At 33.2% G+C, this 72,089-nt stretch overlaps 1 pseudogene; it reads left to right on the top strand.

Annotated features, from left to right (window-relative positions):
- Positions 1 to 18,830: 18,830 nt before the first annotated feature.
- On the top strand, positions 18,831 to 40,777 carry LOC141499122 (uncharacterized; annotated as a pseudogene).
- Positions 40,778 to 72,089: the final 31,312 nt, after the last annotated feature.

Raw genomic sequence — 72,089 nt, 5'->3', positions numbered from 1 at the left:
CTCTTAACCCATTGCTTTAAATAAATATAATATAAAAAGATAAATAAATGATCATCTTTGTGATAGATATTAGTAGGAGATGAGGGAAAGAGAAATTCACCAGAGTGAGAGAAAAGAAAAACAATAATAGGTAAAAGAATCAGTAAAACAATGTATATTTCAAAAGATAAGAAGTGGTCCAATAGTTGAATATCATGCTTTCAAAGTTTGAAAAGTCATTTCTAGTATTTAAAAAAGCAGTAAAAGGAAGAAAAGAAATTTAGATGCAAATTTAGATAAAAAGTAAGAGGAGAACTTGGTGATCTCTGAACAAAAGCAATAGAGTAGTGACAAATGAAACTAGAGAGGCACTTAGAGATAAAGAAATGAAAGTCAGGGGTGCCTGGGTGGTACAGTGGCTAGAGTATTGGCCCTGGAGTCAGGAGTATCTGAATCCATTTCCCACCCCCAGAACTTGAAGATTGCCTAGCTATGTGGCCTTGGGCAGGCAACTTAAACCTATTGCCTTGCAAAAGCCTAAACAAACAAACAAAAGAAAAAACAAACAAACAAACAAAAAGAAATGAAAGCCAAATGCATGGATTAACTAATCCCCTTTATTTTCATTGCTTAAAAGACTTACAATTAAAATTATTTACTATTTCAATAAAAACACACATGCAAAAATACTACACTAATTAATATAAATTTTCAAAAATTAAAAAAATGTTTTAAGAGGGTAAGAGGGAATTTTCTACCAAGTGAGAAAAAATAGTTTGTTTTTAATGTAAAGCTCTTTTTTACATTATACATATGTTTGGTCATTTTTTTCTTCAAAATAAGTTAAATATTCTGACTGATTTTAAAATATTTATCAATATTGAAAGTGATAATTGATATTACAAATATCTTCTACACTGCCTTTGCACATTTATGCGACCCACTCAAATAGTGTATCATCATAAATGATTGTTTTAAATGAAATTTTATTAGCCATAATTCATTTAATTCTTAACTTTTATTTTACTCTAAAATATTTCCAGTGAATTTTGTGTCCTCAAGAACACTTTACTAACATATTTTTTTGAAACACAGTATAATAAAAATAAGATAACAAAATACAAATCTATTTTGTACTATTTGTTATTTTTTTAAAAAATATAATAATCAGGGATTTTTTAAAAAATCATATTTTCCCTCCCATTCAGCCTCTAGATTGTTATCATCAGACACAACTAGGTAGATAGATACACAGATACATAGATTTAAAATTATTTAAAATGCTTTCATTTATCAGGTTTTTTCTGTAGGCAGATAACATCTTTATTCAAATGTCCTTTAGTGTTAATTTTCTATTTATAATCATAAAATGATATTCTTTAAAATTATTATTTGTTTTTAATAAAAAAAAGTCCATTAAAAAGCAAAGACAATTTTCAAGTCTTTCTACAGACTTTTTTGTTTCACATTTTTCTACTACTTTCCTTTCCCTCTCCCCTTCCCATGGCAGCAAAATATCTGATATAGGTTGTGTCTGTGTGTGTGTGTGTACATATACATATACAATTATGTATAACAAATTTCCACATTGTGTTTTTATTTTTTGTTCTTTTGTCCTTCATTCTCAAAGAAGACCATGACATCAGGGATGTGATGCCATGACAAGAACATGAATTGGGTTTGAGAACGGGGGGACTTGCTAAGTCACTGCCTCACTTTCTCTTCCACAGTCATTTGGATCTGGGAGTAAGACTTGAATCAGGTTCACTGAAGATGCCTCTGCATATGAGGCAAAGAGGCTTAAACAACTTTCAACAGATCATACAGCTAGTAAATGTCTGAGGCTGGATTCAAATTCCTGTCATCTTGACTTGAAGGCCAGTCCTCTATCCATTTAACTGCCCTTGTTTCATGTTAAGTATATTTTAAAAGAAGAATTAGAAGAAAAGGGGAGGGGGCTAGGTGGCATAGTGGATGATAGTGGAGTCAGGAGTACCTGGGTTCAAATCCGTTCTCAGACACTTAATAATTACCTAGCTATGTGGTCTTGGGCAAGCCACTTAGCCCCATTTGCCTTGCCAAAACCGTAAAAAAAAAAGAAGAAGAAGAAAAGGGAAAAAAAGAACCCGAGAGAGAAAAAATGTAAAAGAAGTCTTAAAAAAATGAACATAATATACTTTACTCATTATTCAGATTCCATAATTTTTTTAAAAGCAATTTGATTTTCTTCTTTCTTTTTATAAATCAAATTAACCAGTGCTTTATTAATTTATTTGTTTTTCATAAAATCAAATCTTGGTTTAATTGATTAGTTCAATAGTTTTCTTGCTTTTGATTTTATTAATTTCTCCTTTAAATTTTAGAATTTCTAAATTGGTATTTAATTGGGGATTTTACATAATTTCTTTCTTATTTTTTAGTTGGAAATTTAGTTCATTGATTTCCACTTTCTCTAGTTTATTCATGTAAGCCTTTAAAGAGATAATATAATATATCCCCCGACAACTGTATCCCATAACTTTTGGTATGTTGTTTCATTATTTTTATTATCTAGGATAAAATAATGAATTATTTGTATGATTTGTTGTTTGATTCACTCATTCCTTAAAATGAGGCTATTTATTTTCCAATTACTTTTGGGTCTACTTCTTCATGACCCAATATTGAATTTGCTTTTTTGCATTATGATCTGATAAAGATGTATTCACTAATACTGCCTTTCTGAAATTGATTATTAGATTTTTATGCCCTAGCACATAGTCAGGGTTTGTGTAAGTGCCATGAACAGCAGCAAAGAAATATTCCTTTCTAACCCATCCAGTTTCCTCCATAAGTCTATCATGTCTAGATTTTCTAACATTCTATTGCCTCCTTAACTTCCTGATTGTTAATTTTTTGGTTAGATTTATCTAAATCTGAGAATAGAAGGTTGAGGTCTCCTACCAGCTGAGTTTTGTTGTCTATGTCTTCCTGTAACTCCTTCAACTTCTCCTCTAAGAAATTGGATGCTCTACTATTTGATACATACTCATTTAGGATTGAAATTACATTATTGTCTATGGTACCTTTTAGGAGGATGTAAATTCCTTCCTTATCTCTTTTAATTATATATTTTTTTGCAGCTGCTTTGTCTGAGATAAACAATGGTACCACTGCTTTTTCACTCCAGCTGAAGCAAAATATACTTTGCTCCAACCTTTTACAAATCTCTATCTCTATCTCTATCTCTGTCTCTGTCTCTGTCTCTGTCTCTGTCTATATCTATGTCTACATCTGTGTCTGTGTCCGTGTCCTTGTCTGTGTCTGTATCCATAAAGCTATATGTGTGTGTGTGTGTCTGTGTGTGTGTGTGTGTCTGTGTGTGTGTATTTCTATTTCAGATGTATTTCTTGCAAGAAACATATTGTAGGATTCTGGTTTTTAATTCACTCTGCTATTCACTTATGTGTTAAAGGGCAATTCATCTCATTCTCATTCAAAGTTAAAATTACTGAGTCTTTATTGTCCTCCATGATATCTTTGTTTGATTTTTATTTCCTCTTTTTTCACTTTATCTATATTCTCCAATATTTTGTTTCTGAGTACCACCACCTTCAATCTGTTTGCCTTCCTATAGCCACCCCTTCCCCTTTCTTTCCACTTTCTCTTTTCTCCTTCTTTTTCCCTTCCTTCTGTTAGTTCCCCTTTATCCCCATCCTGTTTTCCTCTTTTAATACTTGAAAAGTAAGATAAGTTTCTTAACTTGATTAAGTGTATATATGTTTACTATAAGCCAAATCTGATTACAGTAAGATTCAGGTATTTTTCTCCTCTTCCTTTCTTCCCCTCTATTACAATAGGTCCATTGTGCTTCTTAATGTAATGAGATTTATCCCACTCAATCTCCTTCATCCTGCTATCTCTCTACTGTCTCTCTTTTTAAGGAGGTATTGTTTTTAAATCATTTTATCTGGGTCACAGAAAAGTCATTAAGGTCCTTCATTTCTGACTAAGTATAGACTCACTAATGGAGTTTCAATTCTCGTGAGTTAGTAGAGTCTTTCTCCCAGGTAGAGATATAGCAGTTCCATCTTGTTGGAAAAAAGCGTCTTTCTGGAATGGAAAGCAAATCATACCCTCCTCAGAGGTTCTAGATCTCTTTGAGTTAAGGTCTTTAACTTCGAGGTAATATTCTATGGATCACCAATCTGCTTGGCTTTCTTCATTTTCCTGAGATCTTTTCTTAGGGGGATGGACTTGGTTACAGAAGTTTGGTGTTGAGATCTCTAGAGACTACATACTGTGTTTAATAACCGCAAGTAAGCCACCCAGTAGGGGGCACAAGAGGCTTTACTCCCTGAGTTTAGTAACTCCAACTGGCCAGGCCAGTAGGGGATGCTCATTGCTTTCTCTGGAGTGTCTGTGACCTTAATTTGAGGCACTTTCCCTTTGCCTGGAGGGGGTGGGTTGTGCTGAACTGCTGGATACTTTTATCCTTGAACAATGTGGGCTATGCCCTGGGGCGAGGTAATTACTCTCCCTATTCTGCTGAGGGAGCTCTGCTGCCCATACCTGAGCCTGGTGGGGGCAGGGAGGGGTGGACTGTTACTGTGTTTGTGGAAGAGGACTCCTCTGAAGTGAAAGTATGAAGTCTGAGATCCTCCAGACCAGAGGAGCCCAGCAGATGGACATATTCAACTCTTCAAGCTGGAACTCGCTATCCAGTCCTGCCAGTGTGCACCAGACCATCAGTCCCACAGTCAATGCCTCCAAAGCTGATCTTAGGTTAGTCTGGCTATTAGGCTCTCACCCTATCCTGGCAGACTCTCTGCTCTCTGCCCCCGGCTCACCCACAATCCACGAAGACAAACCTAGCTTCTTTTTCTGGGCTTTGTCGATCAAATTTCTGTTTAAGAGGTTTGCTTCATATCATATATGAGGGAAGATTAGGAGGCCTTAGCACAGTGCATGTCTTCTCTCCACCATCTTAACCGGAAGTCATGACTACACATTTCTAATCTAAAACAAATAACTTGTTTCCTCAATGAGGGAGTTTGGGGTGGAGGAAGAAAAAGAATTCAGAACTCAAAGTTTTAAAAGAACATTGAAATCTATTTTATATGTAATTGCAGAAAATAAATTAAAATTAAAAAAAAATGACTGGTTTAGTTCTGTTATAAATACCTATAATGTTGCACTATACTACCAGAGAAAAAGTGATGCAATTTAAAAAAGAAGAAGGAAAATGTATTCTCTTGAATCTATCTATATTTTAGGTGGCTTTTCACTAAGGGTCAGAGTTTTGAAGAGATTTGAGAAGAATTGGAATTATAACTATAATTCATGTAAAACATGTTTCTTTGAAATTATAGCAGAGCCAAGATGGCTCCGTGAAGGCAGCCTTTCCGGGGAACTCTGAGCCCCCAAATGCCCCCCAAAACAAAGGATGGTTCTAGCCAGAGTATAGAAAGGAAGAACCCACAGAAATACTGAGTGATAGATTTTCCCAGTCCAAGATAACTTAGAAGTTCCATGGGAAAGCTGTGTTTCACTAGGACCAGATATTGTAAAAAAAAGCTGAGGCACAGCCCAGCACAGCCTGGCACAGCCCAGAAATCACCTGGAACAACTTGAAGGGGTGGTGAGAGAACTCTGTTCCATCAGAATGAATGGGAGTGAGGGAGTACTGACCACAGAACCTGCAGCAAGTATAGGGCAAAAGCAACCTGCACCCCCAGAGATAGCAAGGGAAGTCTGCAGAGATTTCTCTGCAATTTGCCTACACTCAGATATTGCAGTTTGGGCTTCCATACTAAATAACCAAGCTGGATCCCTCCTTATAGCCCTAGGGCAGAAGGAAGTACTGGACCATTTACATATCAAGGCACAGGCTAGAGAGCTTAAGACCTTGGATGAATAAAGGTCCCAGTGGGGTGTCCCCCACCAAAAAACCCCAAAGCCTTGGAACTGCTGTAAATCTTTTTTGAGCTGAGGAAATGAGTAAACAACAGAAAAAGAAGAATCTGACCATAGGGAATTACTTTAGTCCCATGGAAGATCAAAACACATACACAGATGACAACAAAATCAAAACTTCAATATTCAAAGCCTCCAAGAGAAATAGAAAATGGGCTCAGACTATGGATGAGCTCAAAAAACACGGAAATACAATTTAAGGGAGGTAGAGGAAAAATTGGGAAGAGAAATGAGAGCCATGCAGAAAAATCATGAAAACCAAATCAAAAGCTTGGTGAAAGAAATACAAAAAAAAAATAGTGAAGAAAATAATATGTTAAGGAAATAATAAAGTTCTCTGATGAAAAATAACTCCTTCAAATGCAGAATGGAGCTAAAGGAAGCTGATGACATTGCAAGAAATCAGGAAGAAATAAAACTCTTCCAAAAATGCCAAAAATTAGAAGAAAATGTGTAATAAGTAATTGGAAAAACAATTGAAGTCAAAAACAGATCCAGAAGAAATAATTTAAAAATTATTTGGCTATCTGAAAGCCACAACTAGGAGAAGAGCCTAGACTTTATTTTTCAAGAAATAATACAGCAAAATTGCCCTGAGATCCTAGAAGCTGAGGGATCTAGTGAATTTATCTGTCACCCCCTGAAAGAGATCCCAAAAGAAAAACTTCCAGGAATATTATCATCAAGTTCCAAAACTCCCAAATCACAGAGAAACTTCTAAAAGCTGTCAGCATAATTCAACTACTGAGGCTCCATAATCAGGAATACACAGGATCTGGCAGCATCTACATTAAGGGCTCCTAGGAATTGTAATATGATATTGCAGAAGGCAAAAGATTTTGGTTTACAATGAGAATCAACTACCCAGAAAGACTGAACATCTTCTTTCAGGGGAAAAGATAGGCATACAATGAAACAGGGGACCCTCAAACTTTCCTTTTGAGACGACCAGAGCTGAACAGCAAGTTTGATCTCCAAGTACAGGACTTTGGTGAACTCTAGAGGGAGTGGAAGAGAGGGACTAACTATGAAGAGTTTGATTATGTTGAACTGTTTGTATTCCTGCACAGGAAGAAGATATTGATAACTCATATGAACTTTCTCATTTATAAGCACAGTTAGAAGGAACATATATAGATAGGATATAGGAAGGAGCGGAATATAATTATGTGGTAAAGGGATGGAGTCAGTGGGTGATGTGTGAAAGTACTGGGAGGAAGGAAAAGGAGATGAAGAAGAAGCTGAGAGATTTCACATAAGAGCCAAGAAAAAGCTTTTTCAATGGAGTAGAGGGAGAAAGGCATGGTGGAATGAGTGGGCCTCCATTCTCATTGGAAATGGCTCAGGGAGGAAATGAGATACACACTTAATAGGGTGAGGAAATCTATCTTTCCCTGGAGAAAGATGGGAGGAACAGACTAAGAGTGAATGAGGGTGGGGGGTGGGAAGGGGGAATAGGTGACAGAAGAGAGGGAAGATCGAGGGAGAGGGTACTCAGATTCAACAGACTTTTGGACAGGGTCAGGATGAAAGGAGAGAGAGAGAGAATAGAATAAATGGGAGTGGGGGGAAATAGAGTAGAGGTACAGCTAGTAATAGGAACTGTGGGAAAAATATTGAAGCTACTTGTCTGGTGGACTTATGATAAAGAAAGCCACTCACTCCAGAGACAGAGCCATTGAAATCTGAACAGACTGAAGTACAATTTTTCCCTCTCTCTCTCTCTCTATTCTTGAGGTTTCTCATCTTCTTGGGGGGGGGGGTGTTTGCGTTTATTCTTGTGTTTACTCTTATAGTATGCAATTTACATCACTGTATGGCATTGGAACAATGTAGAGACTGTCAGACAGCTTTCCATGCAGGGGGAAAGGGAGGGGGGGGAATTGTAGAATTCAGAGCCTTGCAAAAAATTATGGGTATATATTACTATTGTTTATAATTGGAAAACAAACAAAATGTTAAAAGAAGAAAAAAAGAAGAAATAACTATGGGTTTTTTTGCAAGCCAATGTGGTTAAGTGACTTGCCCAAGGTTACATAGCTAGGTAATAATTAATTAATCAATTAATTAATTAATTACTGAACTCTGGTCCTCCTGATTCTAGGCTGGGTGCTCTAACCACTACATCACCTAGTTGCCCCTGGCATGATTTTAAACTATCGAAGACCTATATGAACTGAAGAAGAATGAAGTGAATAGAATTGGGAGTAACCGTAATATTGTAATAAGGATCAAATGCAAAACACTTAGTTTCCCTGATCAAGACAATGATGCAAGTATTTGAAGGACTCCTAATGAAAAAGGCTATCTCCAAAAATGATAAACTCTTGAATGCAAATTGGAGTATGATTTATTTCACTTTATTTTTCTTTGGTTTTGGAGATATGTTTAATATGGAAATGTTTTATACAATCTCACATGGATAATGATATTGCTTGCCTTCTTAATTGGAGGAGGCTTAGGGAAAGGAAAGGAGAGAATTTAAAAAGAGAGAGAAAATAAATTAAAAGAGACTGGGTAAGACTGCTAAAAATAAATATTTCTAAATGGAAAAAATAAAGTATAAACTATAAATGCAATGTGATCTTATCTTTAAAGCACCAAAAAACTAATATTAATTTATTCTTTATTAATATTAAGAGTAAGAACAATAATATCAATATCCTTTGTACTTGTCAGATTACATCTTAAATTTTATACACTCACAAACACACAGCATACTTCCTTTTTGTAGTCACATTTTAGAAATCTAATTAGAAAAACATTGAAATGATTGTAGAAAGTGAGTGAATAGACTGGTGCCAGGTTTGTGCTCTGATATTTGAGGATCATTTGAAGGAACTACTCTGGAAATTTCAGGGTAAACAAGTAGTTGATAGTATGCATTACCCAATGCTTAACGACAGTCCACTCACCCTATTCCCTTGTGTGGAAGACCAGAATTAATTTTTATTAAAAAAAGTTCAAAAAGTTTGTGCCTATTCAAAGAGATCTTGATAGTAAATATGTTTGAAAGAAATTAAGAGGAAGATTGACTATTTTATATTTGTTATTTTACACATGCCCCAGACTTTATGAGGCAATATACTATACCATGCACTGTAGTGCATGAGCCAATAAACTTCTAGATATATTTAAAAGCTCACTTTATAGAATGAATAAATTTCATTTATTGCAATGATAAAATATTAATAGCTTTCTCAAGCACTTTGGGCAGAATTTGTTTCCAAATTTAATTTATCAGAGTGAGTTATGAAATTGCAGAAACAAAAAATGGAGGTGGGTACTTTTAAAAATACTATATTTCTATTCGAATGATTCAAGATTATAAAAGTTATAGACACTGCTCATCTTAACATGGATAAAAGAATGGTGTGTTCTGAGAATGAAGAGCACAGGAAGAAGAATTTTTTCAATCACATAACTACCTAATCAAAGAAGTGATGTATTATAATGTTTGATAGAGATGAATAGGCCATAAAAATCATAACTGAAGTAATAATATTAATAAAATTATCTATTTACAGCTAACTGTATTGAATTTGTAAAACATACATACTTGGAGAAGCCTGTGGGAAAAGTTATAATTAAACTGAATATATAACCTATGGAGAAAATTATACTATTAGTTAAGGGAAAGCTCAGATGAGAGTATTTGTGTTTCTTGGCTTACAGGAGGGAAACAAGGAAGAGTGATGAAAAAGGAAATTGTTTCAACAATGTTCTTCAGTACCCACTAAATATTTCTTCCAAGTAGATACAATTAATGTAGTACTTTTGAGAAGGAGTCTTGTGAAAGATATTACCCCATTGGGAGACTGTTAGGAAAGATTGATTAGAATACATACATGATTTTAAGAAAAGTTAATGGATGCAATAATCTGCCCATCACCATTCTTCTTAGCTTTAGCCTCAATGGCATTTTTATATAGTTAATCAAAAATAATAAAGTATTTTGTAAGAAAGGAGCTTGAAACTGTTTTATTTGCTTGTTTATGGTGTAAATGTAATTCTCATTCAGGAATGTATCATTCAAAAAGCATTTCTTAAAACTATATTATATGTCAGGCAAGGAAGCTAGGTAGTGCAGAATGTGCTGTGTCTGAAGTCAGACTTCATCTTCCTGGGTTAAAATTTAGCTTCAGACATTTAGTAGTTGAGTGACCCTGGACAAGTCACTTAGCCTCGTTTGCTTCAGTTTTTCAACTGGAGATGGAGAAGTGAAAACCATTACAGGGTCTTTGTAAAACAAAACAAAACAAAAATTTTAAAATGTAAAGAAACATAATAAAACTAGCCAACCAAAAAAAAAAAAAAAAAACACAAAACCAAATGGGATCGTAAAGAGTTGAACAAGAATGAAGAAATTTTACAACATTATTTTAGGTATCCCAATAAGAAGGGTGGAAACAAAGACAAACCAAAACAATCCCTGCTTTCAAGGAGCTCACAATATGATAGGGATAGATCTTGTATAGATATTGTTTCTTCATGAGATTATCTATGAAAAAACAAGATCCATACAGGAAACACTGTGTGTAATTTCAGAGAGAAGGCTCCAAGATTAAAGAAAACTTAGAAAGTCTTCTTAGGGTATGGAAATTGAGGTTGTGAAATGGAAGACAGGATAAAAAAATGCCCAGACTTGGGATATGGAGGATATTTTGATATGGATTGGATGAGAAGGTTTTTGATATCTCTTTCAACTCTGAGATTCTGGGATTCTGAATCACTCCTGTGGCTTCTAGTGTACTTTTTTATGAATATTACTTGCTTATAGTCCATCTGATGACCTATCTCTTAATACTCTTCATGATGACATATGAACTAGTAATGAAAAGAACCCAAGGGACTATAATGAATTTGCTACATTCACAGCATGCCTTAAATTTGGACAAATGGCATAATGTAGTTGAGTTAAATTTGAAAATAGACCTTGAATAAATTTTGGCAGTGTGCTTCTTTTTATGAGTCATGAGCTCTTATATAGGTGAGAGGTTCACAGGAGTCTAGTCAAAGTCAGTATCAAACACTTACATCATTATTTTTTCCCCAATAAACTCCTAGAAATCTGTTTTTTTATTCAAGTATGCATGGTTGATGATGCCTTGATTTCATTTCTTCTCATAAACACTATGAAGGAAACAAAGGTGTATTGGATCCATCATGTATGGACTTGTAGAAGCCAGTTGTTAAATTTTCAGTCCGAGAATATGCACCTTCAAAATATACAAACTAAAAATCAAACGATAATTATTTTGTTGCTTATTGTTAAAACTTGGGGAACTGATGGACAAAATGCTATTAATGTAGATTAAACATTGAGTTATGTCTTGCCCACATTCTCTTTTTAAAGTTATTTATTTATTTATTTTTTTAGTTTTTGCAAGGCAATGGGGTTAAGTGGCTTGCCCAAGGCCACACAGCTAGGTAATTTATTAAGTGTTTGAGGCCTGATTTGAAGTCAGGTACTCCTGACTCCAGGGCTGGTGCTCTATCCACTGCGCCACCTAGCAGCCCCTTCTTTTTAAAGTTTTTAAACAAATTTTTAAACATTTACCAGGATACCAGATAGGCTACATAAATCACTCCACTCCAAGATTACTAAAATTTAATGCCAGACCCAATTAGTAGAAAATGTCTACATAAGGTTTGACTAGCTATAAGTCTACAGTCCATAATTAATGGTATAGGATCTTAGAGTGTATGACACCATCCTCTTGGATGGTATTCTATGGGGAAGCCAAGTGGTCCAGAGCAAAGAACACTAACCCTGGGGCCAAGAGGACCAGAGTCCAAATTCCATCCTAGACACCCAACAGTCACCCAGTCATGTGGTCCTATGCAGGTAACCCACCCAATCCCATCACCTTGTAAAAAAAATAAAACAACAACAAAACAAAAAAAGTGTGCTGCATCTGACTTCCCTCTCCCACAATCTACCCTCTCCTGTCACTTAAACCACCTTCCCCTCCCCCTGTTCCCTTTCTCCTATCCCCTTCCTCTCCTTTTTCCTCTAGGAAAGACATTTCTATACCTTATTAAGTGTATATGTTGTTTTATCACTGAGTCAGTTACAGTATGAATGAAGCTTCACTCATTTTCTCTCATCTTCCCCCTCTTCCACTCTATTGTGAAAACTTTGTCTTGACTCTGACTTGACTTTATGTGAAATATCTTACCATTCTACCTCTCTTTTCCCTTCCTCCCAATATATTCTTTTCTCACCCATTCACTCCATATATTATAATATATTATGCCTTCATACTCAGCTCTCTCCTGTGTCTTGTCTAAATATTCTCCTACTAAGTACTCTATTGATTGAGATAGTTCACATGATTTATAAGTATCGTCTTCCCATACAGGAATACAAGCAGTTTAACATCATTAAAATCTTCATAATTTAACCCTCTTGTCCACACTCTCTATGCTTCACCTGTGTTCTATGCTTGGAGATGAAACTTTCTTTTCCACTCTGGCCGTTTCACTAGGAAAGTTTGAAATTCCCCTATATCATTGAATGTCCATCTTTTTACCTGGAAGAGGATGTTCAGTTTTTGTTGATTCTTAGTTGCAGTTGAAGCTCTTTTACCTTATGAAATATTATATTCCAAGCCCTATGAAACTTTAGTGTAGATACTGTTAAATCCCGTGTAATCCTGACTGTTGCACCATGATATTTGACTTGTTTCATTCTGGATGCTTATAATATGTTCTCTTTGACTTGTTAGTTATGGAATTTAGCTATATTTCTGGTAGTTATTTTTTCTTTTTTCTTTTTTGATCTTATTCAGGAGGAGATCAATGGATGCCCTCAATTTCGACTTTACCCTCTGCTAATAAGATATCAGAACAATTATCCTGTAGAAATTCTTCTTTAAAATTTATTTTTTAAAATTTTCATCGATATGCACATGTATGTGTTTAAGTTACAAGATTACAGGGTGGCTAGGTAGCATAGTGGATAAAGCACCGGCCTTGGAGTCAGGAGTACCTGAGTTCAAATCCAGTCTCAGACACTTAATAATTACCTAGCTGTGTTGCCTTGGGCAAGCCACTTAACCCCATTTGCCTTGCAAAAAAGCTAAAAAACAAAATAAAACAAAATAAAATTAAGTTACAAAATTTCTTTCCACCCTCCCTTCCTACCCCCCCTTCTCTCAGCAACAGGTTAGCATTGTACATACATATTTTGAAAAACATATTAACAGATTAGTAATTTTTAACATGAAGAATTAACATTAAGGGAAAGATACATAAAAGATAATTTTTATAAAGTGTTCACCAGATTCTGAAGGGATTTTTTTTTTGTTTGAGTTTTGTTTTGTTTTGTTTAACTTCCTCTGGATGGGTACATTTTGGATAGTAGCCAGTTTGCTTCTATCAAGGCTGCTCATCTCACAATGTACATTGTTCTAATATTTGTATTCCCTTACCTCAGCATCAAGTCATTCCATGCTTCTCTAGAGTCCACCCATTTATTGTTTCTTATAGAACAAGAGTATTTCATAGTATTCATGTATCAAAACTTCTTTAGCCATTCCCCAATGGATGGGCAGTACGTCAATATCCAATTTTTGTCACTACAAAAATGGTTGCTAGCAATATTTTGGAAAATATGGGACTTCTTTTTTTTTTCTAGATATAGACCTAGAACTGGAATTGATAGGTAAAAGTGTATTAATGGTTTTATTGCTCTTTGGGCATAATTCCATATTGCACTCCAGGAAGGTTGGATCCCTTCACAACTCCACTATCAATGCATTAATAACTCATTCCTCCCACAACTTCTTCAAAATTAATCATCTTCCCTTTTTCTCATTTTCAGTAATCTAATAGGTGTGAGACAATATATCATTATTGCTTTAATTTGCATTTCTCTAATCAACAATGATTTGGAGCATTTTTTCATCTGCTTATATTATATCTTTAATTTATTCATTTGAAAACTGTCTGTTCAGATCCTGTAATCATTTATCTATTAAGGACTGACTTGCAACCTTGGAAATTTGATGCAATTTTGTCCATATATTTTAGAAATGACTCCTTTATCAGAACTCCTTTTTGTGAAGATTGTTTTCCAGTTTTCTTTTTTCCTTCTAATTTTGGCAGCATTGCTTTTATTAGTTCAAAACCTTTTTTGATTTAATATAGTCGACAAGCATTCATTTTGCAGTTTATAATATGCTCTAATTCTTGTTTGGTCATAAATTTATCCCTTTCCCTAGATCTTATAGATAAAGTATTTTTTTTAGGTTTTTGCAAGGCAAATGGGCTTAAGTGGCTTGCCCAAGGCCACACAGCTAGGTAATTATTAAGTGTCTGAGGCTGGATTAGAACTCAGGGACTCCTGCCTCCAGGGCCAGTGCTCTAGCCACTGCACCACCTAGCTGCCCCAAAACATTAGTATAATTCTTAACCAGTACCAGGCAGTTTTGATGGCTGTCACTTTATAGTATGGTTTTAGGTCTTGTAGAGCTAGGCCACCTTGCTTTACATTTTTTTTTTTCATTAGTTGATGGGTTCTTCAAATTCTTTTTCTGAAATGGATTATTTAAGTAATTTATTTCTCTTCTATTAATCTGGGCAGTTCACATTTTTTGTAAATCTTCATCCATTTCACTCATGTTATGAAAGTTATTGGCATACAGTTCAGCAAAGTAGTACTGAATTATCTTTTTATTTTCCTACTCATCGGTTGTTAATTCCTCCTTTTCATTGTTGAAACTGTTAATTTGGTAATTTTTTCTTTTTTAAATCAGATTATCCAAATGTTTGTATATTTTATTCATTTTTTCATAAAACCAACTTAGTTTTATTTATGAGATAAATAGTTTTCTTGATTCCACCCGAATGGAAATGTGTCTTATTTCTTCTCTCAACTAAATCTATTTAATAGTATTTTACTCAGCATTCCCATTCTCCCTTCTTTCCCTTCAAAATATTAAATCTCTATGCCTTTTGCTTTGGTGTAATTTATCATTCTAATACTATTAATCAGTTATCATCAATAACACTTTGATTATTTGATTACTTGGTAAGTTTATAGTGTTATCAAGGTATCATCACAGATTGTTTGCTTGATTGTTTAATGAGCAGCATTGATTCAAATTGCATCAAATAATAATCATATTCATTTTTGATCTTAACCCTCTTTCTAAGTATCTTTCAAGTGCACCCATTCTTCCTCATTACCCAAAGTAACATCCAAAGCCATATCTTTTCTTGAATTCTTTGTGCCCCTCACCCCATTCCTATTTTCTCTCAAGCTATCCCCATCTCCCCCCACAAAGGATCAGGGTATTTAAACCTTTGTGAAATGAAACCAGGCCTATTTTCTTTCATACTTTACTTCTCTCCCCACATAGGGCATTTAACACTTTTTTTAAGTGAAGCAAGGCCTAATCTATTTCCCACTTTACCTCTTCCCCTCCCCAAACAGGGTACATAACACCTTGTTAAGTGGAGGAAGGCCTATTTTCTTTTCCACTTTACCCCCCCCCCCAATCTAGGATATTTAACAACTTGTTAATTAAGGCATGGGTTAAATCAAACCCTAATCTAATTAACTGCAAGAATCTTAAAGATCTCTTAGTACTAGGAAGTTCTAAAGGTCTCACCTGGGATCTTTTCAAATGATATAAATTACAGAGACACTGACTCAGGGTTTTGTAGTTTACAATGCTTAAAGGACTCTAAGTACTGGAAGGATGCAGAGGTCTTACCTGAGAACTTTGCAAAATTATAAATTAGAGAGACACTGTCTCAGGACCTTGAAGTTAATGATGCGGAATTAGACATGGTATTAAGCACAGTAGGATTAAAGTGCGTCAAAGGATAATGAGACACTTAAGTTTAAAGTTAAACCCCTGCTTTTCTTTAGGGCCTTTTGTATCAAATACAGTGGTGTCATTTTAGGCCTTTTCAAGGGAGAGATAAGATCCAATTATACCCATATCTTTTAAATTCATTCTCTTCATTTGTATTTTATCCTTTAATTATGCTAAGAGAGGTTAAGAGTTAAAGAATTAGAAGTATTTTATTTTCCCTTTTATGCTTGTATACTGATTGATGGTCTTGACCCATATTTGTTTTGTTTTGTTTTTTCCATCCCCTTTTCATTTATCTTTTTCATACAGCTCTTCAGGTATGTATTTGGCAATTGAATTATCTGTTCATTTATGGTATTTGTGTCAAGAAATTCTGAAAGACCTCTATTTCATTGAAGATTCATCTTTTTCTCTATATGCTGAGTTTTGTAGGGTAGTAAATTCTGGGTTGTAATCCCAGGCTCTTTGCCTTCCGATATATAGTATTCCATGTCTTCTTGTTCTTCATTGTTGAGGCTGAAAGGTCCCTTGTTGTGTTTCTTTTATATATCAATTGCTTTCTTTTTGTGGAATGCAATATTCTCTCCTTTATTTGAGGGTTCTGGAATTTGGCTATTACAGCCCTTGGAATTTAAATCGTGGAGTCTCATGGACCTCTGTGGATTCTTTCAATGATTATATTGATATTTTGTTCTAGTAGATTTGGACAATTTTCCCTTATAATATCCTACAATATGTTTTCCAGGTTCTTTTTTCGGTTCAGGCATTCTGCTAGTTTGATGGTTTGTAGATTATCTCTCCTGTTTCTAAATTGCAGGTAATTCATTTTCCCTAAAAGGTACTTTAAATTTTCTTCTAATTTTTCAAATTTTTTATTTTGCTTAATGCAATTTTGTCATCTTGGAAATTCATTTATTTATTTTTTTCAATTCTGATCTTTAAGGTTTTATTTTCTTCTATTAGATTCTGTGTTTTCTTTTCCAGTGCTTATTTTTACTTTTAATGGAGTTGATTTCTTTGGTCAATTTTTCTTAATTTTCCACATCACATTCATTCATCATAATTTGCTGCATCACGTTCATTCATCTTTGGTAGGGAAAATATCTAGGAGCATGTAGCTTCATATCAACATTTTGTGTACCCCTCCCCCTCACCACCCAGAAGACCTTCTGTAGAATTTTTTTAAGGTTTTTTTTTGCAAGGCAGATGGGGTTAAGTGGCTTACCCAAGGCCACAAAGCTAGGTAATTATTAAGTGTCTGAGACATGATTTGAACCAAGGTACTCCTGACTCCAGGGCAGGTGCTTTATACACTGTACCACCTAGCCACCCCATAGAATTTTTTTTTTTTAATATAGTCTAGGCTCTTTTCCTGATCAAGATTTTCAGGAAGTCTAATGTTTTTTGAATTGTCTCTCCTGGGTTTGTGTTCCAGGTCAGTTGTTTTTCCAATAAGAAATTTCATTTTTCTTCTTCTTTTTCATTCTTTTGATATTGTTTTTTTTTTTTATTCTTCACAGTCATCAGCTTCTCTTACCACCATTCTACATTTGAAGGAGTTGTTTTCTTCAGAGATCTTTCTTATCTCTTTTTGTCCCTCTGGCTAATTCTGCTACTTAAGGTATTCTTCTCAGTAAGTTTTTGGACTGCTTTTTTCATTTGATCTAAATTGGTTTCTAACAAGTTGTTTTCTTCAGCATTTTTTCTTTTTGTATCTCTTTGACCAAGTTGCTGCCATTGTTTTCATGTTTTTCCTGAATTGTTTTCATTTTTCTTCCCTATTTTTCCACTATCTCCCTTATATGATTTTCAAAACATTGTTTGAGCTCCTCCATAGCTGGAGTCCAAATCCTATTTTTCTTGGAGGTTTTGGATACAGAAGTCATCTTTAGAACCAAAGCAATTGTCTATGGTCAGGTTCTTTTTTCCTCTGTTTATACATTTCACCATTCTGTGCCATAGTTTTGAGGTGTTTCCCAATTTTTTTGTGCATCACTGGGACATCCACAAGAACCTCAATTCCTCCAGTGTCTTATGACATATTCCGACTGCTATCCTGGCTTGTGTTCTGGTCTGTGGATGACAAGAAGCATTTCCCTCTTCCCTGGAGTTGTGAAGTGGTCCTTACTCTCTGGCAATTCGGGGACCCAGACTGTGACCAAGTCTGAATATGGACAAAACACTACAGTCTTCTCCCAGGCATAGCAGAGAGTCATTAACAGTCTCTTTGTACTCCCTTATCTTCAGTGGCCTGAACTCTCTGGTTGCAGCTGCCAGGTGACTTCCTGCTGATTGCCTTTGCAGCCTTCTTCCATTTCTTGAGGCTAAGTTTGGTCTAAAGGCCATAGTTGTCCTGAGGGCCATGCTGGCCTGGCCTCTGTGTTCATTCTGGCAGACCTTTTGCCCTTGATCATCCCAGTTGTGTTTGATGTTACCAAGATTGAGAAGTCTGGATAACACTTCTGTTACCATGAACCAGGGCCCCTAGAGACCCAGGTGTCCCACCTAGCATACCTTCTTAATATAAAAAACAAAACATAATAAATCCCACTTGTCTCAAGATGAATACAGTTGTAACTGAGAGAGAGAGAGAGAAAGAGAGAGAGAGAAGCTTGAAAGTTGCTTTTCTAGTGGAGAATTGGTTAATAATTCCTCAGAGATTAAAAAGTTCTTCATATATTGGTATTTGCATGGTCATTAGAGTAGTGCAGTAAAAGACTTATTGCCTTACAGTAATTGGTAAGATTTTTGCTTTCCTTAAAGATTAGTTTAAGGGGTGGCTAGGTGGCTCAGTGGATAAAGCACCAGCCCTGGAGTCAGGAGTACCTGTGTTCAAATCCAGTCTCAGATGCTTAACAATTACCTAGCTGTGTGTCCTTGGACAAACCATATAACCATGTTTGCCTTGCAAAATCCTAAAAAAAATTATTTTCTCCATGAATGATATGGAAATATGTGAAACATATTTGCACATGTACAATTTTTATCACACTGTTCACTGCCATGGGGACAGGAGAGAGAAGGAAGGGTAGTAAAAGAATGTGAAATTCATAAATTAACAAATGGATGACTATTGAAAAACTACTTTTGCAGGTAATTGGGAAAAACAAAATAAATATCAATTTAAAAAGAGTGGCTCATTTATTTCCTAAAACATTGAATATAAGTGACATTTCAATTCCATTATGTGTCTCTGGCCTCAGATGCCTAACTCCTTGAACAGTAGTCTCCAATTTTTTAAAAAATTTATCTTAACATTCCAATTACTAGGTTGGTAATATGGTCAAAGAACACTGATAGCCCTGAAGCATATGAATCATAAAGCCTTGGCTGCTTTTCATTTTAGTTCATACCTATGTATCCATTAAGATAGTGCATGGGGGTTCAGGAGTTTGAAGAATGTTCTTTAGGCTTGTGAAGCACATATTTTGTTGTTATTTTTCTAATCATACTAATTCATTTTGCTTTAAAATAATTGGGCCTTGACTTCTGGCCAATGTGGCAGAGAGAAGTCAGGTACTGTTTTAAGCTCTATTGACATTCTCAGAAGTTACATGAACTTGAAAACTTGAACATGTTATCTACCAATAAGCTCTGTCACAGGGGAGTTTGGGCAAGCAGAGGACAAACAGCAGAGATCCAGTACAGAGGTGGAAGTATGAGACTGGGGGGGAAATGGTGGAAAGATTAATCTATGCATGGAAGACCAAAGAGCTACAACATGATGGCTCATGAATATATAAGATCACCTTTGCTGTCTGAAAGATCCTAGAAGTGAGCCTAGTATTTCCAAATGAATCTCCTCCTGCCATTCCTGTGGTAGAACTTGGTGATGTTTTTTGAGAACAAACAGCCCTCACCCCCATCCTAGTATTGCACCTTGCTCCAAGGCTTAGTTGTGGGCTGCAGATTTCCCCCAGTGAAGACTGTGTATTAATTATAGATTGTATATTAGCAATATATTAACTATCTAGCCTGGGGGCACAGTCCATATTTTTGAAGGACAACAAGATCCTGCAGCCCCTCCCCCCAATCAGTGTCACAGAAAATCCAGAGAAAGCTTCTGGTATCCCCTACAGGCTGACCCACTGAGTGAACCCCTGAAGTTGGCAAGGCCTCCAGGAATGTCAATAATGACTGTCTGTGAACCAGCACCTCCACCAGCACAAAACCCAAAGGAAAGGATTCAAGATGAAGAAAGGTCAGTGTAAAGGGGAGTATATTGAATGTTATCTTGAAGACAAGGATTTTAACTCAGGGTGGACATATCAGGAGAATATGAATTGATCGATAGCCCAGAAAGATTTCTTAGAAGATAGCAGAAAGGATTTTAAAAATTACATAGAAAAACTGGGAAAAGAAATTCAAGAGAAAATTAACATTTTACAACAAGAAAACAAATCCTTTGAAAATAAAATTGAACAAGTGCAAAAAAGAAAATAATTATTTCCAAAACACAATTGGGCATATGGAAAACTTCTTCAAAAATAGAACTGACCAAGTGAAAAAGCAAATGCAGAATGTAAATAAAGAAAATGATTGGAATCTGGGGAAAGTAATGACTTCATGAAACAAAAAGAATCCATTAAACAAAACAAAACAAAAAAAAACACAGAATTGGAAGAAAATGTTAAATACCACATTAGCAAAAAACAGACCTGGAAAATATATCCAGGAGAGATGATTTAAGAATCAAAGGACTTCCTGAACACCTTGAAGAGAAAAAGCCTGGACTAAATAGTTCAGGATAAAGGGAATGAGAACTGCCCTCATATCCTAGAACCAGAGGGCAATATAGTCATTTAAAGAATGCATTAGGAGCAGCTAAGTGATGCTGTGCATAGAGCACTAGCTCTGAGTCAGGAGGAACTGAGTCTAAACTGGCCTCAGACATTTAATAATTACCTAGCTTTGTGGCCTTGGGCAAGTCACTTAACCTCATTGCCTTGCAAAAAGAAAACGAAAATAATACATTGGTCCTCAGCTAAAAGAGATCCCCAAAAGAAAATGCTATTTTATATTGTGGCCAAAGTCCACACCTATCAGATCAAAGAGAAAATCCTGCAAGGAGCTAGAAAGAAACAATTAAAATACCAAAGACAGACAGCTTCAACACTAAGGCATTGAAGGGCCTCGAATATGATATTCTGGACAGCAAGGGAACTTGCAATGCAAAGAGGAATCCACTATCCAGCAAAACTGAGGCTTCTTTTCCAGTGTAAAAGATGGAAATTTAATGAAATATGAGACTTTAAATTTTTCCTGATGAAAAGACCAGAACTAAAAAAGAAAGTTTGGTTTTCAAACGGGAGAAAAGGTAAAAAGGGGGAAAGAAAAAAATGCTAATCAGTAAGATGAAACTGGCTGTATCCACACATGGGAAGAAAAATTCTCATAAGTCTTGAGGGAATACAGTTATCTAGGAGTAATGGACATTCATTTCTTGTCCCTTACTGATGGAATGATTTAAAAATAATATCTCCTTGCAAAGGGAATTCAACATAGAAAGAGAGGAAGGAGGATACTGAATGGAGTACATTACATCACATGAAGAGGTAAAAAGGATCTGTTGCTATGGAAGGGAAGAAGGAAGGAGGTGAGAATCACCTGATTCTTATTCTCATCAGATTTGTTTCAAAGAGTGATGAACACACACTCAGTTGAATTTGTAAACTTATTTTGCCTTCTAAGTGTTAAGAGGGGAAAGTAAAAAGGGGGGAGAAATAGAGAAACTGACGGAAGAAAAAGAAGTAAGAAGGGGCAAAGGGAAAGGGGAAAGCTGTGTGGCCAAAGGGGCAGGGATTAGATATAAAGGGGCAAGCACACTGAAGGAAGATGTATTCAGAAGCAAAATACTGGGGAATGGGGATAAGGTGAAAAAAGGGCAAAAAATGCAAATGGAGGGAAAAACAGCATGGAGGGTAGAAAAGATTTAGTAATTATAACTTTGAACATGAATGGGATTAGCTCTCCCCTAAAACAGAAATGGATAGTAAAATGGAATAAAACAGAATCCTACAATATATTGCTTACAAAAAATGCATTTGAGGAAGAGAGAGAGAGAGGTATAATAAAAGTAAAAGGCTGGAGCAGAATATATTAATGCTTCAACTCAGGTGGAAAAGACAGAGATAAATATCATCAACTCAGACAAAGCAGAAGCAAAAACAGTCCTCATTATAAGAGTTAAAGAAGGAAACTAGATTCTTCTAAAAGGTACCATAGACAATGAAGCAATTTCAATACTAAACATATATATATATATATATATATATATATATATATATATATATATATGCACCAAATGGTATAGCATCCATATTCTTAAGGGGAGAAGCTGAATGAGTTAAAACAAGACATAAGCAACAAAACTCTCTTAGTGGAAGACCTCAACTTCCCTATCTCAGAATTAGATAAATCTAAACATAAAATAAACAAGAAAGAAATGAAGGAGGTAAAAAGAATGTTTGAAAAATCAGGCATGATTGACATTTGGAGTGAATTGAAATGGTATAGAAAGGAATGTACCTTATTTTCTATCATATATGGCAACTACACAAAAAATTTGACCATGCACTAGGACATATAATCCTCATAATCAAATGTAAATGGCAGAAATATCAAATGCATCCTTTTCTGACTACCATGCAATGAAATCACTTACAATAAGCCATGGAGAGAAAAACCTTAAACTGATTGGAAAATAAAGAGCCTTATTTCAAAGAAAGAGTCTATCAAACAACAAACTATATAAAGAATTAGTGATTTCATCCAAGACAATGACAATAATTGGACAACATACCAAAACTTAGGGAATATAGTCGAAGCAGTCATTAGGGATATATTGTAACTCTCAATATTTATATGAATAAAAATAGAGAAAATAGAAATCAACGAACTAAGCATACAACTAAAAAAAGTTAGAGAAATAACAAGTTAAAAAGCCCCAATTAAATACCAAATGAGAAATTCTAATAACTAAAAGAGCAATTAATAAAATCAAAAGAAAGCTACTAATTAATAAATAAAAGCAAGTGTCAGTTTTATGAAAAAAGCAATAAAATAGATAAACCTTTGATTAATTTGATTAAAAACAGAAAAAAAGGAACCAAATTACTAGTATTATAAATGAAAATGGTGAACTCACATTAATGAGTAGCAACTAAAGGAATAATTTGGAACTATTTTGATTAAATTTATGCCAATAAATTTGATAATCTAGGTGAAAGGGATGAATATTTACAAAAATATAAATTGCCCAGGTTAAATGAAGGGGAAATTAAATGCCTAAATAAGAGTATCTCAGCAAAAGAAATTGAAAAAGACATCAATGTACTCATTAAGGAAAAATCTCTAGGGCCAGATTGTATCACATGTGAATTCTCCCAAACATTTAAGGAAAAATTGATTCCAATTCTATATAAATTATTTGAAAAAACCGGTGAAGACAGTACTCTGCCTAATTCTTTCTTGGATACCAATATGGTGATGATATCTAAACCGGGATAAGTCAAAATAGAGAAAGAATATTGTAGACCAATTTCCCTAATGAGTTTGGATGCAAATATCTTAAATAAAGTCTTAGTAAAGTGATTACAGAAAGTTATCACAAGAATAATACACCATAACCAAGTTGGATTTGTTCCAGGAATTCAGGGCTGCTTCAATTATTAGGAAAATTATCAGCATGACTGACTACACCAATAAGAAACCTAAAGGAAATCATGATTTTCCCAATAGATACTGAAAAAGCCTTTGACAAAATACAGTTAGTTTCTATTCCTCGTAAAAACACTAGAGAATGCAGGAATAGATTGTCCCTTAGAATAAAAAGCAGTATCTATCTGAAACTATCAAAAAGAATTATATGCAGTGGGAATAAACCAGAACCATTCCCAGTAAGATCAAGGATGAAACAAGGAAGCTCTTTATTACCACTACAATTCAATAATGTATTAGAAATTACAGCTTCAGCAATAAGAGAAGAAAAAGTAATTGAAGGAATTGTTTTTGGGAAGAAAGAACAAAACTCTCACTCTTTAAATATGTCATGATGGTATAGCCAGAGAACTATAAAAAATAATATGTTTAGAAACTTTAAGAAAGACATAGGATATAAAATAAACTTACATTAATCTTCATCATTTCTGTGTATTACCAAAAAGATGTAGGACCAAGAGTTAGAAAGAAATTCCAGTTAAAATAACATGAGACAGCATCAAATACTTGGTCATCTGCCTGCCAAGGAAGACTCAGAAAGTCTGTGAAAATGACTATAATTTTTTTTCTTTTTTTCCTACATATAAATATTTTATTTGTTTTTCCCCCACCCTCCCTCTCCTCTCCCTCCCCCCCACAGAAGGCAATATGATAATCTATACATAGTTTCCATGCTATGCATTGATTAAATTGGAAGCATTGATAGAAAAAAAAGCATATCCTTGAGGAAGAAATAAAATACTACAGATAGTAAAATTTTGTAGTATATAAGACAACTATTTTTAAAAACTGAAGGTAATATTCTTTGACCTTTGTTTAAGCTCCACAATTTTATCCATCACAGATACCCTGAAACTGACCCTGATTATTGCATTGATGGAATGATCAAGTAGATTAAGGTTGATCAACTCCCCCATGTGGCTGTTCGGGTGTGTATTGTTCTGCTTCTGCTCATTTAGATAAGCATCAATTCAAGTAACTCTTTCCAGGTTTCTCTTCTCCTATTTTATTGCAGTTGATGGTTTTGACACTTTTTCATGATTTCTTCAGGGTATACACCCAGTACTGTTATAGATGGATGAAGGGGTATGCATATTTTTATTGCACTTTAGGCATAATTCCAAATTGCTCTCCAGAAAGATCAGATCAGAGTTCCACCAACAGTGCATTAGTGTCTCAGATTACACACATTCCTTCCAACATTGAGAATTTTCCCTTCTTGTCATATTGGACAATCTGAGAGGTGTGACATGGTACCTCAGAGATGCCTTGATTTGAATTTTTTTTAATCAGCAATGATATAGAAGAATTTTTATATGACTATAGATAGCTTTGATTTCCTCATCTGCAAATTGTCATAGCATATTTTTTGACCATTTGTCAATTGGAGAATGGATTGCTTTTTTATATGAATTGATATCAGTTTTCAATATAATTTAGAAACGAGTCCTTTGTTAGGAACACTAGTTGGAAAAAAATGCTCTCCAGTTTACTACATTTATTTTTCTCTTACTTACAGTGATTTTGTGTGTGTGTGTGTGTGTGTGTGTGTGTGTGTGTGTGTGTGTGTAAAAGCCTTTTAATTTAATGAAATCAAAATTATCTAGTTTGTTTTTATTGATGTTCTCCACCTCTTCCTTGGTCATAAACTGCTTCCCTTTCCATAGATCTTAGAGGCAAACTATTCTTTGATCTCCTAGCTTGCTTATAATATTGTCCTTTATGTCCAAATCCTGTACCCATATTGATCTTATTTTGTTATAGGTACATAATAGAAATTTCTGCCATACTAACTTCCAATTTTCCCAATAGTTTTTATTGAAGAGAGAGAGTTTTTGTCTCAGAAGCTGGACTCTGAGTTTATCAGTAGGCAGATTATTGTTTTACCTTTTCATGTATCTCTTGAGTTTCCTGTTTGAAGTCCATATTTTCTATTTATCTATTTTCCTTTCATCTGGATAGTGAGTTATTTGCTTTATTTAAAGCTCTCTTGCTCTTTGAAATATAATATTTCATGTCCTTTATTCCCTTAATGTTGATGTAGACAGGTCCTGTGTAGTCCTTACTGTGGCTCCTTGGTATTTACATTATTTCTTTCTGCTTTTAGGATTTTCTCTTTTATCTGATAGTTCTGGAGCTTTTCTACAATATTCCTTGCTATTTTCATTTTGTGATTCCTTTCAGGAGGGAATCAATGTATCCTTTCAGTAATTATTTTTCCTTCTGATTCCATGATATCAGGGCAATTCTCTTTCAGTATATCCTGAAGAATGGATCTCAATGCTTTCAGGAGACCCAATGATCCTTAAATTGTCTCTACAGGATCTATTCTGCCTAAGAAGCATTTTACATTTTCTTCTATATTTTTCATTTCTTTATTTTGTTTAACTAATTTTTGTTGTCTCAGGAAATCATTAGTTTCACAAATTCAATTTTTTTTTAGAGAAGAATCTTCTTTATTTACCTCTTCCAACTCCTTTTCCAATTGGTTGATTTTATTTTTGAAGAATTTTTCCAATTGCTCAATTGTATTTTGAGAGAATTTTTTTTTGCACTTCTCAAGTTGTTTTTTCATTTCTTTTTTTGTGAGATGCTATTTTCTCGTGCAAATTGTTAACTTTGTCTTGTGTTTCTTTTCCCAATTTTTCCAACTGATGTTGAAACATCTTACTGATCTCTTCTAAGAAGTCTTTCTGGGCTAATGACTAATTCATATTCTCCTCTGAATTTCTGAGTTAGGATCCTTGTATTCAAAGCAATATTCAATGTACTCTGCTTTTCTCTGGCATTTCTTCATTTTTCTAGGATTTTGTCTTTGGGGAGGGACTGGTTCACAGACCTTTGGTGTTGAGATCTCTAGAGACTTTGTGAGCTGGACAGTCAGGAATGCTAGAGACTTTCTCTGTTTTGTCTGTGATCTTGATTAGTGGACCAATCTCAAGGTCTGGCTGAGTGAGACAACCAGCAAGATCTAGGTTATCCTTGAAAAAAGTGAGCTGGGTCCTCTGGCTATATAGTTAGTCTACTTAATCCTCAATCCACACTGGAAGAGATTTGCAACCCACACCAGAGCTTGGGGATGGAATGGAAGTCTATTATAGCTTTCGTTATGGGAAGATCCTCTTCCTCTCGCAGGAATGAGGAGGGGGCCAGACTCAACTATAGTCACAGGAACTTACTGAAAACACATGGACTCACTACCCTGGTCTTCCACAACAATCAAACTGACAGGACTAATTTCCTGCTACCCTGCTGGAACTCTCTCGCCTCACATCATAACCAGTCCTATGCTGGAGATCTCCCTGCTTCTTACATACAGCAAATACTTATGTTGTTGTTTACAAGTTAGTTACTGGGCCTCAATCTGATGTCCCTGCACTGTCTCTCTCTGCTCTTGCCCCAGTTAGCTCCTGCTTAGCTGGGACAGACATTGTTGGTAGATGTTCTTCTCCTAGGATCTTTGGGTTTTGTGGATATAAATTCTGTTTAGAAGCTTGGTTCATGTTAGTTTTGAGAGAAATTCTCTCTTTCATATTGACCTTAAGTTCTAATAAAACACTCTTCACACAAATAAAATCATATCTAAATAACTGGGCAAATATTACCTGCTCATGGATAGACCAAACTAATATAATAAAAATGACAATTTTACTTATATTAAACTACTTATTTACTGACTTACCAACCAAACCTCCCAAGATTTCTTTAGACAGAAAAAATTTGTAAGTAAATTCATATGGAGCAAAAAAAAAAATTAAGAATATAAAGGAAATTAATGAAAAAACAATGCAAAAGAAGGTGCCTTATCCTTACCATGTCTAAAAATTATATTAAAATGGCATTAGTCATCAAAATATTTGGCTAAGAAATAGAGTGGTAGATCAGTGGAATAGATTAGGTTCAAAAGAGACAGTAGACAATGTATATAGTAATCTGCTGTTTAATAAACCCAAAGAGTCCAGCTTCTGGGGTAAAAGCTCAATCTTTGATAAAAGCTGCTGGGAAAAGTAGAAGATAGTATAGCAGAAATTAAGATTAGTCCACCATCTCATACCCTTTTCCTAGGTGAGATCAAAATAGATGTAAGATCTAGTTATAAAATAAAATATTATAATCCAATTAGTAGAACAAGGATTGGTTTTCCTTTTAGATGTATAGAAAGGAGAACAGTTTATGACCAAGGAAGAGTTGGAGAACTTACTGAAAACAAATGGGATAACTTTGAATACATCAATTTAAAAAAAGCTTTTGCACAAACAAAATCACTCTAAACAAGATCAAAAGAAAAGTAGCAAATGGGGCAACAATTTTTACAAGTACTGTTTCTGACAAAGGACTCGTTTCTAAAATATATAGTGAACTGAGTAAAGTTTATTAAGAAAAAAAGAACCAAGCCATTCCCTAATTAACAAATAGTCAAAGGATATGCAAAGGCCAATTGCAGAAAAGGAAATTAAATTTATCTCTATTCATGTGGAAAATTGCTATAAATCATTACTGATTAGAAAAAATGAAAATTAAATCATCTCTGAAGTACCACCTCACAAATCTCAGACTGGCCAATATGATGAGGAAGAATAGTAATTAAAGATGGAGGGGATGTGGGAAATCTGGGAACTTAATTCATTGATGGTGGAGTTGTGAACTGATCCAAATTTTCTGGAGAGCAATTTGGAATTATTCACAAAGGGCAATAAAAAGAGCATACACTTTGATCCAGCAAAACCAGTACTGTTTCTATAATCCTGAAGAGATCATGAAAAACAGTAAAAACCCTACAGGTACAAAAATATTTATAGCAGCTGTTTGAAGTGGCAAAGAATTGGTAATCAAGGGAATGTCCATCAATTGGGGAATGTCTGAAAAAATTGTGATTGATTTTACACACACACACACACACACACACACACACACACACACTATATATATATATATATATATATATATATATATATATATAATATATAGATATGTATATATAATACACACATATATAATATATGTATATGTATATGTATATATATATATATATATATATATATATATATATATATATATATATATATTACACACACACACACACACACACACACACACACACACACACACATATAAATTCATTTTGGTATTGTTGGCAAAGTTCTCCTGGCAAAATCAAGGCAAAAATCATGAAATGACACTGAATGTCATATTGTTAGGATGTGAGATTTGATTTGAACTCAGGAAGATGAGCTCTGACTCCATGACCACCACTATATATACTATGCCACTAAACTGTCCTTATTGACATTATAATGGTGAAAGAGATTTTTTTTTACATTTATGTAAAATGGGGTGAAATTGTCATTTTCCATCTAAAAATAAAATGTGCCAATTGTTACTCTTATCATGTCCCATGAAAGTTCCACCAAATAAGTCAACAGTCCTCTTTTTTTAACCTAATAGAGCTGAAAGCTTTCAGTACTCAATATAAGACAGTTGTGTTCTTGTTATCTATTGCTATTTTGGAAACATAAAAGCATTTTTCATATTTTCACAAAATTTTGAAAACCAGTATATCTCACTTATCTAAATTTTACATAGAAGGGTATGACTGTTTCCTCTAAGTAACAGTAAGATTTTGAAAAGTATAAATGGAATCAGCAGGCTTGGTATAAACAATATAGTTAGAAAATTTTAGTCCACATAAAATTCCTTTAATTTAAAAATCAAAATAATGGAAATCAATGTGTTTCATTTACTTAAATCATCCAGATGAGTGACTCCATTTACCATGTTTTTTTTTTCTCAGCAAAATTAAAGAAAAGAGGAAAGCTACCTCCATTTTCCTTTATATTTAATTCCCCTCAATTTCTTTATAAACTCCTTATGACATTCATCCAGATATTCAACATCTACCACTTCATTAATTTCCTTTTAAAAATGTTTGCCATCATAATCTTAAAGCCTGACCCCTATTTTTTCAAGAGTTGACCCCTATCAAATACGTTTAAGGACAAAAAACTACATTAAAGGTCAAAAGATGACAAATTTTCTTAAATGATTGATGAATGCATTAAAGTCTTAAATTACTGAACATTTCCTTTAAAAAATAAGAGTCAGGGGCAGCTAGGTGGCATAGTGGATAATGTATCAGCCTTGGAGTCAAGAGTACCTGGTTCAAATCCGGTCTCAGACACTTAATAATTACCTAGCTGTGTGGCCTTGGGCAAGCCCATTTGCCTTACAAAAACCTAAAAAGAAAGCAAGAGTCAGAAACTAGTGCTAAAAAACTTCTTGCTAAGTTTGTATAGAGAATTTGGTGTAATTTTAATTCAGGTGGGCATTAAACCACTGGGACAATTCTGGCACAGAGATAGTACTTTAGAAACAACAATGCACTGGGAAAAGTACTTTCTTTGGAAAGAATGGACCTCAATTGTTTGAACTTGGCTAAATTACTTTATTACAACAAAATAAGGAAATAGGACTAGAAAACTTGAATTCAGGTCTTCTTTTAGTTTTCAATGCTTAATTTATTATGTATCTCAATTTATTTTATATCTCAATTTTTGTTATTTACTAAAAGTTTTTAATAGGACATGACATCAACCTTGGAGCTCACTTATTGCAATTATTCTCTATTATACTCTAGATCTCCTCTCCTCCTTTCATTAGAAAGTAGAGAATGTTCCTTCCAAAAACTTCATGAAAGCAGGAAGACCAATTTTTCATTTCCTGCCCAGTTGTGCTCTATTAATCTCCAGAAACATCTTCATGCAGGAAGATGACTTCAATGCTAGAACTAAAAAAGGAAAATAAATATATTGAAAATATCCTCTACCCTCAAAGCACTTACCTCTGGTTAGAGTGTAAGGACTTCCTCTCAGCTGGAGGCCAATCAGATCACTAATCCCTAGACTACACTTCTGGATTTTTTCTATTAATCCTGCCAGTAATCTTCTCTCCCAAAGCTTTCATGTTATCTGCTTTATCCATTAAATTTCAAACTGCTATAGAATAAGGAATGTCATTTGACTTTCTTTGTATCTGTAGGCTTAGAAAATAATAAGTACCATAAAAATGTTTATTGACTCACTCTTCAAATTTTGGTGAAGCATGTGGTTAATAGAACATAAAATTCAAAGACAGAAAAACTTGGTTTCAAATATACTTTCAGAGACAAAACATTAGCAGTTCAACGATGGGAAGTTATTTATCCTACAGTGTCCTATACAATTTTCTAAGATTATAAAATAGAAATGAACAGGAGAAACATGAAAAAATAAATCAATAAAAATAACTGTGATAAGACACAATTTTCAGAATTGCTTTGTCCTAACATTTCTACTCCTTGTTGTCACAGACCTTTGGAAAATTATTCTTAAAGTTCCCATATCCTTCTATAAGGAAACATAAGGAAAAGCAAAATCTGAGTTCTATTCATTCTGGCATTTCATTCACTTCACATTCTAGACATTAAATAGAACCATGACATTTTCATGATAAAAATTAGTTGGCTTATTAATAAGTTTAATTCTCCTTTATGCCCCAGAATAATTAAAGAACAAAATTGAAAGGACAAAAATAATCCATTCTACTTTTCATTTAGATAAGCACATCAACTGTACCATGATAGGTTATATTCAGACCTGTGGGCATATTAATGGAAAGTAATATCATAGCTGAACTTCTTGTGACTTGACCTATATTCATCTTTAAACATTAAAATTAAAATGTCTGAACATGATCATAGAAATTAGAATTGAAAGACTTTGGTTCTCTCATAAATTTAGTTAGACATCAAGAAAATACAGGTTTTAGAAGGAAAGGGAACTTAATGTGGATCTATTCAAATTCATCAACCTTCTCATTTGACAGATTTACAAAACTAAGGCACCACAGTGTTTGATTTCGCAAACACTGAACAATGGGATGTATAGAAATAAGTATTCAAACATAACCTTTGGACTCCAGTTTCATTGATTTCCCACAAACCCATGCTGTTTCCATGTCAGAGAGATTTTTCATTAAAAGATAACCGAACCATAACTCTAGAGTATAGGGTAGTCATTGATTCTAACGGCTACCACAGACATAGTAAAGGGCAAAGAAATGTCTAGACCAATAAATATTTTGGGGACTAATTGATTAAAAATATTATTGCAAAGAATAATCATTCTTTTCTTGTATTGAAAGCAGGGTGCTTTCCAAGTTTAAACTCAGTGACGTTTCCAGAAGTGTTTTGACAAAAATTCAAAACCTGATTTCTTTCCTTCCCCCAAAATGCATGATACACTGTCAAGTTAATGTATAAGATTACTATTGTCTACATCCCTTTCTTAAGTCTAGAAAATCAATAAGATACAAATTCAACTGTAGATTATTGGAATTTGCCAATTTTCAAAGTATAAATATACACACTGCTAGGGGTGATGGTGGAGCAAAAATGGCAAAAGATTCCCCTGAACTCTTTCAAAAAACACCTTTAAATATTGCATGAAAATAAATTCTGGAGTGGCAGACCCCACAAAAGGACAAAGTGAAACAATTTTCTAACTCAAGGCAGCCTTATACCTTGACAGAAAAGGATTGCTGCACCAGAGGAAATAACAGTGGAGCAGAGTGTACAACAGGTACATCTTAGAACAGACATCAGAAAATCAGAATGTTTTATGTGTGATGTATTGTAGAAATGGCTACTTCCAGAACTCTGAGCCCAAAGATATTGATAATGAGATTAAAAGGTCATTGTTTCTAGCAGTGGAGGAAGAGTATTCAGTGAAATAGAAGATTTTTAAACATTACTGATAAAAATGCCAGAGCTTTGTAAAAAATGTGTCTTTCAAATACAAGGTTAAAAAGAAATATAAGAAGATAAAAAGGAAAGGGAAATCATAAAGGACTTAATAAGGTTAAACTGCTTGCATTTCAACATGGGATAATGATACTTGTAACTCATATAGGCTTTTCCTTTGCTAAGGAACATGGAATGCATCAATAAACCAGAGGACAGAAATGTGAATTGAATGAGATGATATCTATAAAGAAACAAAAGGAAATGTTTAAAAAGGATTTTACTTGGAGAAAGGGAATGCAAGAGGCAGAATGGGGTAAATTTTCATACATAAGAGAGCCATGAAAGAACTTTTGCAATAGAGGGGAAATTTAGGCAGATGGTAGGGAGGTCTTGAACCTTACTCCCATTTAAAATGGCTCAAAGAGGGAATATACATACTCGGATACAGAGATCTATCTTAGTCTACAAAAATATAATAGGGGTAGGTAATAAGATAAGGTGATAATCAACAAAGGGAAAGTAGATTGGGGGAGATATTAGTCAGTTAGCAAAATACTTTTGAGCAGGAACAAGGTGAAAAAAGAGTGGAAATAAATTAAAAAGAGGGAAAATGTGATTTAGGGAAATAGAATGAGGTATTTCTGTTGTAAATAACTCCTCTCTCAAATATGTAAAGAAATGAGCCCAATTAAAAAAAAATAAGAGCCACTCCTCAAATAATAAATCTCCAAAGGATATAAGCAGTCAGTATTCAGATGATGGAATGATAGCTGTATTTAGCCATATGATGAACACTCTAAATACCTATGGATTTGAGAGATGCAAATTAAAACAAACCTGAGGTACTACCTCACTCCATTTAGATTATTTAACAGATTAGAGAGGAAAGGAAACAAATGCTGGTGGAGATGTGGGAAAGCTGAGAAACTAATGCAGTATTGGTGAATGTGTGATTTGATTAAATCATTATGTAGTAGAATTTGAAACTATGTCTGCAATTTTACAAACCCATGCATAATCTTTGGTTTAGCTTTACTTCTACAAGGTTTTGCCCTAGAGGAGATAGAAAATTGAAAGGGAAAAAATGAACTATATTTATAGGAATAGCTTTAGCAACTCTTCTATGGTTGAGGATTTTGAAATTGAGGTGTTGCCCATTGTTTGGGGTCTGATTGACCAAGTTTTGCTTTGCAATTATGATGAAATACAATTGTTATGTAGGAAGTGATGAACTGGATACCCAAGGAAATCTGTAGAGACTTGTCCTAGTTGATTCAGAGTGAAATGAGTGGAACAGGGAGAATATCATACAAAATGTTGTAGGATGATCAATTGTGAACAACTACAGTGTATTTAGTAAGGTGTTGACCTCAAACAGGTACAAAGGATTTATAATGAGAAATGCTGTCCATTCCCAGAGAAGAAACTGGCAGAGTCTGAATAAAGATTGAAACATTTTTTTATTACTTTAATTTGGGGGGGTTATATTTTAGTCTGTTTTTTTATTCTTCAAAGCAAGAAGTTTATGGAGGTATGCCTTCTCAATGAGAAAACTGGGCAGGAGACAGAGAATTTGGAATCCAGTAATAAAAGGAGAATGTAGAAAGTTGCTTTTCCATAAAACCGGGAAAGAATAAAAATATTGACTAAAAAATTAAATTTAAATATATAAAATATTCACACTGTAAATTTAAAACTTGTGAACCATTTCAAGTTGTCTCCAGGACACACCTGCCCTTAACATTACCTCTTCTTTTCCTTTTCTTTTTTCTTTAGAATAAATCTTCCAAATATTTCAAAAGTTTTATTTATATTTTGTAATTCATTCCATATTCAACAATGACTAAATTAAAATGGGCATAATTTTGACATCAAGTTATTTTGTCCATTTTACAATCTACAAAATAGCTCAAAATTTTAGTGCATATATGCTTTAAAAAAAATTCAAATGTAAATCTAAATGTTATCATTGATAACTGAATCCATTTTTAAAGGGTAATGATCTGTTCTAGCTCTGTTAAATCATTTTACATTCTGAAATTGCCTCAAGAAAATAGCCCCAAGTCTATTTTTTCCTCCTCTTATAACTGGTAATATTAATAGTGATATTACTTTTCAATGGAGTAATTGACATGTAAAACAAATACAGTTCTTTACAATTTATAAAGTAAATTTATAAAGTAAATTTGACAAATCTATCATGTACTACTAAAAATAACATCACCCTTATTTTAAATACTAAAAAAATATTGACAAGTCTTAGTAAATTCCCATTGTTAAATAATAAGTTCATCCATGCATATATTATTTAATGATACAATAAAACTTTAGTGCAGAGCTCTTCTTTTCTATTATTCAGCTTTATCTGATACTAAAAGTAAATGGTAGAAGATGAAATTAGCAAGGAATCCTAAGATACTTTCAAGTAAGAGTTTTTAATTATCATTAGGAATATTGAATTTATGATTTAAAAGTTCCCTTCATAATCCAAGATTCTTTTATTCTTATTATTTTATTTGTGAAACAAAGATCAAGATATCAAGAATAGAAAAGAAGTACATGCAGTATGTGAGTGTTGGAGTTGTAGAAGAAACAGCAGTAGTAGGGAAGACAGAAGCAGATTCTGCTAGTATTAAGTATCTCACATTTTAAATGCTAAATATGCCATTAAAATATATTGCTACCATAGAAATGCAAAGTCTTTTTTATATATTAATAACATTTTACTTTCTAATTATTTGTAAAGATAATTTTAATATTCACTTTTGAAAAATTATCAGTTCCATATTTCAGCTCTCTTCCACAGCAAGCAACTATATATATATATATATATGTATATATATATATGTATATGTATATATATATGTATGTATATATAATATATAATTTGAACAATCATGTTAATTATATTTCCATATTAGTCATGTTGTAAAATAAAAAATTCTTCCTTCTTTTCCTTCTTCTTCTCTGCTTCTTGGCTTTCATCTTATTGAGGGTTCCCATTGTGAAAATAATATCAATTTAGTTTATCAGTTCATCTGGAGCCAATATGGAGAAATGAAGCTAGCATTCTACTGAAACTTTTCCCTACAAAATGTTAAATGAAGCCTCTACACATACATTAAACTGCAGATCCAACCAAAATAACAGAAGATAAAAACAAGTTTCCAATTGTAGGCATCAGGAAGGATCTTCAGTGAAGTTCTGTCTCTTCAGGGGAAAAGAGGAAATAAAGCCCAAGTGGGCAGGAGAGCAGGAGAGCCAGGGGGAGATTTTTAACCATGGTGCAGGTCAGGTTCCATCAGTTATATAGCAACACACTTCTCAGCAGTTAGATAGCAAGCCAACAGGGAGGGTTCCAATTACAAAGTCTGAAGCCTGGGAACACTGGGGCAAAAGACAAAACAGGATTGAGAACACACAACTGCAAAGGTGGAGTCTGGTCATAAAAGAGAAAACAAACCTCTACAAAGTTAATGCTTGGGCTGCATAGGGATCATCTTGACCAGCAACAAGCCTGGGATCAGACCTCCACCACATCAGAAAGAGCTTTGGTCTATACTACTGGTACCCCAGGGACAGAATTCAAACAATCAAAATGAGCAAAATAGCTAAAAATTGCTAAGATAACAGAGATGAGAGCGATGATAAAAATGATACTCAGAAGAAGAAAGCAGTGAAAAATTGACTACATGAGAAGACTCAAAGAAGTATATGATATAAACTCAAATCCAAAACCATATATAAGAGCTAAATAATATAAAAATCAAAGAATAGAGAAAGAAGAAAAATGGGGGAAAATGAGAACCATGCAGAAAATTTGTGAAAAATTCACCAAAGGAGTCAAATTATTTAAAAGTAAAAATAACCAACTGGAAAAGAATATAGTTTTTTTTCAAAAAATGAAATTGATGAACTGGAAAGGAATTCAATTAATCTAAAACTCAAATTTAACATCTGAAAGGGGAATGCAATTCAGTAAAAAGTAATATTAACCAAATGGAAAAGGAAACACAAAAAAACAAATTAAAAATATAAAACCCTAAAAATTATAATTGGATAAATAGAAATGAATAAATGTAAGGGAAACTGAGATTCCATGAATCTAAGTCAAAAAACTGAAAAAATTGAAGAGAACAAAAAGTATCTTTTAGGAAAAGCAAATGTCCTGGAAAATAGATACAATAATGTAGAGTAGGGAGGCTACGTGCCACAGTGTATAGAGCACAGGCCCTGGAGTCAGGAGTACCTGAGTTCAAATCCGGCCTCAGGCACTTAATAATTACCTAGCTGTGTGGCCTTGGGCAAGCCACTTAACCTTGTTTGCCTTGCCAAAAAAAATAAATAAATAATGTAGAGTGTAGTGATAACAGGCATCCTTGTTTCATCCCTGATCTAATTGGGAATGCCTCTAGCTTATCCCCATTGCATATAATGCTTGTTGATGGCTTCAGATAAATACTGCTTATTATTCTAAGAAACAAACCATTTATTCCTATACTCTCTTGTGTTTTTAGTAAAAATTGGATCTGTGTATTGTCAAAGGTTTTTTCAGCATCTACTGAGATAGTCATATGATTTCTATTAGAGTCATTATTGATATAGTCAATTATACTGACAATTTTCCTAATATTGAATCAATCCTGCATTCCTGGAATAAATCCTGGTTGGTCAAAGTGTTTTAAACTAGTGATAATTTATTGTAATTGCTTTATTTTAGATTTTTACTTCCATATTCATTAGGAAAATTGGTCAATAATTTTCTTTCTCAGTTTTGACTCTTCCTGGTTTAGGAAAAAGCACCATATTGGAATCAAAGACAAAATTAACCAAAGGTCCATCTTCACCTATTTTTCCAAATGGTTTATGTAAAATTGGAAATGATTGTTACTTAAATGGGTGAAATAATTCACTTGTGAACCTTCTGAACCTGGATTGTTTTTCTAAGGGAGTTCATTGGTAGTTTCTTGAATTTCTTTTTCTGAGATAGGATTATTTTGCTTTTTTTTTTTACTTTCTTCATCATTTAACCTGGGCAACTTAAATTTCTGTAAATATTTATCCATTTCACATAGATTATCAAATTTATTGACATACAGGTAGGCAAAGTAGATCTGGATTATTACTTTAATTGTCTTTTCATTAATGCTAACTTCACCTTGTTCATTTTTGATACTTTTAATTTGGATTTCTTCTTTCTTTTTATTAATTAAATTAACCAGAGTTTTATCTATTTTATTGCTTTTTCATAAAATTAATTCAACTTTATTATTTCAATAGTTTTAGTGTTTTCAATTTTATTAATTTCACTTTTAATTATTAGAATTTCTAATTTGGTATTTAATTGGGAATTTGACTAAATCTCATTGACTAAAAGGTAAATTTCCTTAGTGATAAAATTATGCACAATTACTCATATGTTTCCCTTTAAACTTATCTTTCTGTCAGCTCTGTAAAGGTCATGCATATGTATAATATTTGCATGTTGCCTCTCTTAAACAATGTCTACTTCTTGAAAAATGGGGATTTTAAAATATACTTTCTGTTTATCCCCAAAGCTTGATAAAAGTGCCTGGTAATAAAGAAATGTTTGATAAATGCATCTTTATTGACTTAATTTATTTACCATTGAATCAATAGTAAAATTTTTTTGTTAACATAACTCTTAAATACTTTTTTTTGCAAGGCAACTATGGTTAAGCGGCTTTCCCAAGGCCACACAACTAAGTAATTATTAAGTGTCTGAGGACACATTTGAACTCAGGTACTGCTGACTCCAAGGCCAGTGCTCTATCCACTGTGACACCTAGCTGCTCCTTAAATACTTTAAAAAATTCATAAAATCAGATTAGTTTCTTCTTTTATGAAATTATTTTTAGTCATTTAATGGTAAATATTTCTTCAAAATGAAAGTTATAGCTTTGAGAACTTCAGTTGTTTGGAAGACATATAATAATGAGTCAGAGGTAATAACATTTCATTAAGTACTTAATGAGTGAATGGTGTTGTTCTAAGTACTAGGAATAAAAGGATAGAATAAAACAATCCCTGCTCTATGAAAACTCATAATCCTTTCAGAGAAGTTATCATATAAAATATAAAGCTGAAAGGAATAGTGGGATACTTACACTGAAGGAAGGCAAAATGAAAACCTCTAGTTAGCATAGGAAATTATCTGAGGAGGAAAAAGTTCCTTTTTTATTTTAAAAAATTATTTATTTATTTATTCTTATCTCTATGCACATGTATATTTTTTAGTTACAAAAGTTCCTTCCAACTTAATTTCCACCGCCCATTCCATCAGCAGGTAACAGTCAGGTTTGCATGATACATACATATTTTGATAAGCATGCTTACAAATTGGCAAATTTTGGCATGAAAATTACGATAAAGTGGAAAAAGACACAATAGAGATAATTTTTATAAAGCGTTCATCAGATTCAAAATGGTTGCTTTTTGTGTATTTGCATGTTTTGTTTTGTTTTTCTTCCTCTGGATGGGGATAATATAGTCTATAGCCAGGCCAATACATTTTTCCTAGCTCTCTGGTCTGCTGAGAGGAGCTGCTTTCATTTCATAATGTTGGTTGATGTGTACATTTTTCTTTTGGTTCTAGTTTCTTCTCTATGCATTAGATCCAATAAGTCATTCCATGTTTCTCTAGAGTCAGAACTTTTATGGTTTTTCATGGAACAATAGTATTCCATAGTATTCATGTACCATAACTTGGTTAGCCATTTCCCAATTGATAGGCATCCCCTCAATTTCCAATTCTTTGCCACTACAAAAGAACTGCTAGGAATATTTTGGAATATGTAGGACTTTTACCTTTTTTAGTAGTTTCTTCTGGATATAGACCTCAAATTGGAATTGCTGGGTTAAAGTTTATGAACAGTTATATTGCTCTTTGAGCACAGTTCCTTACTGCAGTCCATAAAGGTTGAATCCATTCAGAACTCCATGGTAATGCATTAATGTCCCAGTCCTCACAAAACATTGATCATTTTCACTTTTTCTAATCTTGGCCAATCTAATAGCTATGAGGTGATACTTCATTGTTTTTTAATTTGCATTTCTCTAATCAATAATGATTTGGAACATTTTTTCCATAAGATTATATATAGCTTTGATTTCTTCATTTGAAAACTGTCTGTTCTTATCCTTTGACCATTTATCAATTGGGGATGACTTATGACCTTATGATTTTGATGTAATTCTCTATATATTTTAGAAATGAGACCTTTATCAGAACTCCTTGTTTTGACAATTGTTTCCTAGTTTTCAGCTTAGGGAGCATTGATTTCATTAGTGCAAAACCTTTTTTAATTTAATTTAATATAGTCAAAGGCTTTTTTCAGAATTTACTGAGATAATTAGATGATTTCTGTTGATTTGTTCACTTATGTTGAGTGTTCTACAAATGTTGAACCATCCCTGACTACCCAGTATAAATCCTACCTGATCATGATGTATTATCCTAGTAATAATTTGCTATAGTCTCATGGCTAAAATTTTATTTAAGAGTTTTTGTAGCCTGCTGGCGCTCTGCGGCTCAGGTCGAGCAGGTGGAGCCGTTGGAATTGCCTGGGGTCCAGTGTCAGCTGGGAAGGACGCAGGGTGCCATGTCTCGCTACACCAGGGCCCCTGATACCTCCCTGTTCGTCCGGAACGTGGCGGGTGCCACCAGAAAATCTAAAGCAGTCCACAGTAGCTGGCAAGCACCCCAAAGTTTGAATCAACCTGTTAGATAGAGTCCAAGCATAAACCAAGCAGGCAAGCCAAAAGACACCTTAAAGTTCAAGCATCGAGGAATAAAGAGGGAGGGTGGAAACAGATTAAAAAGAAAACTGGAAGAGGGGAAGTCTTTATCAAGCAAAAGACAAAGCCAGCACCAAGTTGAGGCTTCGGCTTTCCTACATTTACTCAGAATTCCAGATTCAAAGCCAAGTCTGATTTGGTTGGTTCTGCAGCTCTTTATAAAGTCCATCTTGCAAGTCCTAAAGAGTAAAGGTCAAGGTTCAAGATCAAGTGACATTGAGCACCAGGACAAATGAAATCAAAAGAAGGCCACCCTTGTTGTTCTCCAAGTGAACACTGAAGATCAAGAAGCCACAGCAGAAGGACTTGAAGTAGAAGTTCTTCATGGGGAAGGAGCAGGAGATGATCTGATAGCCTTAAAGAGTCTCGTGGTAGGGGACTTTACTATAGCCGATGTAAATCTCGATCTAACTCATTAACAAGGCATTCTACCTCAGGAAGAAAATCAAGATCCCCTAGAGGATATTCTAGTTCTAGAAGGCAGTCAAGATCTGAGTCCTTACAAGAAAGGACCACATCTGTGGGAAAATCACAATCAAGTTCACCTCAGAGGCAGACCACATCAGGGGCAAAATCAAGATCAGATGGAAGACATTTTGATTCACTAGCAAGATCCCCATCAAAATCTCCCCAAAGACACACTAATTCTGAAACTAAAACACAGTCTTGGAGCTATCATCATAAAAACAATTGGTGAAATGACATCAGAAGATCTCTATTACATACTTAGACTTTCATTATGAGACAGAACTTTTGTTAAATAAAATTCTTCATAGCTGTAATGTGGGCCAATATTATTTTGGATATGTACAAGTAGTAAAATATATCTTGCTTTGTATTATTAGGTTTGGCCTGAGCATCACTGCAGATAATATAAATAATGTTATGTTTAGTTTTGTGCTAAATGAAACTTCCCTGACTCTAGTCAAGAAGACCTGAGTTAAAAATGTGGCCTCACACATGTGTTTAGCTATGTGACTCTGGACAAGTCACTTAAACTCTGTCTGCCTCAGTTTCTTCATCTGTAAAATGGGGATGATAATAATAGTACCTACCTCTCCCTGGTTGTGGTGAGGATAAAATGATTTATTTGTAAAGTGCTTTGCAAACTTTAAAGCACTACATAAATGCTGGCTATTATTGTTATCAGTTTCATAATGTTACATACAAACCAGTTCTTTTCCTTTCCATTTCAATGTGCCTAGCTTTTCAAACAATACTTTCACATGTGCAGTGAGTACTTTTAAAAAGAAATAAGTGAAATTGAAATAATTTATAAAACTCATTTCATATTCTATATTATTATCTTAAATAATGCTACATATTGGGATAGCACTTTTATCTTTCCAAAATGCTTTTGCATACTTACTTAAAAACTTCACAGAGCTGTTACTTAAATGATGTGGGTTCACATTTCATTGATGCAGATTGTAATACTTGAAACCTTGATAACACTATTCTTTAGAAGCCATGGCCCTAAGGTTTTGTAGCCTGGTGGTCAATCTTTTGGAGCTCAGTGTCTCTAAATTTAGCCAAGTCAGGCTTGCAATAGCAGATAACTAGGGCCATACTAAAAATTTTCAGTTTGATAAGATAGACCAGATCATGTGTTCCATTATGGTTATGTTTCTACTTCAGTGTTTTAATCTTACATCGATTCTGGTGAAAATCTTTCCATGTTACAAAGTATGAGGTAGTTTTTGCTATCCTTGTTAGCAGTATTCACAACAAGACCAAGAATTCAAAAGGAAGTGTATTTTCCTGAACTCCAAGATAACCTTATCAAAGAAGATTGAATATATATTGGTAGGATAATGTAGTTTAAATGGCATTAAAACAATAATTCAGTTCTAGAATAATTTGAAATAACAACTTTGTATTTCAGGAGGGATCAGATCTGTCATTTCATTGGCATATGAAACTTCCATTAAGAAAACCATTAATAAAGGTCAGCACTTGGCTCTGTTACTTGGGGTCTGAGAAAACTGCTTGGGTCCTGAGACACTAAGGCAACTTGTCTGTAATCATGCAGAGATGGGACCTGTGTCTCCAATCTTTGTTTCATCAAGTCTGGCTCTATCTATGTTGCCATGCTGCTTAACATACATTAGGTTGTGTATGTTAAATTTTAAAAATGTAAAAATTGGCCTTTACAAAAAAAAAGCTATTTTGAAAATATTGTGCTATCCCCATTTTTCCAACAGTTTGCTTTGTTTACATTCTTCGCTTTTGCAGTTAATAAATTCAAGAATTTTTCTAAAAAGTATTTTTAGTTTACATTTTGGAGAAGCTTTCTTGGTGGTATTGTTATTTATGATAATTTATTTTTAAATATCAGCAAGCATTTATCAAGTGCCTACTATGTACCAGGTACTCGGGATACAAAAACAAAAATGAAACAGACCCTGTCCCCAAGGAGCTTAAATTCTATCAAGTACAGTACCATAATGTTGTATTTATATAGCTCTGCTTGTGTGCTATTTTAAATTGCATTCTTGGACCTTTGCGAATAAAGTATTTTTTGCCTAGTATGCCAGTCTATGCTTTATGAAAAAAGATCCTTTTTAATAAATTACATTTTTTTAAAAAAAGAGTTTTTGTAGCAATAGTCATTAGGGAGATTGATTTGTAATTTTCCTTCTCTGTGTGTTTCTTTCTGGTATAGGTATCTGTACCATGTTCATGTCATAAAAGGAGTTTGGCAGAACATGTATTTTTTTTAAAATAGGTTTTGTAGAAAAGAAATTAATTGTTCCTTAAATATTTGCTAGAATTCACTTGTAAATCCAACAGGACCTGGAGGCTTATTTAGGGATTTTATTGATAGATTTTTCAATTTCCTTTTTCTCAAATGGGGTTATTTATGTAATTTATTTAGTCTTCTGTTAATCTGGGCAGTTTGTATTTTTATAAATATTCATCCATTTCATTCCAGTTACTTAAATATTTTTGCACACAGTTTGGCAAAGTATCTTCAATTTATCTTGTTAATTTGTTCCTCTTTGGTGGTTAGTTTACCCTTTTCATTTTTGTTTATTTGGTTGTCTTTCCTTTTTAAATCAGATTTACCAAATGGTTGCCTATTTTATTGGCTTCTTCATAAAACTCTTAGTTTTAATAATGAGATCAGTGGTTTTCTTGTTTCAATTTTCTTAATCTCTCCCTTGATGTTCAGAATTTCCAGTTGGGTATTTAATTGGGGATCTTTAATTTTTTTTCCCCTGGCTTTTTTGGTTTCATACCCAATTCATTGATTTCCTCTTTATTTTATTCATATAGAGTGCATCCCATACATTTTGGTGTGATATCTCATTATTTTCATTTTCTTGGATATAATTATTGATTATTTCTATTATTTGCTGTTTGATTCATTGTTTAAGATAAAGTTCTTTAATTTTCCATTTAGTTCTTTGTTTATCATTCCATGTATTTTTTTTTTATTGCATCAAGGTATCATCACAGATTACTTGATTGTTAGGTAAGCAGGATTGATTCAAATTGAATTTAATTATATTTATTATTAATTTTATTCCTACCCCCTTTTCAAGTATCTTTCAAGTACATATAATTTTTCTCATGAGATAAATTACAAACCAAAGACATATCATTCCTTGAATTATTTCTGTCCCTTCCCCCAAGGCCTATTCTCTCTCACACATTATTCTTCCTCCCCCTCCCCAACAAGGGTCAGGGTATTAACCCCTTGTTAAGTGAAGCAAGTTCTATTTCCTTTCACACTTTAAACCACCTCCCCACCTAGTGTACTTAACCCCTTGCCAAGTGAAGCAAGATCTATTTTCTTTCACACTTTTCTTCCCCCCAGGGTATTTAACCCTGTATTAAGTGAACCAAGAGTTTTTATCCCTGGGTCTCATTCTGGAGGTGTTCTGTGATTTTATTACTGTTATCTTGTTCTAATAGATGTGGACAATTATACCTCATAGTTTCCTGCATGATATTTTCTCAGTTCTTTTGTTCCAAACTTTTTGTTAGCCTGATGATTCTTAGATTGTCTCTCCTTTTATTTTCCAGGTTATTCATTTCCTAAGAGGCACTTTAATTCTTCTTCAATTTTTTCAACCTTTTTATTTTGTTTGATGGAATCTCCATTTATTTATTTATTTATTTTGTTTGATGGAATCTTGTAGTCTTGTAGCTTCATTGGTTTCTATTTATTCAATTCTGATTTTGGGGTTTCATTTTCTTCAATTAGCTTTTTGTTTCCTTTTCCAGTTGTTTATTTTCATAATTATTCTGCATGACTTTCAGTTCTTTTTTTCCTTTTATTCTTCCTCTCTTCTTTGATTTTTTAAAATTCTTTTTAAGCTTTTTTATTTTATTTTTGTATTTGTGTCCAATTTATAGACTGTTTTGACACTTCCTCTGTGAATGATTTTTCACTGCTTTCTTAGTCAGACCTCACATCTTTGTCAGTAAAGTTAGTTTTCTACAGTGAGTACTCTTTTAGCTTTCTTATTCATCTTTGTTGTTTTAGCTCTGCTCCTGGGTTATAGGGAGTATACATCCAAGCATTTTTTTCCTGGGCTGGTGTCTGATTCCTGGCTTGTTGTTGGCCAAGATGTTGCCTTTGCGCCCCTGGCATTGCCTCAGCATAAGTTGCTTTTATTTCCCTCCTTTATGTCCAGGTTCTGACTTAACAGTGGTTTGTTCCTGACCCAATCCTGTCTTTTATCCCAGTGATCTCAGGGTTCAGCCTTTGTTTGGGATTGGGGTCCTCTCTGATGACTTGTTATTTAGCTGTTGGGACCTGTGCTGTTGTTAAGCTGTCGGGACCTGAATTGCACTGTGGTTAAAATCTTTTCATTCTGACTTTCCCGCTCTCCTGCTTCCTGGATTTTACTTCCCAATTTCCTCCAAATAGACAGACCTTCACTGAAGATCCTCCAAGATGTTTACCATTGAAAACTGCTTTGAATCTTCTGGGTTTTTTGGTGGGATCTGTAGTGTGAGTGTCAGAGTAGAGGTTTCATTTATCTTTGGTAGGGAAAAGCTCTGGGAGCATGTTAGCTTCATGCCATCATCATATTCCTCCCAGAAGAGAGGTATAAGTTTCTAATTTTATTTCATAATGCAAAGTGATATATTTCTAGATATTATTAAATTCAGAAAGTCAGTAGGATAGTAAATAAAGAAGTGAATTTATAGATCTTTATACAATATTTACATATTCATACATATACATAAATTCGTAAGCACATGCATAAATATTTATTTAAGCATTTATGTATATGAATATATAAATATGTATACACAAATACATCTATAACTTTATATATGCATAATCACACATGTGTGATGTATAGCATGTATATGCATATTAAATAGTTATGTGGAAGATTGACTGGAAAATGGAGAGACTGGATGCAAAGGGAGCAATTAAGTGCTATTAAAATTGAGATGAAAGATGAAGTCTTGGCATATAATGATTTTGTTGTACACAGAAAGGAGGTAACACATGAATAGAGTCTGAAAAGTTAGACTTGTTGGAATTTGGTATCTGTTTGGATATGGAGGTTCAATCTCAAGAATTTAACAGAAATAGAAATTTAGGAGCAAGAATTGGGGAATTATAAACTCTAATTTCCTTTCCTTAATTTTGGTGTAAATTTGAAATAATAAGGAAGAGGTGATGATGAGTTATTTGGTGATTAAAAAAATTGGAGTTCAGAAGAGAAATGAAAACTGGATTTAAATTCAAAATTATTAACTGACATAATTATTTTATCTTAAATTGTTAGGTTCTTGACTGAAAGGGAATGGAAAGAGAATATTTTAGGTGTCTGAAAGAAACAAAGGTCTGAAAAAGATACTGTTGGGTGTGCAGTATGAAATCTACTAAGAAAGATTAAAAAGATTGTCATGCTGCAACAAGGGTCTAGTTCAGACTAGATAACACAAATTTCTAATATATGGGTCAACACAGATTTATTGCTGTCACTGGCTTTATTAAGCATTATAAGTATAGGAGCACAAAAGGCAGATGGTAGGGTGAAGGAAAAAGCATCATCTCTCCAGAGCTTTCAGCCTTCGATGAACTTATGACAGCATATCATTTTGTTTTGTTTGCTTTTTTTTTTGTAGTTCCTCTCATAGACTATCTATTTTATTTCTAAACCTGGTGAAAGAAGTTAAGGGAGGGACCTGAACATTCCTGAGACCACTTTTTTTATTTGCAGCTGTTAGGTTTAATAAACTGTGGTGACTGCCTTCAATAGAGAGAAACATTAGTTGCTGGTACCAACCTTTATCTGTATTGCCTCAGATGCTATCTCTCTTCTAATGTATTCCTGGAACAGTTGCAATTATCTTTTGATTTTTTCCCCTAGAATGAACATAATGTTTGTTTCATGACTGCTATTGTGTTTTTCCTTCTGCTTTGGATAGTCTTTCCTCTTCATAATTCTGGAGTAGACAAGATTTTCACTTTAAGTTTTTTTTTTAATTCCTCATACTTCTGCAAGTCAATAATGAAACCTCTCAAATATACTTTCCCCCATTTGCATACCTATAATATCAGTTTAGGGACCTGTAAATTCTCACTTCAATTACTCTGATAATTGCTAACTTATCTCCTTTCTTCCAATCTTTCCTTCTTTAGTCCATCCTTACCTCATCCCTCCTCTCTTCAAATGGTTCTTAATTACAGTGGCTCCTAAGTACCTTTATGATGAAATTTAAGTGCCTGGAATTTAAATTATCCATAGTTTACCTTCCAAGTACCTATCTATATACAAATATAAATATGTATTTAAAAACATACTATATCTAAATATCTATGTATATATTTTGATACATGTGGGTATGCATATTTATACATATATGTATATACTTTATTCTATATTTAATGTGTTTTTGTATATGTATATATTTATACATACATATCCATTTAAACATATATACTTGTGTTTGTATATATATATATATATATATATATATACACATACATATATACATATATATATTTTTTTTCTTGTTTTGGTGCCTTTGCATAGGCTGTCTCTGTCCCTAGGAATGTACAGCATCATCTTTGTGCCTTAGGATTGCCATTTTGCTTTAAAACACAACTCAGGTGTCACTTCCTACTTGAGTGTTAGGAAATATCCCTCTGGAATTGATAACCATGTTTTCTTTCCCTCTTTGCATACAGACTCCCACATGCATATATATATATATATATATATATATATATATATATATATATATATATATATATATACAGATAGATATATGTATATTGAAGATCCTTAAGCTAATGTAATGGCAGGAAGAAACATTCCTGAAATTACAGATCTTATCATAGTAACTTTAAATTATATTTATTGCTTTTGTTGTTTGAATACATTGATTCTTGTTTTCCCTTCAGAATCATCTGAAATAAATTCTCTGTCTTCTATATAACAGGCTTTCAAATTTGAAGAAAGTGATTGTGTTTCCTATTAAGATTTGGCTCAATATTCTATTGAGTACTCTAATTTATATATATATATATATATATATATATATATATATATATATATATATATACATATATATATACATATATTATGTGAATTTGTTCTAATTTTTTAAAACCTCTCTTAAAAATAGGGTTCTATAATATGAAAATACTTGATCAAAGTCCTTCTGCAACTTAGAAAATGTGCTTTCTTTTTCTTCATTTTTTCCCTAAAATTATACATCTTTACATACTCAGGATGTCTTTACTTTAAAAAAAAATAACTTATAGGGCACTTCCAAGATGTTGACATGAAATTAGGACATTTCTGGAACTTTTCTGGAAAGAATTTTCAATTAAGTCTCCACCCCCACACACACACACGCCCTAAAACTATGGATATCACATACAAAAGAAGAATGAAACAAAGTTTTAACTCAAGATATCATGGAAGAACTTCCGCAAAGGGGGAGGTTAGGTGGCGTAGTGGATAAAGCACTGGCCTTGGAGTCAGGAGTACCTGGGTTCAAATCCAGTCTCAGACACTTAATAATTACCTAGCTGTGTGGCCATGGGCAAGTCCCTTAACCCCATTTGCCTTGCAAAAAATAAAGAACTTCAACAAAGGCCTGTCTCACCAGGATTAAAGGGGTGTATAACCCATAGTAGACAGGAGAACTAGAAAGCTAACAGGATACTCTTGGTAGTAGCACAAGTCAAATCAATGTTCAACAAGACAGCGTTGATGCACCCCAGCAATGAGGTCTCAATCCCAGTCTGAAAGACAAAGTTTGAGCCCTGAAAATGCTTATGTAAGAGACAAGACTGGGTTGAGCTACCCTAAAACACAGAACAAACCACTACATAGGCAATGCCAAAGGCAAATGTTAAAGCTTGTTCCAATTCCTGATCCCAGCACAAAAAAAACTTGGGACTGTAGTCCTTGTGAACTAAGAGCAGAGTTCAACACTCAAGATGAGGGGAAAAAAACATAGCTACTCTTCTGATTGGGTTGATAAAAACACAATCTGAGAAGAGGGAAACACTGTTAAAATGTCTACATGTGAAGCCTCAAATGAGATTATGAATTAATATTAAATCAAAAAAAGATCTCTTGGAAGATCTCAAAAATGATTTTAAAACCCAAAAAAAGAGAGGAAGAAGAAAAGTGTAGAAAAGAAATAAGTATTTCAGAAGGATTATAATAAATTGACAGAAAACGTCTAAGCATGCCATTTTTAGCTAGACCCCCTTCCTTTACGTTTTTTTTTTTCAGGTCCTTTGTTATCCTTTTGTTTCTCCAATTGAATTTTAATCTTATTTTTTTCCTAGCTCAGTAAAGTAATGAAATGGTAGTTTGTTTGGTATGGCACAGAAAAAGAAAGTTAATTTGGGTAGAATTGTCATTTTTATGATATTAACTCAACCTAACCATGAGCAACTGACATTTTTCCAATTATTTAGATCTGACTTTATTTGGAAGAAAAGTGCTTTATGGTTTTGTTCATACAGTTCCTGATTTTGTATTGGGAGGTAGATTGTCAAGTGCTTAATGTTGTCTAAAATTATTTTAAATTGAATTTTTCTTTCTATCTAGTTCTTGGACTTTGTTGTTCATATATATATATATATATATATATATATATATGCATATATATGCATATATATACACGCATATATATGTATGTATATATATATACATATATATATATATTTTTATATATATATATATATATATATATATACTGAAGATTTACATGGATTTATCTTATATCCTGCTAATCTGCTGAATTCCTAATTATTTCACAGAGTTTCTTAGATGATTTTCTCGGATTCTGTAAGTATGCTATTATATCATTTGCAAATAGTGAAAATTTTGCTTTCTCATCACCAATTCTGATTCCTTTCATTTCTTTTTCTTCTCTTATTGCTAAAGCTAACATTTCTAATACTAAATTGAATAGTAATGGTGATAATGGGCATTCTTGTTTCATCCCTGATTTTATTGGAAATGCTACGAGTTTATTTCCATTTCATATATTTGTTGATGGTTTTAGATAGATATTATTTATTTTAAGAAAAACTTCATTTATTCCTAAACTTTCTAGTGATTTTAATAGGAATGAATGTCGTATTTTTTTCAAAGTTTTTTTTCAGCATCTTTAGAGATAATCATATGATTTCTGTTAGTTTTGTTATTGATATGTTCCAACATGTTGAGTGTTATCCTAATACTGAAAATCCCTACCTACCTGGTACATATCCTGATTAATCAGGGTGTATTTTCCTAGTAATAACATGCAGTAATCTCATTGCCAAAATTTTATTTAAATTGTTTGCATTAATATTCATGAGGAAGACATACCTATAATGTTCTTTGTCTGTTTTGGTTCTTACTGGTTTAGCTATCAGCACCATGTTGGTGTCATAAAAGGAATTTGACAGAACTCCTATTTTTAAAAATAGTAATAGTTTGTTCCTTATATTTTTTGGTAAAATTAATTTGGAAATCCCTTTGGAGCTGGAGACTTTTTCTTAGAAAGTTTATTGATGGTTTCTTTAATTTCTTTTTCTGAAATGGGGTTATTTATGTATGTTATTTCCTCTTCTGTTATTCTGGGCAATTTGTATTTTTGTAAGTTATGATCCATTTCATTCTGGTTATCAAATTTAATGGCATACAGTTCAACAAAGTTTCTCTGAATTATATTTTTAATATCCCCTTTTCCCTTTTGATACTGGAAATATGATTAAACTCTTTCTTTTTTTAAAAAAAGACTAAAGGTTTTTTTTTTTTTACTTGGGATTTTCCTAAAATCAAGTCTTAATTTTATTTATTAGATCAATTGTTTTCTTGCTTTCAATTTTATAAATTCCTCCCCTAATTTTCAAAATTTCCAATTCAGTATTTGAGGATATTTAATTTGTTGTTTTTCTGGCTTTTTAAATTGCATATCCAAATCACTGATTTCCTCTTTTTCTATTTAATTCACATAAGCATTTTGGGATTATGACGTTTCCCCTCAAAATTGCCTTGGCTGCATCCCATAAATTTTGGTCCATATACTTTTTAATTTTGAGAATTAATAATTCTCTAAATGTTTTGTAGAATTGCCTTGCAAATCTATCTGACTCTGGATATTCTTTTCTTAGATGTTGTTGACTTTTTCAATCTTTTTTTCTAAAAAGTATGTTATTTAAATATTTTTATTTCCTAGTTTTAATAATCTCTGCAATTTACGTTCTTGTAAGAGTTAACTCCTCATCCTTCAGTCATTAGATTTATTGACATGCCATTTGGCAAAGTAGTTCCTAATTAGTGTTTTAATATCTTTCTCATTTGTGGTGAATTTATTCTTTTCATTTTTCATACCGGTAATTTGGTTTACTTATTTACTTTTTAATCAAATAAATCAAAGTTTATTCATATATTAATTTTATCTTAGAACCAATTCTTAGTTTTATTGATTAGTTAAATAGTTTTGTTACTTTCATTTTTTATTTCTCCTTTTTACAGAATTTCTAATTTAGTTTTAATTAAGCATTTTAACTTCAATCCTTTTTCTCATATTTTAGTTGCCTGTCCAATTCACTGATCTGTTCTTATTATTTCATTCTTGTAAGCACTTAGAGATATAAAATTTACCCTATGAACTGCATCCCATAATTTTGACTGCCTCTCATAAATTTTGATCTTTTGTTCCAGCACTGTCCTTTCCTTGGAAGAAAGTATTGTTTCTTGTATATGTTATTGACTCACACATTATTTATGATTAGATTATTCAGTTTCAAATTAATTTTAACCTAACTTTCCATTTCCTTTTTTACATGCAATTTAATTGCATCATGATCTGAAAAGGATGCATTTAATATTTCTGCTTTTTTTAGTTTTGATTGTGTGCTATTCATGTATTTTTTATTTGTTTTTGCAAGGCAATTGGGCAAAGTGACTTTCCTGACATCAACACAGCTAGGCAATTATTAAGCGTTTGAAGTCATATTTGAACTCAGTTCCTTCTGACTCCAGGGCTATTGATACATTCATTGCACCACCAAGTTGCCCCTCTAGTCATTTTTTTTTGATTCTTTTGATTACCACTCAGAAAAAAAGGTATATTCCTTTCTATTCCCATTCTGTTTTCTTTTGTCATCTATCATATTTTATTTTTTCTAGCATTGTATTTGTTTCATTTACTTATTTTTTATTTGATTTTTTTGTTTAGATTTATCAGTTCCTGAAAGGGGGATATCAGGTTTCTCTAGTAGCATAGTTTTGCTATGTATTTATCCAATGAATTTCACTTAATTTCTCCTCTAAGAATTTGGCTGCCATTGATAGTACTTCATTGTTTGTGGGATTTTTAGCAATATATAATTTTCTTCCTTTTTAAAAATAGATCTTTTTTTGCTTTTACTTTTTCTGAAATCACTATTGCTACCCCGTTTTTGCTATTTGTTTTTTTTTTTTTTAATTCAGTATAATAGATTCTACTCTAGGCTTTTATTTTTATGCTGTGTATCTCTTTGCATGAAAATATTTTCTTGTAAATGACATAATTCAGCTTTCTAATTTTTTTTATAGATTCAGTTATCTGCTTCCATGTTAGGAAGAGTTCAACCCATTCATTTAACAGTTATGATTACTAATTCTGTATTTCTCCTCCATCCTATTTTTCCTCCCTGTTTATACTCTTTTATCACTGTATCCTTAGCTAGCAGGATTTGCTTCTGATCATTGTTTTCCTTCATCAGCCCTTTTTCTATCAGCCTTCCTTCTTTTCTTTCCCTTTTCTTCTATTCCCTTCTACTCTTGCCCTTTTCTTTTATCAGTGCCTCTTTCCCTTTTCTTTCCCGTTTCCCCTTTTACTTCCCTATATAGTTCAGATACATTTCTAAAGTCAGTTATTCTTCCTTTAGGTCAGGTCTGATGAAATTAAGGTTTCAAGAATGCTCACTCACCCCTTCCTATTTTCCCTCTACTGCACTAGATCTTTTAAACCTCTCCATGGGATATAATTTAACCAATTATTCCTCCTCTGATCATCTTCTTCCAGCACAATTCTCTCAATTTTGTAAGCAAAGTCAGCTTTTACCTGCATCTTCTATACAGATAAGTTTCCAAGACTTATAAATATCATCTTCCTGTGTAGGGAACTGAACTATTTTATCTTATTGAATAACGTGCCTTTTTTCTGTTCTTTTCACCTGAAAAGTTTGAAAGTACCCTATTTTATTAAATGTCCATTGTTTCCTCTGAATTATTATGCTAAATTTTACTTGGTATTTGAGTCATAGTAATTAAGCCATATTTGACCTCTGGACTCTTATACTGCAAGACTTCTTATCCTTTAATGTAGAAGATGCTATGTCCTCTTTAATCCTGACTGTATCACCTTATTTCTTTCTGGATACTTACAGTAGTTTCACAGTGAGCTTATAATTTTGGAATTTCACTACAACATTCCTTGGAGTTTTTATTTTGGAATCTCTTTTAGGAAGTGTTTGTAGATTATTACATGAACTATTTTGCATTCTGGTACTAGACTTTCCGGGCATTTTTCTCTATAATTTCTTGAAATATGCTGTTCAGGCCCTTTGTTTGGTCATAATTTTGAAGTAGTCTCATGATTTTAAAATAATATCTCCTGAACCTATTTTTCAGGGCCAGTTGTTCATCCAATGTCTCTGCTATCAAATCTAATTCTGTGGGTCTGTAATATTTAAGTTCTTAAAAATTCAAAGTGGTAGGATCTAATAAGATGTGTGGTTATTGCGCTTCTGGCATGTTTTCATCTTTATGCAAAATCATAAGCACTTTTTTCTACCCCTGAATTGTGACCAACATCTCTGCTCTTTGTAGTCACAAGATGTATGTGCTAATGTTTCCCCTTGATTCTGGAAATGGCACCCAAGAATGTTACCTGGATCTTATGAGGGGCATTGCAACATATTTCAGCACCTTGTTCCAGGAAAGGGAACCCTACAATCTACTCCTGACAAGATTTCCAACTTTTTTACTTTCTGTGGTCTGAGAACTCCAGAAAATGCTAATATTTCATCTGATTCATTCAACTCCAGTGAATGAATCAGATGAAATATTGGCATTTTCTGGAGTATTTGTGATTGTTATTGTTGTTGGCTTCCCATCTGAAGAAGTCTAATGACATCATAAGCATGATGTATTGACTTCATGCTGCTTGTTTGTTGGGGCACAGCCTTTATTGCCATGACCTGCACTACATTGTGCTCCACATTGATTTGGCCGACGTTTCTTGTCATTATCCTTAGTTGTCTTTAACTCAAAAAGTTTTTAACCTTGTCATTTGGATGATTCTGCTACAAATTTTGAAGAGATATATAAATGAGTTTTGGAGGGGAATTTGGGAAAGTTCAGGCAAATCCTTGCCTTTTATCTGTTCCATTGACCATCACAAGAATTGTGCTTTTTAGTAAGTTTTCCTGACAGCTAAATGGAGGATAGACTGGAATGGTGAGGGACATGTGGCAGACAGAGTTACCATCAACCTATTATGATTGAGGCTTAATATTCTGATTAACTTAATTATGTATTAATACACATTGAAATAATTCATGAGAAGGAAATGAGAGGGATTTTGGAATCTGGCTAATTTTTTGAGATTTCTCTCATTTTACTTAGTGATCTACCAGCTGTGCTCTGCTGAAATGAGTTATTTTCCTCTATTTTGGGTTGAAAAATCTGCTCCAGAGTTAAATTTTGCGAAGGAAAATGATACTATCTGGAAAAACTGAAAAGGTAGTGTTTTTAATCTAGTCTTTATTGATGAAGCTATTTGACTTCACTATTTTATTTAAGATAACAAATATTATTAAGATTTGTTAGATATGAAGAATTCTGAACCAAGCAATGATTTATGCTTCATTTAGATAAGGAGGTCTCCTCCCATCTCTGAATCTGTTTACTATGAATCTCAATACTCATATAAAAATAATGTAGAAAATAATAAATTGTGAATACATGAAAGATATAAACAAAATGCTTTATAAAAATTAGTATTGGGGGAAGGAACTATCAGCTGGGATAATGCAAGATTTTCCTGAAGAACAGACCATTTAAATTTCACTCTAAAATACAGGCAACAATTTAAAAAATAAAGTAGATGACAGATTTAGGATTGCATTCAAAAGGAAAAGTCTAAAGCAACAAGGGAGGAAAAAATGAGGTGTATATGAAGGTTGGTGATTATCAATGCTAGATTATATAGAACTAGGAAATATTGGGAAGATTGGGCTGTAAAGGTAGATTGAATTTGTGATGGGTCCTGAATAACATAATAAAGCATAAGAATTGGAGTTAAACTTTCATTGTTGTTGACAAAACTGTGGGAACACTTGACCAGTTTAAATGAGAAAGGTAGCATATTATGTATATTATACAAAGAGTATTTAAGTTAAAAGAATTTGAGTCACAGTTACTAAGTGGCTCTGTCCAAGTCCCATAAATTCTCTTTACCTCACTCTGTACCTCATAGAAATGTATGAACTGAAGTAAAATAGGTCTGTTAGGACCCCTTAGGATTATCCATATATATTTTTATTGTTCTCATTTTCATGTTTTTATTTTCATAGAATTATTCATGACTGCTATCATTTGTTCTTTGACCTGTCAGTTGTTTAAAACTAAACATTTAGGCTTCATTTAAATATGAATATTTTCCTTCAATTCATCAGCAATGAATGACCTTGCAGTTCCAAAAACTAGAAACTCCATCTCTTGATTCTTATTTTTTTCCCTGTCTAGCAAATTCTCAGTCAAAATTTTTGCCACAAAACCTCTCTCTCTCTCCCTTTCTGTCTCTGTCTCTGCCTCTGCCTCTCTTTCTCTGTCTTTCTGTCTGTCTCTCTCTGTTTCCCTTTTTCCTTTTAAAATTCAATATGACTTTATTTATGATTTTAGAAATGAACTTATTTTGCATATATAACAGCTCTATGTAACTCTAGACATGATGGTATTAATTCTCTGACATATTTCTGTTCATTAACTGAATTTCCTGTCAAGTGACTGACACATCACTGCACATCATATGTAGCCATCTTGACTGACCTGTCAGTTTTCAATTCATTATTCCCCAGCTCCATCATAAAAGCAAGTCTGTTTGTGACAATACACTGATAATACTTTAAAGAAGTTTAGGGAGGAGAAGCTTAAATATCATTAGGCTGTGATGTGCTATAAACCCAACTCTTTAAAAAAAATCTTCCATTGGTAAGTTATTTAGGAAGAAGCTAATGGAAACCATAGAGCAATTCATCAAAAATAATTGTATACTGGATATTTAGTAGTAATTGACCCATTTGTGTGCCAGTCAATACTTGGGGAAATATTTCAGTGCTTAGAATTCAGGGAAATGGACAGTTACCTTCACTTAGCCCATTGCTACTATTCACTTTATTTTCCAATTTGTTTCTCATTCTAGAGTGTAACACTTTAAATACATTGATGAATTATTTCATTTACAAAAGAGTAAATGCAAGTAGTTTGAAGTTAGTATTCTATCAATCGTCAGGGAATGATGAGAGACAGGGAGAGAGAGAGAGAGAGAGAGAGAGAGAGAGAGAGAGAGAGAGAGAGAGAGAGAGAGAGAGAGAGAAGCATCCTTAATACAGATCTTAATATGCTTTTCAAACTATTTATTTTATTATTTTAGCCATTTTTTGAAAGAGAAGTAAACTTGAGGTACAAGGAAGTTTAAGTGGCAGGCCAATAACATTTAGGCAATAACTTATAGAAGCAGATCTTGAATCAAGATTTTCTCCAAACTAATATGCCTCTTCCCCAAACTCATAAGCTGCCAATACAGTGTCAAACGTGGATTAATTTTATTCATAGGTCATATTATTCATTTGCTTCTCACATTGCTATTAGCATATATATATATATATACATATATCAATACATAATTATTTAAATATTTCTTCATTTCTTTATTTTTATCATATCACTATTCTTTTGAAAGTTCTCTCTTTCTCAAGGATACCTTGTAGTTTAGTAAAGTGAGTTAATTTTGACACAATCTGAGAGAGTAGTATGTGGAAAAAGAAAGTAAAATAATTAGCTGGAATTACTTTTATATTCTATCCACTAGTAGAGTATCATATAAATAATAAGATTTCAGTAAATGTTTATTGAATTAATACCAACATCAATACAATTGTTAAAATGTCAAATTCAGTATCATATTTATCATGAGAACCTGTACTAGATTCTCTAGGTACATGTAATTGTTTTATGTAATTCAACCATGTTGACATTTTTGTTTATTTTTAATAACTGAAATATCCTACACTAGATGGTCAGCAACAGATTTTTCTCAATTCTGGGGAAAAATTATAAATATGTAGTCTCTAGAACTGAGATGGAGCTTAAATATCCTATATTTGAATATGTACCATTTACATATAAGGGAACAACAGGCCCCAAATATTAAGTTATTTGATCAAGTACATAGGTCCTATGACATGCAGCTTTCAATTTAGTATATAAACTCATAATAAAAGCATCTAAACTCTTCTTTTGCACCTTTCTAGTACTTTGCTATTTTCTTGGGTATTTAAATGATACCTAATTCTTTTTTATGTTTTTATTTTAGGTTTTTGAAAGCAAAGGGGGTTAAGTGACTTGCCCAAGGCCACACAGCTAGGTAATTATTAAGTGTCTGAGACCAGATTTGAACCCAGGTACTCCTGACTCCAAGGCTGGTGCTTTATCCACTACGCCACCTAGCCACCCCTAAATGATACCTAATTCAATTGCTTACTATGTAATTATCCTATCTCTGCTATATTGTACATTCCTTAAGGATCAGTGCTGTGAATATATATTCCCAGTTCTTTTCCTCTCCTCAGTGTTCTCTTGAATATTTAATTTCATATTATCTTTACTGCAATCACTATTTACCCAAAGGCAATAATCTCTTCTTACTTAAAGAAAAGTGTTCAAACATTGTAAAAGATGAAAGTACATAACATCTTGCTAGCAAATTTATATTTCATCATGTGTAAAATGATACAAATCTGAAATTAAATAAAATTGGCATTTGATTGGAAAGCAGAAGAAGCACTCCTTTCTACTCATGTCATTGGAGTAATGCAATTATGAAAAGACATATGATACAGTTAATCTCTATTTGAGTGGAAAGTTCATTGTGGCATAAAATGCCCCAGGAAAGAACATGCTCTACCAAGAAAAATGAAAAAAAATCTTTATGGATTAAAGAGAACTGAAGTCTCAGTGGCAATGTCACATCACAACTAGTAGAGATAGAGTGGTCACTGTTTTTATAAAACTCTTTTTCAACCACTTTTAAGCAAAGAAAACAGTACAAATTTATGAAAGAAAAAACTGCATAATATTAAAAATTGTGAGTTGTTTCCTTGGTAATATGTGAAAAAGCAGAGTGATTTATAATAGTAATCTTGGAGTGGTCAGCTTTTTGAATGGTTTCTTAACCCATTTCTGACACTAATAAATATAAACTTTATTGCTAATTCATTCAATTTCAAAGTTTTTAATGTTCTTTATTCAGTTAATATGTTATCTAACAAGTTTTATACTCTTCATCTAATTGAATTAGAAGATTTTTCAAGTCATTTTCTGTTTCATTAAGTTAACTTTCATCAGCATATATATATACATATATATACATATGTATATATATATATATATATATATATATATATGTATGTATAAATTAGTCTTTCTTTTTCCAAGTTTCTCAGGTATATTCAGTTCTTTGTCCATTATGCATCAACTTGTACACTATTTTTTATAACTCCAAAACAAGAGTACAAATAGAAGAAATATATTAAACTTTGGGTTATTCTTAGAAGCTTCCCTACAAAATATTATTTACCCTTTACTGCTGACAGACTTGAACCTGTCTTTGCCAAGCAACTAATTTAGGCAATCTAAATTTCCAACTTAAGAAAAGGTTTAAAACAGTCTCACCATATAACTGCTTCTGAGCTATGATGTTCTCTAATATGCTTGTTAAATGAACACATTAATTATGAAATACTAATTTTTGAAGGAATACCACAACTGTATTGTGCTTATTACCTCCACAGATATCAATTTTATTAAAAAAGCAGATTAAACATTCTGTATTATGATATAGTTTTGGAAATGTGAATGTGTAAGTGTTATATTTTTATATCTATATTAGTGTATGAATGCTATAAAATGGAAGTAATAATAATAATACCTACCTTACAATTTTATAAGAAGTAAATGAGATAATGAATAGAAAATGCTATCTATCTATCTCTCTGTCTATCTATGTATCTTTATGATGTTGAAACTACAGTGAGCAAATATAATTGAAAATAATTTCCCCACTTCCAGCCAAGATGGCAGAGAAAAGATAGACACTGTGCTAAGGTCTCATAGTTTCCCCTCAAAAATAACATGGAAGAAACCTTTTAACAGAAATTCAATCATAAAAAACCCAGAAAGAGAAGCTAGGAGAAGAAGAATTACCAAATGGTCTCAAGGGACCATGGATGAACTGGGAGTAGAGAGCAGAGAGCCAACAGCAGCAGGCAGAGTGAAGCCAGGGAACTGGTCCTAGTGTAGAGGGATTGGGGAATGGTGGATCCGAGGATTAACTTTAGCCTTGGAATTGTTGGTTGGGGGAATGGAGGTCTGGTGAGCCCCAGCTGGGCTGGAGGGCAAATTCGAGCACAGAGTTGCAGAGCACAGCTGAACATTGATCCGATGGTTTCAGCAGTCAGAACTCCATACTTTTATCATAGCCCTCTTCCCAGAACAAACAGTAAATAACCTCTACCAAACTCCTCAGGTATGGGCAACAGAGCTCCTTCAGCTAAAAGGGACATTAACGACCTCCTCCAGTGTGCAGATCACATTGTTCAAGGATAATTCAGACCTGGTTGCTGCACCCACTCCCTCCAGGCCTAGGGAGAGGGCCTTAAAAACTAAAGAGAAAGCAATCAGCACTCCCTACTTGCAGGCCCACTTGGAGTAAATAAGCCAAGTGAACAAAGCCTCTAGAGTTTTCAAAAGCAAACCTCTGAAAACCAACCCATCCTACAACAGAAGATCATAGCAAAATGAATAAAGGCCAGTGTAGTGGCACTGAGAATTACTTCGAAAGTACAGATCCTAATGAAGAGAGATTTAGAACTTCCGAGGAGAATTTGAATTTGTCTCCAGCCCAGAGAATCTTCCTTGATAAAAATCAGGATGGAGTTTAAAAATCAAGTGGACAAATGAGGGAAATAAACTCAAGAGAAAATGAACATCTTGCAAGAGAAAATTAACATATCACAACAAGAAAAAAAATCCTTGGAGAAAATTTTGGACAAATACAAAATGAGAATAATTGTCTCAGATACTCAATTGAACAAATGTTAAAAGAAAATATTTCTCTCAAAACTACACTTGAGCAAATGGAAAACGCCTTCAAAAACAGAATTGACCAATAGGAAACAGAGTTGCAAAAGGTAAATGAGGAAACTTCTTCTCTAACAAAAAGAATAAAATCTGTGGAAACCAATGACTTCATGAGACAACAAGATTCTGTTAAACAAAACGAAAAGACTGAAAAATAGAAGAAATTATAAAATACCTCATCAGCAAAACTACTGCCTTTCAGAATAGATCTAAGTGAGACAACCTAAGATATATTGGTCTTACTGAAAACATTGAAGAAAAAAAAAAAGCCTGAACTTAATATTAAAGGATGTAGTGATTGAAAAGTGCCCTGATATCATGGAATGGGAGGGCAAAATAATTGTTGAAAGAATACATTGATCCCCTCCAGAAAGGAAACCTAAAATTTAAATACAAAGGAATATTGTGCCAAATTACAAAATATATAAAAGAGAAATAAAAGCAAAAATCCTGTAAGCATCCAGAAAGAAACCATTTAAAAAACCAAGGATCCACAATAAGGATTATGCAGGACCTGGCTTAATCAACAGTAAGGGGTCAAAGGACCTGGAATGAGAAATTCCAAAGAGCAAGGTAGTTAGGAATGCAACCAACAATCCACTGTCTAAAAAAACTGAGTCTTCCCTTTGAGGGGATAAGATTGACATTTAATGAAAACAGAGACTTTCAACTTTTTCTGATGAAAAGACAAGAGCTAAACAGAAAATTTTAGCATCAAACAGGAAGTTCAAGAGAGACATGAAAAATTTAAAAAATGGGTAATAAAACCCACTTTTCAATAAGGTAAAACTTGCTTTACCCCACCTGGGAAAAAGAATTTCATAACTCTCTAGAACTGCAACTCTATTAGAGAAAATATACTTAGCCAGAAGTGATGGACACTCAATACTTATTCTTGGAACTGCTATCCAATAAGATGAAACTGGCTTTATCCTCACCTGGGAGAAACATTTTCATAATTCTTGAGAATTGTAATATACTCTATTAGAGAGTATATACTAAGCCAGAAGTGATGGACACTCATGACTTTTCTGTGACTCAGATAGAATAATTTTAAAACAATACCTCTTTAAAAAGAGGGACAGTAAAGAGACAGGAGGATTGAGGAGATTGAATGGTGTAAATCTCATTACATTAAGAGGTACTAAGGACTTTTGCAACAGAGGGGAAGAAGAGAGAACCACCTGAATTTTAAATTCTCATCAGATTTGGCTTAAAGCCAGCATACATAAACTCAGTAACATTCAGAAACTTATCTTTCAAATATTAAAAGGGGAGAAGGGAAGGGGGCAGGAAAAGGGTAACCAACAGAAGGAAGGGAAGGAAGTAGGGGAAAAGGGAAAGGGGAAATAAACAAGAGTGGGTTTGGATATAGGAGGGCAAAAACACTGAAGGTGGTGGTATTGAGAAACAAAAATACTGGGGAATATGGTTAAAGTAGAAAAAGGGGGAAATATAGACAGAGGGAAGGAAACACAGAGAGCAATAAAGATTTAGTAATTATAACTTTGAATATGAATGGGATGAACTATTCCTTAAAATGTAAGCAAATAGCAGAGTTGTTTACAAACCAAAAACTTGCAATATGCTGCTCACAAGAAACTCACTTGAAGCAGAGAGATACATATGGAGTAAAAGTAAAAGGTTTGAACAAAATGTATTTTGCTTCAGACAAAGTGAAAAAAAACCAGGGGGAGCAATCCTTATCTCAGACAAAGCAGCAGCAAAAATAGATAGTGTTAAAAGAGATAAGGAAGGAATCTATTTCCTCCTAAAAGGTACCATAGACAATAAAGTGATTTCAATACTGAATATGTATGGACTCAATGGTACAGCATCCATATTCTTAGAGGAGAAGTTGAAGGAACTACAGAAGACATGGACAGGAAAACTCTACTAGTGGGAGACCTCAATCACCTGCTCTCATATTTAGATAAATCTAACCATAAAATAAACACAAAGGAAGTTAAGGAGATAAATAGATTGTTAGAAAACCTAGATGGGGTGGCTAGGTGGCATAGCAGATAAAGCACCGACCCTGGAGTCAGCAGTACCTGCGTTCAAATGGGATCTCAAACACTTAATAATTACCTGGCTGTGTAGCCTCGGGCAAGCCACTTATCCCCATTTGCCTTGCAAAAATCTAAAAAAAAAAAAAAAAGAAAAAAAAAAGAAAACCTAGACATGATATACTTATAGAGGAAATTGAATGGGAATAGAAAGGAACACACTTTTTTTCTGCAGTACATCGCGTTTAAACAAAAACTGACCATATACTAGGACATAAAAACCTAATAATCAATTGTAGAATGGCAGAAAGAGTGAATACATCTTTCTCAGATCATAATGCAATAAACATCACATGTAATATTGGGCCATGGAGAGATATATACCCAAAGTTAATTTTAAGAATGAATGGATCAAAGAAAAAAATTATACAAAGAATTAATTATTTCATCCTAGATAATGACAATAATGAAACAACATACTGAAAATTATGGGATACAGCCAATGAAACTGTCAGGGGATATTTTATATCTTTAAATGCTCACATGAATAAATTAGAGAAAGAGGAAATCAATGAATTAAATATGCAATTAAAAATTAGAAAAAGTATAAAATTTAAAAACCCTAAATAAATACCAAATTAGAAATTCTAAAAATTAGAAGATAAATTAATAAAAGCAAAAGCAAAAGCAAAATACCATTGAACTAATAAATAAAACCAAGAGTTTGTTTCATGAGAAATCTAGTAAAACTGATAAACTTCTGGTCAATTTGATTAAAACAAAAGAAAAAAGAAAACTAAATTGCTTGTAACATCAATGAAAAAGATGAAATCACCACCAATGGGGAGGATATTAAAGTAATAATTTGGAATTAATTTCCACAACTCTATGTCAATAAATGTGATAATCTAAGTGAAATAAATGAATATTTAAAAAATACATGTTGCTCAGCTTAAATGAAGAGGAAATTGAATACTTAAATAGCACTATCACAGAAAAAGAAATTCAATAAGCCATTATTGAACTATGAAAAAAATCTCCAGGGCCAGATGGATTAACAAAAAAAAGCCAAATCTGATGAGAATAAAATTCAGGTGGTTCTCTCTTCTTCCCCTCTGTTGCAAAAGTCCTTAGTACCTCTTAATGTAATGAGATTTACACCATTCAATCCCCTCCATCCTCCTGTCTCTAATTCTAACAAACATTTAAAGAAAAATTGGTTCCAATTCTCTGTAAATTTTTTGAAAATAATTGAAGACTTTTTCTATGACATCAATATGGTGCTGATACCTAAACCAGGAAGAGTTAAAACAGAGAAAGAAAATTGTAGACCTATGATGAATATAGATGCAAAATCTTAAATAAAATCTTAGTAAAATGATTTCAAAAAGTTATCACTAGTAGAATACATTATGACCAATTAGGATTTATCCCAGGAATGCAGGATTGGTTCAATATTAAGATATATGTTAGTATAACCAATTTTATCAATAACAAACCTATCAGAAATAATAAGATTATATCAATAGATGCTGAAAAAGCTTTTAACAAAATATAGCACCCCTTCCTATTAAAAATACTAAAGAGTGTAGGAATAAATTGATTGATCCTTAGAATAATAAACAGTATCTATCTGAAATCATCAAGAAGCATTATATGCGATGGGGATAGGCTAGAGACATTCCCTATGAGATCAGGGATGAAATATGGATGCCCATTATCACCAATACTATTCAATATTGTATTAGTAATATTAGCTTCAGCTGGCTTTTCAATATTCTTCGGGCATCCAGGAATTTCAGGACAAGGAGATCTGCTGCCCCTTTATTTATTTATTTATTTTAGGATTTTGCAAAGGAAATGGGGTTATAAGTGGCTTGCCCCAAGGCCACATAGTTAGGTAATTATTAAGTGTCTGGGGTGGGCTTTGAACTCAGGAACTCCTGACTCCATGGTCAGTGCTCTATCCACTGTGCTACCTAGCTGCCCCCAACTGCCCCTTTATTACAAGTTTAATAGACACAAGTTTATCCACTTGCCTTTAACACAATTTGCACAAACCCAAAAAGTCCACACAAATTTTTCAGATTCCATGTATTGACACTAATTCAAAATGATATTTACTGTATATTCTAAATTTTGGTCAGTTAAATATTATGTAATTTATTTTTTCTTTATGTTTACAGGGTACCTTTATAATCACTAAATTGTTAAAAAATGTGAATTTGTTGGAATATTGGGTGCTATGGAATGGGGAGAGGGTTAGCGTTTAGGATTAAAGTCCAGTTCCTCCCCCCACTTTTTTTAATTTCTCTCCCCTCCCTTCCCACCCCTTTTTCCACCTATAGCAGGGAACACAACAGTTGAAATAGCTTCTCAGTTCTGGAGAAGATATACTTTGGATCCTGTCGGACAGGGTCAGCTCTTTATCAAGAGAAACTAGACCAGGTCTTTAGCATTTCCCTTCTCTTTCCTTACACTTTGTAAATTGTGGGGGAAAGGAAGGGAAATAAATCTATGAACTACAACCCTTCCCTTCCACCCCCACTGACCACAGTCTAAGTTTGTAAAAAGAACAAAGAACCAATACAGCCCATTTTGTAAAGATTTTGAATGTTTTGTAAATATATTGTTCCATGCATTGTATTTTGTAGCCTTCATAATTTCTGTGGTTAATTTTCCCACTTCTTGTATGCATATGCATACTATAGTTATACATTAAAAGTCATGACATGCAAAAAAATTTTAATAAATTTAAAAGGAAAAAGAAATATTAGCTTCAGAAATAAGAGAAGAAAAAGAAATAGAAGGAATTAGAATTCTGAAGGAAAAGACAAAACTCTCACTCTTTGCAGATGACATGATGTTATACCTAAAGCATCCCAAGAAATCATCTAAAAGGCTACTAGAAATAATTAGCAATTTTAGCAAAATTGCAGGCTTCAAAATAAGCCCTCTTAAATCCTCATCATTTCTATATATGACTAGCAAGATGCAGCAGAAAAGAGCTAGAAAGATAAATCCTATTCAAAGTAACTTCAGAAGATATAAAATACCTGGGAGTCTACCTGCCAAAGCAGACTCAGAAACTTTTTGATAGCAATTACAGTTACAAATCTCACACAAATAAAATCAGATTTAAAAAACTGGGCAAATATCAACTACTCATGCATAGACTGAGCTAATATAATAAAAATGAGAATTCTACCAAAATTAAACTGCTTGTTTGGTGCCCTACCAACCAAAATCCTAAAAAAAATTTACTTTAATGAGTTAGAAAAAATTGTAAGTAAATTAATAACCAGAAATAAAAAAGTCAAAAATTTCTAGGGATTCAAGTTGATTTAACCTTGCCAGATCTAAAATTATGTTAGAAAGCATCAGTCATCAAAACTTTCTGGTAGTGGATCAGAAATAGAGTGGTGGCTAAGTGGAATAGACTAGGTACAATAACAGGAAATGATTATAGTAATCTTCTGTTTGATAAACCCAAAGAATCCTGCTATTGGGATAAAAACTCTCTGTTGGATAAAAACTGTTGGGAAAATTGGAAGTTAGTATGACAGAAACTTGGATTAGACCAACACCTCACACCCCATACCAAGATAAGATCAAAATTAGGATTTAGACGTAAAAAAACAGATTATAAGCAAACTAGGAGATCAAGGAAAATTTACCTGTCAGATCATTGGAAAGGGAAACAGTTTATGACCAAGGAAGAAATAGAGAAGAACATCATTAAAAACAAAGTAGACAATTTTGATTACATTAAATTAAAAAAAAATGTTTGCACCGACAAACCCACTGTAACTGAGATAAAAAAGAAATGTTATAAATTGGGAAGCAATTTTTACAACCAGTATTTGTGGCGAATGACTCATTTCTAAAATGTACAGCGAACAGTGTCAAATTAAAAAAAAACAAACCTTTATTCAATTGACAAATGGCCAAAAGTATATGCAAAGGAAATTTACATATGATTAAATCAAAGCAATTCATAGTCATATGAAAAATTGCCTTAAATCACTACTTATTAGAGAAATATAAATTAAAGCATCTCTGAAGTACTGTCTCACACCTCTCAGACTGGCCAATATATCCATAAAGGACAACTATCAATGTTGGAAGGGATGTGGGAAATCTGGGACATTGTTGAGCTGTGAACTCATCCAATTTTACTGGAGAGCAATTTGGAATTACACCCAAAGGGCAACCAAAATCTTTGATACACTAGTACCACAACTGGGTCTATACCCTGAAGAGATCATGAAAAAGTGTAAACGCATCATTTGTATAAATATATTCATAGCTGCCCTGTTTGTGAAATTAAGTGAATGTCCATCAGTTGGACAATCGCTCAATAAAGTGTGGTATATGTATGTGATGGAACAATATTGTTCTTTTAGAAACTAGGAGGGATAGGAATTCAGGTAAGCCTGGAAGGATTTACATGAACTGATGCTGAGAAGATGAGACAAACCAGAACTTTGTTCTCAACCTTGATGTGCTTGCTCATTCCATCAGTGCAACAAACAGGCACAATTTCAGAGTATCTGAGCTTGAGAATACCATCTGTTTCCAGCAAAAGTATTGTGGAGTTTGAAAAAAAAACAATGACAATTACCTTTAATTTAAAAGAAAATCATTATCTTATTATGTAATTTTGCTATCCCATATTTTATTTTTCTTCCTTAAGCATCTGATTTCTCTCCCATCACATTCAACTTATATCACCGTATACCATGGGAACATTGTAAAGAGTAACAAATTGCCTTCTGTGGGGGCTGAAGGGAGGGAATCAAGATTAGGGAAAAACTCTAAAATTCAATATAAATAAAATCTCTCTTTTATTAAAAAAAAGAAAATAATTCAAGAGGCCAAGTCAAGATGTGGGAGTAAAGGTAGTAAAGTAAAATTGCTCTGATTCTGCCCCCAAATTCTCCAAATACCTTTAAAATGACTCTAAACAAATTCTAGAGAAATGGAACCCACAAAAAGATGAAATAAAACAACTTTACAGCCCAAGGAAAGTCAGTAAGAAAGGTATATTCCACCAGGTGAGAGAGGAACAAAACCTTGCATTAGCAGCACTAACACAGAACAACCCCCAGCAATACAGGAACAAGCAATGGGGTGACTGAATCTGTGATGGTTTCCAGACCTTTAAGCCCACAGATGCCAAAGAGAATTTAGAAACTCTACAGGAAGGTTTTTCTCACATGGATAAGAGTGGAGTACTGTTCAGCAATACTAGAGTTGGGAAGATCTGGCCCTGGCAAAAGAGGAAAAAACTTTGGGAGTTAATAAATTAACAGCAACAATTACTTCCAGATCTCTCAATCCATGGAAATTAAGGGGATTGAACAACAGATTGGAAAGATATCACAAGAGTCTCTTTTTATAAATGAGGCAGTATTCTGATTTGGGCTGCAGTTCTGAGTCATAATCCCAGCAAGAGAAGGAACAATGGCACAGTAGAACTTCGAACCTCAGGTGGGGTTGGAACATTCCTTAGAGTTCCAAAGCAGAAATGAGTGCTGTGGTCACTCAAACAGCAGGAGAGTTTTAAAGACCTCTTCTTAGATCAAACCCCCTTAGAAGAAAGGAAAACTTAAATATATCTAGAATGTTCTCTGAAAATATCATCATCACAAAACAAAGCAGCTTGGGACAGTGTGCCCTCAACCCTAGAAGTTAAATTCTACTTTAACAATGAGTTAAAATCAAATCATAGACTTGGGATATGAGCAAACTACAGAGGAAAACAATCAGGCCATAGAAAGTTACAAAAATAAAGTCAAAACTCTTACATCGAAATCCACCAAGAATGATATGAATTCATTTCAAGTTATGAGAGAGTTCAAAAAGAATTTTGATAATCAAGTAAGAGATAGAGAAAAAAATCTGAGAAAAAAAATGTGTAATGAAAGAAAATCATGAAAAATTAATCAGCAGTTTGAAAAAGATGCAAAAAATACTGGACAAATCTTAAAAATAAGACTAGGCTAAATTGGAAAAAATAAAATAAAGCGAAAATATATAAATTAAAAAAAAAGATCCAACATATTAATGAGGAGAAGAATACCATAAAAAGCAAATAGCCAAATGGAAAAAGAGGAACAAGAATTCACTGAGAAAAAAAGCTCTTTATTCATATTTTCTTATTTATTAGCCAGATGGAGAAAATTTTCTCCAAAGAAAATAATTTCTTAACCAAATTAGAATTGAAAAAATGGAAACTAGGGACTTTATTAGAAATAAAGGAAGAATAAAAAAACTGAAAAAATGAAAAATAGAAGACAATTTGAAATATTCCATTGAAAAAAATAGGAAAAATAGAACAAAAAAGAAAAAAAAGAATTTAAAATTTATTACCCTGCCTGAAATCCAGGATCAAAAAAATAGCCTATCTATCAAGGAAAATTGCCTGATAATCTAGTTCCAGAGGATAAAATAGAAATTCAAATAATCCACTGAAAGAGATCCCAAAATAAATACTCCCAGGAATGTTATAGCCTAACTCTAGAGCTCTTAGTTCTAGGAAATACTTTAGCAACCACTTGGCAACAAACAATTCAAGTATCATGGAGTCATCTCAGGTTAATATGAGTTTTATCTATTTCAACCTTAAATGATTGTAGGACTTGGATTATGATATTTCACAGAGCAAATGAGCTTGGATTACAATCAAGAATCAACCACCTATCATAATTGAGCTTAGGTGTTCAGGGAAGATAAGCATTCAATGAAATAGGGCACTTTCAGACTTCTTTGAGCTGAGCAGAAAATATCTTCTTTAAATACAATATTCAAGATAAACAAAAAGTGTATATAGGAAACTAAAGTCAGAGGTAGCACAATGGTGTTAAACTACATCAAAAGATGGTACTGATAAATGTGAACCTTCTCATTATTAGGGAAATTTGAACTAGTATATATAGCCAAGGGACTTACATGTGGGTTGAATGAGAAGGAATGATATCTTAGAAATATAAAGTTAAGGTGTGAGAGAGGAATATATTTGGAGAAATAGAAAGGAGGAGGTTGATTGGGGTAAAGTATCTCATATAATAGAAGAAAAACTTTTACAGTAAAGTGGAAGAGGAGTAAGTGAGAGAAATGACTGAACTTTATTCTCATTAGAATTGACTCAAAGAGGGGATAACATACATTTTGAATTTAGAAAGTAGAGTGGAAGGGGATAAGAGAAGGTGGTGCATTAAAAGATAGGGCAGATTGGAGAGAAGGAAGTCAGAAGCAAACAAGTTTTGAGGTAGGAAAGGGTAATAGAAGAGAGAAAATGCAATAAAAAGGGAATGGGGAAATGGGATTCAGGAAAATATATTTAGCAATAAAAACATGGAAGAGAAATTTCAGGCAAATTTTTCTGATGAAGGCCTCATTTCTCAAATTTATAGAAAACTGAGTCAAATTTATAAAAAAAATAAGAGCCATTCCCCAATTGATAAGTGATCAAAATATGTGCAATTTTCAGCTGAGGTGATCAATGATACCTAAGAACATATTTAAAACATTTTCTAAGTCATTATTGGAAAAAGAAATGCAAATTAAAGCAATTGTAAGGGACTGCCTTATGTCTATGTGGTGGGCTAAAAGTAAAGAAATGAAAGTGACAAACGGAGGGGATTTAGGGGATAACGTTGGTAGAGTTTTGAATTGATTCAGCAATTCTGTAAAGTATTTTGGAACTATGCCAAAATGGTATAAAACCCTTTGACTTAATAATAACACTGCTATGTCTGTATTCCAAAATTTGAAAAACAAAAAGAAAAAGGACCTATGTGTATAAGGTTACTTATAGTAGTTTTGCTTTTTTTCTGGTGGGAAGAAATTAGAAATTGAGTTGATGTCCTTCATTTGGAGAATGGTTAAACTGCATGGTGTGGTTATGAAGGAATACTATTCTGCTATAAAATATGATGAGTGATATTGTCTTAGGAAAAGTTGGAAAAACTTATATGAGCTTATGCAAAGTGAAATGTGGTCATCTGTGAATTAAAGTGACCTAAGACATCTCTGAAAGACTTATAATTAGAAAAAACTACCCATCTCCAGAGAAAGAGCTGATGGTGTTTTAATACAGATAAAAGCATACTTTTTTACCCCTTTATTTCTACTGAGATTTATTTTGGGGGTTTTGCGGGAATCTCTCCATTCTTTTACAACAAAAGTAGTTTGAATAGAATCCCTACTAAATATAGAAAACCTGACTTAGTAAATTCCTCTTCTCTAAATTCCTTTCTTTATTGGACATTCTTGGAGCCTATAGTGGAAGACCATAAGCCCATGACACTTTCTATTAAACTGGAAGGGAAATTTCAAAATTGCACCAATCAAGTTAATATAAATAAGTTATCATTGTCAGAATTTGGGTAAAACTTTAGTGCATGATCTGTCAATGGATAGAATTTTTAATGGGAGTAATTCATTAAAAATAATACTATATTTGGTTCCAAATTACTTAGGTTCTGACACTGTTCATGTTACCTTAGACGAGTTATTTTACTGTTTAATCATTAGTTTGTTTATTCACAAAATGAAGGAAATTACTGGACCAACTTAAGGTTATTTCTACTTCAAAATCCTATTGCATCACAGATGACACAGATGTGTGATAGTAAATCACATCACAATTCGTATTCAAAAGGAAAAATTACTACAAATACATTTCTCAATTCCTTTTCTATTTATTTATCTATTAGTCTTGCAATCATGAATTTGCTTACAACTTAACCATAAACTCAGCTTAATTTCCCTGGAAGGTAAAAATACTATGTTAAATGTAGCACATTATATCTGTTTTACCTAAAGCAATCAATGAACTCAGAGAGTACATATTAATTCTGCCTGGGAAAGACAGAGAGACATCCACAATAAATCACTTTACTAGCTTACTTGTTCAGCTTTTTCTGAGTTAGGCATGGATGTCAGATTTTGTGGACTTTTCTGGTGCTTTTTTTAAAATTAAATAAAACAAACTGATAATATTTCCCTTTGTGTTCACTGTTTACCCACATTAAAACTTTTGATCTTAATGAGAATGCACCCTCTTGCTGCTAAAATTCAAAGTCCAAGTTTGTTAATAGACATTTAAATAGGCACCACCACTAAATGTACATAATTCCAAGAGACTGATTCAATTTAAATGAGGAAAAGAACAACAAAACTATTCAACTCCAAATACAATGTCTAAATTACCTTTTTTTTTTTTTGCTGTTGTAGAAAGCTAAATGAAAAGTTTATCTTTTGTGGTGATCACTTTAGTGATTATAATATTAGAATAAAATTTTCATTTATATTTAATACCAAGGCACATCAGAGCTTCTAAATAAAATATATCATTGATAAATTGCTGATAAGTGAAAAAGTAATGTGTAATGCTCAATTGTTTTTTCATCTTTGCTTATTTGTTCATTTTTATTTTTTCACTGTATGTCACCATAACTTTGGGGTAGAAAGATATTTACAAAGGATAGAAAACTGATTTCAAGACAAGAAACAGGTAAGTAAATACTTCCTTTAAGGAATAAGGTTAGTAAATTCACTGAATCATATTAGAAAGTCACTATGATCTAGATAAAGTTTCATAGTTAGAGTCAGTAAGACTCAGTTACACATCTTTACTTTGACATTTCCTAGCTTTATGACCATAAGCTTTACAGAACTTATTATTGCCCATCTATAAAATAATAAATACATAAACAAGTACAATAATAAAATACATACAATAATAAAATAAATACAATAATAAAAACATCCAAAATAGCTGCTTCACAGTGTTGCTATGAGATTCAAAACCAAAACCACTTATAAGGTATATTAAAAATGGATATATCTCACTATTATTTGAGTATATCCTATAACATCTTGTTAATATCTTTATCACGAGAAAGTGTTGTAGTAATGAATTTATTTTCTTCATAAAACTGTAGTTCATAGAATCATAAGATAACAATACAATAGATTTCATGCTGGAGGGGACATTCAATGCCTCATGCACAATCTCTCAGTTTTCAAATGAGTCTTTGATAGAGTAAATGACTTGTTCATTTTCATAGAACTAGCAAAT

Source organism: Macrotis lagotis, chromosome X (assembly GCF_037893015.1).
Source record: "Macrotis lagotis isolate mMagLag1 chromosome X, bilby.v1.9.chrom.fasta, whole genome shotgun sequence".
Lineage (NCBI taxonomy): Eukaryota > Metazoa > Chordata > Mammalia > Peramelemorphia > Peramelidae > Macrotis > Macrotis lagotis.
This window is presented reverse-complemented; position numbering and strand designations above follow the sequence as displayed.